This window comes from Triplophysa rosa, linkage group LG5 (assembly GCF_024868665.1).
Source record: "Triplophysa rosa linkage group LG5, Trosa_1v2, whole genome shotgun sequence".
In the NCBI taxonomy this organism is placed as follows: domain Eukaryota; kingdom Metazoa; phylum Chordata; class Actinopteri; order Cypriniformes; family Nemacheilidae; genus Triplophysa; species Triplophysa rosa.
Window position 1 is genome coordinate 12,170,289 of NC_079894.1, and position 71,794 is coordinate 12,242,082.

General features: G+C 38.4%; 4 protein-coding genes across 8 annotated transcripts; 3 read left to right on the forward strand and 1 right to left on the reverse strand.

Moving 5' to 3' along the window:
- Positions 1–17,790: 17,790 nt before the first annotated feature.
- atr (ATR serine/threonine kinase) lies at positions 17,791–43,134 on the reverse strand. Of its 2 annotated transcripts, XM_057333873.1 has the most exons (48): positions 42,949–43,134; positions 42,742–42,833; positions 42,417–42,569; positions 41,466–42,337; positions 40,569–40,750; positions 40,305–40,484; positions 40,028–40,212; positions 39,793–39,945; positions 39,464–39,662; positions 39,126–39,376; positions 38,327–38,514; positions 38,151–38,251; positions 37,851–38,022; positions 37,505–37,675; positions 35,434–35,628; positions 35,167–35,352; positions 34,936–35,031; positions 34,632–34,762; positions 34,296–34,439; positions 34,017–34,110; positions 33,752–33,877; positions 33,022–33,228; positions 32,834–32,947; positions 31,617–31,732; positions 31,394–31,514; positions 31,177–31,314; positions 30,854–31,067; positions 30,497–30,669; positions 30,215–30,379; positions 28,604–28,695; positions 28,420–28,511; positions 27,787–27,964; positions 24,203–24,391; positions 23,899–24,058; positions 23,635–23,814; positions 23,401–23,543; positions 23,207–23,304; positions 22,873–23,105; positions 22,488–22,622; positions 22,153–22,353; positions 21,917–22,060; positions 21,667–21,817; positions 20,910–21,066; positions 20,641–20,794; positions 20,384–20,535; positions 19,931–20,036; positions 18,914–19,684; positions 17,791–17,867 (listed from the first exon to the last, which is right to left on the reverse strand). In XM_057333873.1, exons 1-47 carry the CDS (start codon positions 43,002–43,004, stop codon positions 19,511–19,513), a joined length of 7,914 nt encoding a protein of 2,637 aa, XP_057189856.1. In that variant the 5' UTR covers positions 43,005–43,134; the 3' UTR covers positions 17,791–17,867; positions 18,914–19,510. The 2 variants fall into 2 exon arrangements, with proteins under 2 accessions (XP_057189856.1, XP_057189857.1); XM_057333874.1 differs by lacking the exons at positions 40,569–40,750; positions 42,417–42,569; positions 42,742–42,833; positions 42,949–43,134 and having other exon boundaries at positions 41,466–41,574.
- A 250-nt stretch (positions 43,135–43,384) lies between these two features.
- Positions 43,385–46,503, forward strand: zgc:110269 (probable flap endonuclease 1 homolog). Its single transcript, XM_057334481.1, has 11 exons — positions 43,385–43,576; positions 44,041–44,113; positions 44,281–44,383; positions 44,507–44,561; positions 44,711–44,772; positions 44,868–45,004; positions 45,195–45,255; positions 45,332–45,463; positions 45,632–45,777; positions 45,954–46,095; positions 46,183–46,503. The coding sequence occupies exons 1-11, from the start codon at positions 43,495–43,497 to the stop codon at positions 46,225–46,227; spliced, it is 1,038 nt and encodes a 345-aa protein (XP_057190464.1). The 5' UTR covers positions 43,385–43,494; the 3' UTR covers positions 46,228–46,503.
- Positions 46,504–47,001: 498 nt separating this feature from the next.
- On the forward strand, positions 47,002–56,631 carry agfg1b (ArfGAP with FG repeats 1b). 4 transcript variants are annotated; one of them, XM_057334815.1, is made up of 12 exons: positions 47,002–47,316; positions 47,856–47,949; positions 48,026–48,141; positions 50,373–50,517; positions 50,701–50,857; positions 51,141–51,242; positions 51,406–51,547; positions 54,662–54,732; positions 54,816–54,911; positions 55,022–55,174; positions 55,451–55,539; positions 55,777–56,631. In XM_057334815.1, the coding sequence occupies exons 1-12, from the start codon at positions 47,150–47,152 to the stop codon at positions 55,834–55,836; spliced, it is 1,392 nt and encodes a 463-aa protein (XP_057190798.1). In that variant the 5' UTR covers positions 47,002–47,149; the 3' UTR covers positions 55,837–56,631. The 4 variants fall into 4 exon arrangements, with proteins under 4 accessions (XP_057190798.1, XP_057190799.1, XP_057190801.1 ...); XM_057334816.1 differs by having other exon boundaries at positions 55,037–55,174; XM_057334818.1 differs by lacking the exon at positions 55,022–55,174.
- Positions 56,632–58,526: 1,895 nt separating this feature from the next.
- fbxo36b (F-box protein 36b) lies at positions 58,527–60,045 on the forward strand. The gene is made up of 4 exons (XM_057334759.1): positions 58,527–58,622; positions 58,986–59,094; positions 59,237–59,409; positions 59,549–60,045. The coding sequence occupies exons 1-4, from the start codon at positions 58,527–58,529 to the stop codon at positions 59,762–59,764; spliced, it is 594 nt and encodes a 197-aa protein (XP_057190742.1). The 3' UTR covers positions 59,765–60,045.
- Positions 60,046–71,794: the final 11,749 nt, after the last annotated feature.

Genomic DNA, 71,794 nt, shown 5'->3' on the forward strand with positions numbered 1-71,794 from the left:
GTCTAGCTATAATGTATTACACCACAGACGCTGAAGAAAACAGCGAAATCACTGCCAAGACATCAGTGTGACATTACCATGTGGTGCAAAATATCATGGCTGAACAAAGCACAACATGCTTGACTCCTTACACAGGTGTCTGTACACAGGAACAAAAGTAGACAATGAGCATTTCAGAAGTAAACAAACCAGACTGCAAAATAATGTGTTATGGTCACCTCGTGCCCTTGAAGAGAACAGCAAAACACTGCAAAAGTGATATAAATGTACAGTAGTAGTTAATCAGCCATACCTGTGCCATGTCTCTGTGGTCACAGTCTCTGTTTGGCATCCCAACAGCCACTTTTCTCATAAAGCTGATCTGAGTTCAGCCAAAAGGGATCCCGGATTCCATTCATCGCCTTGACTGCTGCTTGAGCGCTGAGACTTACAGTGCACTCTACAGCCTGTGGCTCACACAGTGACACGAAAACAAAGGAGAAAGAAGCCCATCCCAACACAGAGGGTGAAAAAAACGGAATAAGAGAAAGGGCCAGTCAGAACAGCCTGATGGCTTTAAGAAATTGTGGTGTTCTGAATAAAGAGAGAGAGCGAGAACCAATCAGAGGGGAGAGGGCTCTCCCTCCTTATTGCCTGGAGGACGCTAATAATTTCTCAGTGCGGTCTGACAGGTAAAGTCAGTCTTTTTATTTTCAGTATACAGTGAGTTTGTATGGCAGCGTATCCTCGAGAGATACAGGCAAACAAACGCTTCGTTCCGAAGAGCTGAAGCATGCAGGCCAGGTGAACAATGGAGGAAGGAATAAAAAAGCTCTTCTTTCAATTGAAGGGGCCGGGTTCCATTTTACTCAATTATTATGAGAGGAAAGAATCAGACATTTCCACTAAAATTAAATGATAAGGATACTACAAAGTTATCAATTTTATGCGATCAACGATAACGGCAGAAGTCTGCTAGCAAACTGTAAATTCTACCTGTGCAGGTTTTAGTGCTTTGAGGCGAAAGGAAATGTAGAAATTGCTTGCCAGTACAATTCTGGCACACCTTGCGCAGCCCTTCGCCCACGGCAGCCGCCGCCAAAGAAGAAGAGTGTGCGTGAGAAGTTGTTTTATCCAATAGATGGGGGAATGAAAAGAAAAACAAGCACTTCCAGACTTCTTTGTTTAGGGCATAACGAATACCCCTGAATAAACGTGTCTCTCCCTCTCTTTCTCACCTAGCATGAAGCATGAATGTTTGAGCTAAATACTAACATTACGCTCATAATGAATGCAGCCACCAAATGAAAGGCTATTGTTCAACGTAGACATGTGACTTTTATTACCACGGGTGATCGAAATCAGTTCTTCGTGTTGGGCGGGATGAGGGGGTGCGAGCACAGAGGGAAGTTGTCAATCAGAAGCTGAAAGAGATCACAATGCCAGCAGGGTGGCACATGATAATGAGAAACTTGACGATGCCTGACTGATTAACAGAGCACGTAAAACGCAACACCGCGCTAAACTTCAAACGTACAGACAAAACACGCTGTCATTCCAGCTAATCTGCAGAAAAAAAGAAGAAACAACACGAGGACTTTTTTCAACATGATATGTTTCCCAGACATTTGAAATGAGTACTGTTTAACCCCTCGACCATTGTTTAAAGCAGCACAAAGAGAGTAATTACGGAGCTTGCTTACAGCAAAAACCCCAAAAACCTAACCAGGATGAAGTTTACCCTGGCAACCTGTAACTATCATCCGCAAACCACGGGAAAGCTCAGCACAGCAGTCTAAACCCGGCTTTGGGCCTTCATCGCTGGGTCAGGAAATAGTGACAGGTTATTCCTAGTCTACAAACAGGGCAGGATTTTAAAAGATAAGGGACTACCATTCCAGCTAATGTGGGTTTATGATGTAGTAGTACTTGAATGTTTGTGGTGTATTTGGCATTACAACTCACGCTTTAGACTTGCACTGTAAGGCACAGCCCTTCAAAGCATACTTCACAAGAGCATGTGACCAAAAATCTGAGAATATGTCTTGAGGCCTCTATGAATACACGGGTTTGCCATGTGAGGCGTGTAAATTCTTGGTAATACACAGACTATATATAAACACAGTTCTGTAGCTCATACACGGCAAACTGAACCACTAATAGACACCCAAGCATATTCAAAGGTTTAAAGTACACATATATAAATTCCATTTTGATCAACCTGATTTGTGAGAGACACCCTTAATACTCACAGGCGTAACGCCCAGCGGAACATTTTAGTGACATGGCTGCCTTTATGATTGTATAAAAAGTACAGGCTGAGACGTGAAAAAGAAGATTAGAGCTAAGCAATGAAAATGGATGAAGTTCTATCAGTATTCCATCTTGTATATTGTCTGCTTTTTATGTTTACTGCATAGTTACATTGCTTATAGAATGAGATTTATATCAAATAGAATCATGTTTTATAAAATGACATTATAGTAGCAAAATTATTATAATATTTATATAACGTGATTACTCATTACATTAAATGATGATTATATAATATTATTAAAAACTTAATTTGTTTTGTACATCAAAAATATGTGTTAACAGGTGTTTGCATGTCCCACTATTAAAGTACCAAAAAGAGAAACCTACAGAAAAACAATTCAAATTGAAAACTAATAAGACCTGTGAGCGAAGAAAAAGGGAGTCCAGGATCTGTCTGCAAGCTACAAGAGATACGAAGTTCAGTAGTTTAGTAGAGAACAGAGTAAATCTCCACCAATGTACCATATCAAGAGCTCTGCATAACACTAGCCTATTGAGGAAATAGCACAATAGTAGCCATCACTCAAATGTTCAACAGAGTATGGCACTCAAAGAACCATAAAATATAATAGTGAACCCATTACAAAGTGGGGAAAGATTTTATGCTCAAATTACACCCCTTTTTAACCAAAATTCTAAATGATAGGCATAACAAAACATAAAGGGGTGAACTGTAAGAGAGTCCGCTTCAGTCACTTGAGAGGAAGTTGGTTCCCTTTGACAATTTTCTGATAAAACAGAGGCAGATTAATGACATTGTGGCTATAGAAAAGAAAAATAAATGCTTGGCAATGGGTCAATCAAAGCCCTCAACTAACCAGCCTAATAAAGGATTTTTGGCACTATTTTACTCAGTTAACCTGCAAAACCTAATCAAATACAGTATATGCTTCAACACAACTAAAGTTGCAGAAGAAAAGGTGGATTTAGAAATTATTAAAATGATTATTTACTGTTAATGTTGAATTTTAGTGCTTTTAATTCAATTCAATTTTATTTATATAGCGCTTTTCACAATGCATTGTTCCAAAGCCGCTTTACAGGAAAAAATAAGATAAACATACTGCAAAGGATTACTTTTTCATTTTGGATAGCACTGTAAAGCAGGCAACCTCATCTCACAGGAATTTGTTACTTTATGAGGTGGCTAAAACTGAAAAAAACTTGCGCAAATTACACAAAAACTTAAATAAACCCTACTAGTTGTTTTTTCAGTGAATATGTATGAATTCGATAATTCGTACGATGTGAATCGTACAAAAACTTATCATTATTAAACGTCACTGGTGCGAAAACGTCTAACGTCAGTGGTGTGAAAGCAAATGAAACTAAAACGTACGAGTAAGATCAACAAGACACATTTAGTGTAAAGTTGTGAAAGGTGACGTGTATAATATTAAGCAGGATGAATTGACAGAAATGCAATATACAGTAATATACCGAACTATGTCTTCAGAGGTGTACAAAGACCTTACATAATGAAGCGTTATGTTTATATTATCTTAGAATGAGCTATTTCTATGCACCGCGGGTCCCCTTGCATGAAATTCACCATGTTGTTTCTACAGTAGCTCTAAACAGACAAACTGCTCTACAGAGTGCGTTTTGTAAATGTTATCTCCTTCGGTAAAGAAGTGAAAATGTGACGACATTTTGGTCCTGTGTCAGCCACCGTAGAGCTTCGAAAGGGAGGGGAGAGCGCAATTCACAACCTCGCAGCTAGATGCCGCTAAAATCTCCACATTGCTCCTTTAAATTTGCTGTATCAACCTCTTATTGTACATTTACTACTGAATGAAGATTATTATGCAACTAAGTTAGTTAACATTTTAATAAAACAGTTAGTTATTAACAAGAGTAAGTCTATAATCAGGAATAATTATTCCATTTATAAATTCCACCAATACTGTAAAAACATCATAATTCCCTGGCCTGTTCATACCTGATCCGGGCATCACAACTCACTGGAAATCTTCAATCTGTTGTGTCACGGGAGTGCATCAGCCATCTGCACACTCTGAGCTACAGAGGATGGCTCAGATCACAGTGCATTGCACAACTCCTTAGCAACATTAAACAAGTTAAGGCACAACCGTAAAAAGGGAGGAAGGCAGATAAGCTGCTGGCAACTGACATCAGCAGAAGTACAGTATGTGCTCATGGAGTGTGGCTGTTTGCACCTCAATGATAATTACATCAAACTGTTTAAAACATGCTTTGAGGGTTGAATTCAAATGAATGACTGCTGACGTCAAATGAGAAAAAATGACAGACATAACAGTATCATGGATATCCTCACTGTCCAATAAAAGCATCTGATAACAACTCTCTGATGAAACCGGCACCACTTTGGCTAAAAACCAGCTTGGAAATGAACAATCTTACAAAATGAATCAAAAACAGTATAAATATTCACCTTTAAAGCAATTTCATTCTACAATCTGTTATTGGACTGTTCATATTTAAAGTGGAATATGTCAGCGAACGTTGACATATTCAGTTTTCTTTCCATGGGTTTTTTATGTTACCAATTCTAACAGAAACAATGTTTTCAGAGCTCACTGGTAGCCTATCGATTTCTAGAGAATTTTGTGTTAAAAACAAATCTAAAATTTTAAAAGACATGTTTTTTTTTCAGACAGCGATGTCTTATTACATGATAGAGTTCGGACATCAATTTAGCAGTGTTTATTAAATTAGGTACAATGAACCACCGTTTTCCTATAGAAACAATTGTAGATGTTTTTCTATTGAATGGAGGCTTGAGCTTTTAATGCAAAAGTTGTTCATATAATCAGGTTTTGACTGAAAGAAAAGATTAAACTTACTTGCGGTATAACTGGGGATGGTCTTGATCTCTAGAGACAAAAAACATATACAAGACTGTTTTAAGGCGTGTCCTGAATTAACATACCAACATTTAAAAATCAAGACAGGCATTAACCTCATGTCAAACTGTTGATGTTAATGTAAACCTATAGCAAGGCGTAATCTATAGAATGAACAAGACAATATGTTGCTGTGTATAATTAGGGTTTGGTAAAACATGATTTTCTTGCACTTACAGTATAGCCCACACCTATTAAGACGTCTTAAGAAGTTTTAAAATGAAATCCACATTAAAGCTATTGCACTTAGAGGTAATGTTGCCAAGTAAAGATTAAAGAGAAAAAAGCGCTAGTTAAAAGCTACTGTTTCTAGTGCAATATCTGTTCAGTCATAAACGCCTTAACAAATGCATGGCTTTTGTTTGATCTACCCGCCATCCATATGTTTCCACCATGTAAAAAACCTCCTGCTGGGCTTCAGAGTCTGTGGCAGTTATTTAACCAATCAAAACAATTAAAAACTGCTCAAGGTTGTGCTGTGACTCTCAGAGTTTGACCTCTAAGTTACCTGAAGCAGCTGGTTCTAGTCCACTAGCTCAAATCATCTTAGTGAGTATACTCTAAAAAGTGCAGGGTTGTTTTTGACCCATGCTGAGTAAATATTGGATAGAACACACTGCTGGGTTAAAAATTACCCAATGCTGGGTTGTTTCCACTCATGGTTGGGTAAAAACATCCCAGCAATTGGGTTAAAAATAACCCGGCATTGGGTAATTTTAACCTGTGTTATGTCCAATATTTTCCCAGCATGGGTCAATAACAACCCAGCACTTTTTAGAGTAGACATGATCCAAATGCAACCAACCTTAGAACATTCAAAGGAAATAAAGCCTATATTAAATAATACAATAAATTAAAAGCTGTTTTTATCATGAAGTCGAACAACAATTAATTGTTTCTCTTGTGTGGGCAAGTTCTAGGATGTCTCGTGTGGAATAAAAGATGCTAAACCTATGATAGAGTCCTAATAGTTTACAAACACTGAAAGGTTTCTTTGATTTACAGCTGCCATATTCATGAAAGGTTCAAATGGCAACAGTTCAAAGGCTGGAAGAAGGGATATACTGTATAGCCAGCCAGTCATTACAGTCAGTGCCCTAAGAAACACTCCAGTGTTGAAACAGGTCCAAGGCTTCGGCTGCATTGTTTCTGACTATTTAATAGGCTAATAGGGAGGAAAACACATCTAATCTAAGAATCTTTTTTTAATTGATCAAATTTACAGTAATGGGGGAAATTATGGGATAAAAAAATTGTGTAATCTGAAGTCAAAACAGTTATGATCTTAAAGGGCTCTCTGTACTGCAGGACTGTTACTCTCTACTGACAGTTCACACAAGATAAAAAATTCTGTCACTATTTTACTCACCCTTGAGTTGTTCCAAATCTGTATAAATTTCTTTGTTCTGATGACCACAGAGAAAGATATTTGGAAGAATGCTTGTAACCAAACAGTTCTTAGACCCCATTGACTAGTAGGAAAAACTACAATGGTAGTCAAAAGTGCCCCAGAGCTGCTTTCCTACATTCTTCAAAATATCTTCTTTTGTGTTCAACAGAACTAAGAAATTTACAAAAAGATATTTCTTCCTGTGGCAGTCAATGGTGGCCAATGACTGTTTGGTTATAAGCATTCTTCCAAATAACTTTTTCTGTTTTCATCAGAACAAAGAAATTTATACAGATTAGGAACAACTTGGTTAAATAAAGACAGAATGAGTCAAGTGTTCTTCCATTTGTTATTAAAAAGTTATATTAAGATCCAATTACAAAAGATACTTTAAAAATAAACGTGATCGGGTATTTTAAATTACTGATGGTAATATAAATATGAGTCCTATTAAAAAGTCAAAAGAGTACTATCAATGAGATCAGTGTGTCTCAGCAAGGGGCGGGGCCCATAGGGCACCTAACAAACTTTCAAGGGGGCCTCAGATGACTTTCAATTATTTTTAATAAGACAAACAAACACTAAAATAAGTTAAAAACCAATATTCTGGAATAGTTGAATATTCGATTGGGTAGAAAAACCTTGAGTGGGGTCCTTAAACATGGTTATGGAATGGGCAAGGGGTCTTAAAGTAAAAAAGTTTAGATTCACTGAATGAAGAGTATGTATACATAAAGTATACATTACTTACTGTTTAACAATACCTTTAGTATGTTGTTGTAAATTATCCTTTAGACTTGAATGGAAACTGCATATCAAAGCTCATGCCTTTGAGACTTTACAGTACGCGTTTGAAATTGACACTCTTTTGTTATCTAGACTCTTACCTGACATAACTTAACCACTGTCCAACAAAATATGTACGCAAAGAGTGAAAACTTGGCCCTCATGTATCGCTCCGGTAAACAGGCGAGATGCATCTGCACTTCATCCAGTCCTCCTCCATCTGCGCTAAACTCCGGTTGCGCACAGCTCGCTGTCCCCGTGGTGTGTTCAGCGTCTCTCTGTTCCATCCTGCCAGTGGTTTCAACAAAGTCCTTTAACATAGGAAAAGATCGTTCTAACACTATCAGTTCGCGTCATGATGATTGTTATTTACTCCTCTAGTGTTATAGAAAGTAAAGGGTTGTCAGCAGGGATAAAGTCGCATGGACCACCATGCTGTTGCTGACCAGCAATGATATTTAAGTGAAGTTCTCGTTCGGACAATGCGAGTCATGCCAAAGGCAGTCCGTGCGAGTCATTTGTGAGCACTTCACCGAGGCTGACAATGCAAGGCGTAAATTACGACAGCCACTAATCTACACATATTTACAACTCCGCGAAACGAACTTTATTTACTTGGATTAAAGCGACGGTTTATAAAAAACAAAAGTCTCTCTGGTATGTTACAACAAATCCCAGCCTTCGCGATAACGGGAGCAGATGTTAGTTCTGAAAGATCCAACTACCTCATCCACAATGTACTGCATACAGTACGAATAACGCGACACTCTCTGTACATCTACAATACAGTGCACCTTCACTGCACGGCACTGCTTCAGCTTGACTGCACCGCAAGAGCGCGACGGATTCCTGACGTTTGCGATCCACCGACCAATCAAATACTTTGTTGATTCGACGCTACAAACTAGAGTGCTCATGCTTGTAATCGATGAAGCTGTCCGAGCTGAACTTTTGCTCGTCTGCAGACAGCTTCAGTGCACGTTATGTGAGCTATATTCTATAGGTCTATAATGTGGAACAAAATGTTGGCCTGGCGGCTTCAGTCTCGAAAAACGTATGTTTCTTTGACTGTGAAACAGTGACAGTATAACAAAAACACTCATACTCTAAACGAACACAAATTCTTAAATAGGTTTTATTTGAACTAAGTGACAAAGGCATGCACACAAATTGAATAATTGTACATCATTATGAATGATACAGTAGGCTATCTGTCAGCTGCCCTGTCCTAGGACTAGAGGGGAGAAACAACCGTCGTAATATGCATTCCAACAAAATCTGCACTTTATAAAGAACATTGTTTACATTTTTCAATTACTCATAAACATATTGTAAAGTTTTTGTTAGGGGTTTAACTTTTGCTATGCTTTAGACGGTCTAATTCTTGGATTTTGACTGGTCATCCTGAAAAGTAATATTACAATTGTACAAAAATACAGAACAGCCAGATTCTAACTAAACAGAAAGTGGTTATTCTAAATAAAAAATTGGTAAATAAATATTATTGTATATACACATACCTCCTCCACTGGTTCGTTTGGTATTCAAATACTCAAGAGTAGGACGGGATTTTAGTTTGATTTTTTTCACATAAATAGCTGTTAATATTATTAATTGAAAAAGGTTATGCTATATAATATTCACTGGTGTCTGCTTAAACATGGATATACTGTATACATACCGATACAAATGCATATATGAAAAAAAATATGCTACACTTTGCTTGTAATAGACAAATGATCAGACAAACTAATAGATAGGCTATATAAGGGCATGTACTGTATTTATAAGAATTTCACTCAATACGTAACAACTCTACACAGTGGTTGGACTGCCTCTGTTGAGTATTACTGGATAAAAACAGGGCAGAACTGGCAGAATTACATTCCAAAGCAGACAAAGACGACAAGTAAAAGTGCCACCTGCCTGCTTTGTGAGGAGGCCTACTATATGTATGAATGGACCCTTTTTTGGTTGTGCTAACCAATTCTGGTCACATCAGCCAGATCAGAGGCGTTCTTTCAAAGGACTACTTCTCCTAATTTATTCTGATACACATTATCCGTCTCTGTTTTGAACTCTAATAGCTGAACGAATGAAAATGCAAAGTTGATACCATTGCCATGTCTCCAGATGTCTCCTTCAAAATCTAGTTTAGAGCTTTTCAAAGAGCTTGTCAGAGGCAAAATATCTCTTGGACAATATGCACTGTTATTGAAGTTATTCCTGACTTTAAAAACAAAACACTAGCAATAACGTTGCAAAAGAGAAAAAAGCAATGACAGCAAAACAACTGTGGAGGGGGAAAACACTGATCCGACAGGTTTCAGACAAATGTCACTTTTCCAAGAAACAGATCGACAGACCTGATGTAGTTCCTGGCTGAGTCGACAGTAAAATGAGCAAAGCTGTCAGAATTCTTAAAGGATGAAAGAAAGACAACTGGTACACAAGTGCAGCTGCCCTGAGGGCAGAGCTATACCATACATAATAATATAGCAAGGCTAAGCCAGACAGAATGCACAAAATCTGAATGTGTACATGAACATTTAAAACAAGATTACTGATCATTTTTTTAAACCAAAGTATGCAAGCTGTTTTACATTTAAATCAATAAATGTCCATCCATCTTTCACTCTTTATATACTTGATTCTTGATCAACATTGTAACAGATTGTCATTGACAACTATTTGGAGTAGTTGCACACTGCAAAGGCTACCCTGATTTTGCCAAGTGGTTGATGTCCTTAGGGAAACATCACGTTGACCCTGGGACATCATTTAAATCAACCAATCAGATTTCAGAAATAAGTTTACAGTTTATTTTAAGTTTAATCTTACAACCAGGATTAGGTGCTTCTAGACCATTGTTTTTCACTTATCATTTCCCTCTGATTTTAGGGGTTCAGGTTTTATTTATAAAAATGTTGTCCTTAGGTCAACAAAATATGTTGTCCTAAGGACATCAACCACTTGGCAAAATCAGGTCGAGCACATTGCAAAACATGTATCATCTATACACAAGCTCTCATGGCCAGCAGTGCTGTCTATTCCCTTAAAGGGACAGTTCACCAAAAAATGAAAATTCTGTCATTGTATACCTACCCTCAGGTTGTTTCTAAACTTGTTCCGATGAACACAGAAAAAGGTATTTGATAGAATGTTGGCAATTTTTTAGTTCTGGGACATCATGCACTACCATACGAAAAAATATAGTATATTATTTTGTTCTGTTGAACACAAAATGAGATATTTTGAAGAATTTAAAACAGGAAGTTCTAGGGCACCTTTGACAAATTTTGACTACCATGGTTGTCAATGATGTCCCAGATCTGAAAATTACTAACATTCTTCCAGATATTTCTATAAAATTGATACAGGTATGAAAATACGTGAGGGTGAGTAAATGATGACAGAATTTTCATTTTTGGGTGAACTATCCCTTTAAAAACAGCGTCCTGCACGCAAAGCTAATTCCACTCCTCAATGTTGACACAGTCCCCCATTGTGTCCCATCAGGCAAAATCATCAGTAGAGTCATGCAACCAAACTAACAACATGAGGCTTATTCCCTAAGCCAGAAAAGAGAACAGAGTCCTGTTCACCATCACCTCTCAGTGGGCAACCGTCAGCCAGCTCTACGCATCTGCTCTGTAGTGACTTAACACTCCCATGAGCACACTTGATGGTTTATAGACCAGACAAAGCTAACATGAATGACTTGGCCACAAGCCGAAATTGGCAGTTGATGAGAAAATTCATAAAGTACCAAAGAAATGCTTTAATGAAAGATAATGTTGATAAGAGAGTCTAATTATGATCAAGGAATAAGGTTGTTAATTTTTGTGCACAGCCAGCTCTCTGTAATCAAAGATTTTGAAATGTCAATACTGCCACAAAGTGGCCCAATGGTGCCATTACCACACAAAAATAAGACCCTAAGCTTCTCATCCTGACAAGAAGACAACAAAAACAAGATTAGTTCTGAAAAGATATTCCTCAATGCATATTTGGCTGATCTATGACCCCCACAGTGTTGGACGTTACCAGTGATTCGGAGAGAATACATGCTTTTACACTTTCCAGATGTGCAACTAAGCAGCGGTCTGTTGTGAGATCCACTGAGAGCACAACAGGAAATAATATGTCAAAAGACCATTCACTGCTCACGTCTCATCCATGATCCATGACATTACCTTAACAAGCCACACAAAATTCATCAATGATTATCTTCAGTGGTAGTCAAATGCATTTCCTGCAGGAATAACAACCGCTAGATTTTTTCCCCTATACCTTTACATTGCACAACAACCCACCTTGAAATAAATGTAAACACTGACGTAAAAGCTTTTGCTAACGCACAATTATGTTTCTAAATATTTAGGCCTTTTAGAGCTGAATAAACTGTGCTCCACTGCATTACTTAAAAATCAAGTGAAAGTCTTGACTTTGTCATATTTACTTCTTTTTAATGACTTTATTTGCATACTGTATAGTGTAAAAAAGTTTAGATTGACTAGTAGAGTCTATAGTAGAATACATTATCTTGTTAGAGCTACATCACAGTGTGTCTTGGATGATAAATTAAACACATCAAGTATGTGGACACAGCAACCAGCAATCTATATGAAACAGTCAGTGTTGTTGTGGCACCTTGTTGGGACCTCGTGTAAAATAGTAAATGGGATAAAGTGTCAAAAAAGGCTTGGTAAACGTGTCTGCTCAGTCTATAAAAAAGTTTTTTTTAGATTCAGCTGCATTTTTGTCTTAACGGAGCCAGACTTCTTCAATTATTAACATATTATGCTCCTCAAATTCCATTTACTGTTCCTGTTTTAAATTATTAATAAGGTCATATGGTGTTTTTTGAGACCTTAAATCCAAACCACAAAGACATCTCCATTTTAAAATAATAACAAGTCCCATTTACAATTCCAATTACGTGAAACAATAAGACTTTACAATTTTAACCTACAATAATTTCCACTCTCACACTGGTAAACTGCCAATATACCGACAGCTTTCCCATGTGCTGTTGCTATGGTTTCCAGATAACAGGCAGAAATATAACAAGCCACAAATACAAAGAGGATATCTGACCTTGAAGCCCTATCAAAAGAAGCTTTGCTATCATAGTCCCTTGGCACTCATTAATTTACCCCATACTCTCCTAGAGGACCATCAGTCTGAAGCTGCACGAAAAAGGAGAGAATCCAGAAAGACAATGTACAGTACATCTTTAAATAATTAAAGATATTTATGCAGATATTTTGGTTCTTTGTGAAATAATCTGCACGAGTGCTAATAATAGGCAAAATTAGTCAAACTGCTGACGTCCTCCCTTCCCCTGAAATCCTAATTACATGTTCGGCTCATCGATGCTCAAGTAAACATACAGACACACACAACAGCAGAGATCTGCCTCTGCTGACCCAGCTACAACATAATAACTCTCAGAAAGCCTTGAAGCCTACTGAACTGCTGAGACACAATCACTTCCCCTTACACAAGCACAAAACAGTGGCCATTCCACCCTTAGGCTGTAATTAAGAAAAGAGGATTTAAAGGCAATGATCTACTGTGCAATAAATTGTGAATCTGCACTAGATTGCCAGGCAATGCAAAAGTAACTCACTGACTGAAGCAGAGATCATATAAAAAAAATTAAACTTTTTAATAAGCATGCTTTTTTAATTCAGATTCTTTAATACAATCCATATTTTTAAATACTGTATATTTAATACTCTGCCACTGCCTTAGACTGTCTGTCACAGTACATTATGATAATTGGTCTTCCCATTGTGAGTAAATGAGAAAATGCCTCCTGTGAGAATACCTGCAAAGCATGTGAGAATTAGCTCTATTTGTCTCAATAAGAGTATTAAGAAAGTTATGAAGCAAACAAATGCATAATGCAATGTATGCCCTTGTCCTATGGCCTCTACTGGATCTTTTGTCTTAATCTATGGTTTAAAAATCACTGCATCCACTGCAAAGTGCAGTAGTGAAAAGATATATGAAGAACATACCAAAAAACAACATCACATCCAATGCCATTACCTTGCAAACAAATATGCAAAGACCTAACTGGAATACATACAGTAAAGGACACTACATTTTTACACATTTTGAGATCCAGTCAGGCCCTTCTTCCACAATTAGTCCCAAAAATGATCATTTTAGACCCTTTATAGACCTCTTCAGATGCAGGTTCAATGCAGGTTCAACGCTGATCCAGAAGAACTTCCAGTTTCAGTTACTCAAACATTTGAACAAAATAGAACCAATAGAATATTTATATTTATATAATTACATATGTAAGATTTAAAAAATACTTATAATAAATAATAACCGGAAGTACTTCTGGACCAGTGTTATCATCTTGCAAAGTGGTCTATTGACAGGAGTTGCAGTGCCCTGTTTTTCATCTAAGCTGACATCAGTTTTTCAATTCAGCACCTTTAAATCAATGTGGTTATGCGATTTCAACTGCAGCTGCACGATTTAGTATTTAAAAGTATTTCAAGTTTTCTATTCCAGTGCTGCCATGAAGTGAAAAGATGCATCTTCAGTAGAGGAATCCAGCACCTGGGTGTCACTTTTTCATTCTGCATCTGCGTTCCACCTTCCCCTCCTGAAGGACAAAACCCCCTGATCTCTCACTATTTACAGCAGTCTTCTTATGACGTGATGATCTATGTTTCTTTTTGGCCACATTTCTGTGTTCCATCCTTTTCAACTGGTGATCTTCTCCTGAAGAAAACTCTGAGGAAGTAGAGGCCATGAGAGAAAGAGAAGTGGGCCTAGGAGTTTGAAATGTGACCATGTCACCAGATTCACTGTAAGTTTCTAACACCAAATCATTAGAACCATGATTCGTCACAAAACCAAGTCCCTCAGTCTCCAAAAGTGAAGGTTTTTGAACATCCTCCGAAAATCTGGACCGACCCAAGCAATGTCTAACATGCAAGCCTTGTTCTGGACTCGTCATCGTCTTTTTCTTCTGCTTTGCCTTTAGATATTTCCTGTTTTCAGTGTTCCTTTTAACACCTTGCGCAGGTTCAAGTCCACTTCTTTTATCACAGCTTAAGTGCTTTTGAGTAATGTTAATCTTCATAGAAGACAACTGACTAGCACACTGCTCAACAAGGGAAGCGATGCTGATGTCACTTGCTATCCCACAAGTGCTAGCTGGAGACAGTGGGTCTGTGGTAATGGGATGTGGAGTTAGAGTTTTGGGATGGGGAAGGCTGGCATGGGCCCAAAGGTCTGAAGTCTTGATGTGCTCAATAAGGGACATACAAGAACAGCACAGGAACAGATTTTTAGCTCCATTTTTTAGGGAACTCTTGCAGGAAGCACAAAGAGATTCCTTATTTATGGCCAGCACAAACAATGAGCGCGTTCCAGAACCAGGTGAGCTTACTCCCGGGGACTTCAAATCTCCACTTGCGGTCCCAGGAGAGTCAATATTGAATATTTTGAAACACACACCACTTGTTGTGGTTTTGGGTAGGCTCTCTGGAGACACCAGGGGTGACATTACAGTGTTAACATCATATTGTGGAGGCAGGTCCAATATGGGAGCACCAACACCTTGTTGGCTTGAGTCCCTCTCTTTGAGATTCACCGCATCTCTGCTACTATTAACAGCTCTTGAAGGGGCTCCTCTAGGGGGTTTTCTAACCCCTACTGACTGGGTTTTGTATTTCATACATAAATCTCCAGGTTCTTCACTGTTAGTACATAAAGACTTTGGGTTGCTTTTGTCTGTCTTATGTTTCAGCCAGTTAACTATACCCATACTTAGAGAGATCTCTGTGTCGCAAAGCTTCAGTAAACAATCCTTCCCCATCCATTTACTCTGCAAGAACTCTTGACCAATGAAGTCCCTAGCCAAAGGTGGTGCAAGATTCTCCTCTGCCCCGACATGGAAGCTGTACATGGATAACGGAAGGTCGCTGCACTGGCCAATAACGCTGTCTGTTAGATCCAGCTCATCGTCAAAGATGGGGGTCATCTCTGCTTCACTAGGGTCACAAAATAGCTCATAAAGAGCATCTCCACTGTACGTGTCCCTAGGGAACTTGTTGGACGGCACTGGAGTAAGAGAAGTCTTGCTGTGGTCCTCAGAACCAGGAGAAACATAATCACAGTAGCCCTCGTCACTTGTATTCTCTTGGTTGTCGCTTTTTAGTGACATCACATCAGTATTAAGTTCCTTGATCTGTGACTCCAGTCTGGGTGAATTTGCGGTTACATTTTCAGATTTGGTCATGGAAGGGGATTTGGCAAAAGGGGTTGTGGTCTCTGTCATATTACCTGATGTTCTTGAACTTTGCCTAAAGTGTTTTGTTTTGTTTAGGGCTTCCCACATTCCAAACATGTCCAGGACCCCAGACTGAGCCGGAGAGGTCAGGCACTCTTTACCTCCCTGGAAGCCTGTCGTAGCATGGTTTCGCCTCTGAGATTGACCAGCCTCTTTATGATTCAAGAGGTTGAGGACCCCATCAGACGACACAATGCATTCCTCATCAGCAAATATCTCTCCACAACCAGACTGAGATCCAAAGCTTTTTAATGAGGCGACATCCTCACAAACATTAGCACAACATTCACTCGAGGAATCCGAATAAGTCTCGCTGTGTTCGTTATACCTGTTTCTTGCAGATGTCTGTTCTTTGTCTCTTGAAGACTTCTTTATACATTTCGATGTTGGAACATTTTCACCTCCAACACGACAGTGTGTACTTGGTGACAAAGCTGTCTCATATTTGTGTCTTTTGTGACCGAACAAGTCTTTAATGGCCTTCCTCGGTCTCCTTAGGGAGATCCTCTTTTTAGGAATGGATTTCGCTTTGCAGGGCACAAAGGGCACTTGGGGTGTTAAATTACGGTAATCAATGATTTCATGACTGCTGCCAGACGTGTCCGGATTCTCACAAAGCAACCGTAGAGGTGACTCAAATCCTGAAAAGCTGACACTGGTCACGAGTTTATGACGATGACGCCTGTTAGCCCAATTTTTGCATCCAGGGCTCTCAGCTTGCTGTAACCCCATTCTCCTGCCACAGTCATAGGTTTTGCTCTTTTTGACAGAGCTGCAGAGCTGCCCAGTGCCATCTGAGCAAAGAGTGTTACAAATTCCCGTAAGTGAGCGTGGGCTTTCAACTGTATTGTGCATATTTACAAATTCATTATTTGGGTCAGTGTGCAATGTATGTCCTTCTTTGCCTTTACCATGGACATATGCTGCAGCCTTGTTTGAATTCTTTCTGTCTTTTGAGGAATCTTCGCTCTTTGTCAGCTCCATAGTTCCAAATACATAACTGCAGATAGATAAAAACCAAATACAAACAATTGGTTGTTGGTTAAAGTTAACATGAATATTAAATGCTTACATGTTGCTGGTAACTAGTATACAATATTATAGACAGTTTCAAAGCAAAACATAAATGTTACTGCACATGTGTGCTTTTGTGGCCCGAACAGCAAAAGAAACCGAGAAGAACCTTTACTTGGCTAAACTTGCCTCTCCAATATTTTGAATTTAGACTGCGATTCCAAGTTAAACTGCTAGATGTCAATGTACCATACAGTTTCTTCAAACGCGACAAAGTTACGCGACCCATTTAACAAATTGTATATTTAACAAAATGAACATGCAACAAATTTCAACAAATCATTTATTTAATACAATTATGATACAATAAAATAATAATATTAATATAAATTAAATAATCCATGTAGTTATATGTGACCCTGGATCACAAAACCAGTCTTAAGTAGCACGGGAACATTTTTAGTAAAAGACAAAAATACATTGTGTGGGTCAAAATTATCGATTTTTCTTTTATGCCAAAAATCATTAGGATATTAAGTAAAGATCATGTTCCATGAAGATATTTTGTAAATTTCCTACCTTAAATATATAAAAACTTTATTTTTGTGAGTGGATGGTCTGCCACAGTGCCCCTGATTAACAACTTCAAAGGCAATTTTCTCAATATTTGATTTTTTTGCGCTCTCAGATTCTAGAGTTTTAAATGGTTGTATCTCAGCCAGATATTGTCCTATTCTAACAACTCATATATCTACAGAAAGTTTATTTATTCAGCTTTCAGATTATGTAAAAATCTCAATTTCGAAAAATTGACCCATAAGACTGGTTTTGTTGTCCAGGGTCACATATTATTAGCCACTAGCCAGACCAATAAACAAACACAGAACGTAAGTTAACTTCGGGCTAGGTGCGTGCATCCGATGAAACCGTCTATACAATGGTGGCATCTAGTGGTGAGGTTGCGAACTGCACCCAACGGTTCACTCTATCCCTCCTTTCAACGCACTACGGCGGCTGACACAGGACAAAGACATCGTCACATTTTTGCTTTTTTGCTGAAGGAGATTATATAATAAAGTGAAACTCACTTAGAGCAGTTTGTCCGTTTAGGGCCACTGTAGAAACAACATGGCGAATTCCAGGCAAGGGGACCTGACACCTGGACCTGGGGTGTATGTAGATAGAAATAACTCATTCTAAGCTAATAAAAACATAACGCTTCATTATGTAAGGTCTTCATACACCTCTGAAGACATAGTTATGTATATTATATTGCATTTCTGTCAATATATCCTCTAAATATTATACACAGCACCATAAAAAGAATCTATAAGACAGCTTTTTTTGAGCAGCTAATAAATTTGGTAAGATTTTACAATGAGGTTGTATTTGATACATTAGTTAATGTATTTGAACTAGCAATTAACAAAACGTCGAAAGCATTTATTAATCTTGGTTTATGTTAATTTCGGTATTTTCTAATACATTATTAAAATCAAAACTTGTAACTGTTTACATTAGTTAATGCAATAACTAACATGAATTGTATTTGCATTATCAAAGATAAATAAATGCTAATGAACTATTTGGTTCATGTTAGCTAATGCATTTACAAATACAATCTAAATGTCGCCATAATGTTTTAGTAGGGAATAATGTAAAATAATAATTATGCACCGCAGGCAGCTCTGATAGCTAAAAGACGAACGTATGTAGACAAATGTAACGTTTCTTATTGCAAGAGTTGACAAGTAACGCAGAGTTGTGGTGTGATTAGAATGCGAGCGGTGAAGGAAATATAAAAACATGCCTCGTCTGCCCCATTTTGCTTTGGCACCACCTTACTCATACATTCTTTAACTGTACCCTATATATCTGATAAACGCAAGCTGTATAGGCTATACTGTATGTTACATTTTATAGGTCAGTTATATTATGACATGAAAAAAACAGTTCGAGAAATTGAAATACATACATATGGGTAGTACTACTCTCCACAAAATACTCGACGTAAATTCTACAAACAATTAGTCATATTGATATATTTGGCATGAACTGACTTAACGTGTTCAGCTGTTTGCAGGCTTGCAGCTCGTCGTGCGAGTACACTTCAGCTGCGCATTCTTATAAACACGATACCCCTAAAAAGCGCGTTGAATCGAATAAAACACTCGACAGATACATCATTTTAACGGTCATTTTCATACATACCTAAATCCAATAGTGACTAAATGCGTCTGGCGGTCCACAAGCGCGTGACAAGGTGGGATGCTGGCTGTCAGCGCGCGGGTGAAGATACGAGTGAGTCACGAGACAGCACTGAGCAGCTACTGATTTACACAGACCAGAATACAACGCGCGCTAAAAACGTCTACTTCGTTATAAAAAAAACTCCAGCTCACACCATTGAAAACACTGCGCAAAGGACACTTTATAAGACATATAACACGTGACTGTCGAATTTAATCAAAGTATCTCCAACAATTACAATACCACGACTAAAATGAAATGTTTCATTGATAGAACTATTTGAAATAAACGTGGGAAGGTGTTTGCTTTAACAGCATTGGTACCTCTAATGTAGATTGCATAAAACAAACTGCCTGCGAATTTCAATAAATTCTAATTTCTGAAACATGAATGAATGAATGAACTAACTTCTTTAATTAACATTTTGAGGTGCATTGAATACTGCAGAACAGTGACAATAACAACAGTTTTAACGAAACAGTAAACAAAGTAAAAAAACTACACAGAAAGCTTATTCAGTTTTGGTCAAGTACAAATTCTGAAGTGCAAATATTTTCGTCACAGATAAGGACCCCATCCAAGGTACATCTGGCAAAGGCGGTTATCATCGGTGGCTTCTTGAATGAGGTAGTGTACGTGGCCCTCAATGGACAGAGGCAAACCCATCACTTTATTCCTGCTCTTAATCACTCCCTGCAGGCGCTGCTCTATGTCCAGAACATGTGTCTTTGCCTTTAATAAAATGAGATTATTGCTTACATAGATTTTACTTAAACATATTTACACAACAGACAGTATTTTAAATGGAACTGATCAAGTTGCACTTTAAGAGGTAGTCCTTAAGACTCTTTAAGAGCTATTAGCAGTCAACAGTTTTGCAGTTTTTATGCATCTATGATTCAAGCCTTCTTAGCTGAATATAAAAGCATCAGAGATGAGCAGCTCCGTTCAGACTGAAGTAAGCAAAGGGCAAAGTACCTTCTCATTGACGATCTCTCCAAATTCATTGACTTGTGTCTTGGAGGAACCTTTGACAGGTTTACTCCACTCCACCAAAGGATCATGCAGGAATGTTTTTAAAACACTGGATAAAGGAATTAAAAGAAGAAAGAAAAAGAGAGAGTGTTATTGCCAAGTATGTTTGCACGTACAAGGAATTTGTTTTGGGGACAGGAGCATCCAGTACACAGAAACAGCAACAACAGTACACAGAGACCATAACACAATAGAATACAGTACACAATGATTTAAATAATGGCCTATGGGTATAAAAAATTAAGAAATACAATACAATAAACATAAGACAAATCATTACACACAAACTTGTCATCATATTAACATATACATATTATACAAACTCTGTAAAATAAAATCTTAAACAATACATTAGTAGGACAGTTGAGGGCACTTGTTAAATAACATTTTGTTCACCTCATAAGTGGCTCCCTCTGGTCCCTCATCAGTCTGAGTGTGACCTCACAAGCCTGTCTGAACAGGCCCTCTGTGCCCATGGGCCCCATGGCATGAACCATGTTCTGTGTGAGCCGAAAAGGAACCACCTCAGGAACGTCAAACGTCTCCCCCTTCAAAACAACACATTTGTTCCGTTATCTTCCAAGTACATAAAGTTAACATGAATATGGGTATGAACTACATTTTTTTCATATACCCATTACTTCCTCTCACACCTTGTTAAAGAGGCAGTTGAAATCCACATGGACGCACTCGCCAGTTAGGGAGTCGAATAAAATGTTCTCTCCATGGCGATCACCTAGTCCCAGAATATAGCCCACCATAGACATGACCGCTGTCGAGCGGCAGTAAGCGGACCTGCTGTTGTACCTGTAAATCACCACATTTATTATTTGTGGTCAAATTTTTCAAAATACACTTGTTCCAAGTCAAAATTGGCTAGGTATTCATTTCGACCATCAACATTAGCAAAGGTCTGATATACCAAGAGGTGGGGTCAGGAAATGTCCGCAGGAACCACTCATGAAAAACTGGTGGGTGTCTAGCACACAGAACATCTCTGTGCAACTTCAGCTTCTCCTGAATGGAGGCTGTCTTGGGTAAAAGTAGCTTCCTCAGCTCTGTCCCACTGACATAGATTCCTGTGTTTAAAAGAATAAATACCCACTTTCAATATATTTCTTTACACTAAATGTGGAGTTAAACAGTTTTTTAGCAAAAAACTTTATAACAAAACCGTCCCCACTAGTTTTGCATCTATATGAATGAATGAATGAATGAGGCATTTCTATAGTGCTTTTCTGTGTATTGCTGTACACCCAAAGTGCTTTACAATCATTTGAGGGGGGTCTCTCCTCAACCACCACTAGTGTGCAGCATCCACCTGGATGATGCGACGGCAGCCACAGTACAACGGCGCCAGTGCGCTCACCACACACCAGCTATAGGTGGAGAGGAGAGAGAGCCAATTCAGAGGGTGGGGATCATTAGGAGGCCATGATTGACAAGGGCCGGGGATCTGGCCAGGACACCGGGGTTACACCCCTACTCTTTACAAGAAGTGCCATGGGATCTTTAATGACCACAGGGAGTCAGGACCTCGGTTTAATGTCTCATCCGAAGGACGGGATATATGCAAATCACTGTGTAGGCAAATTTTGCAACAAGCATATCTACTGCAATTCCATTATGTAATAAAGTACATTCTATATGTCTAGCCAAAGTCCATGAAACAAACAAACCTTTCTCTTTATAGAGCTTTGTGAGGATGTGGCGTAAGCCTGCCGTGTTGTTGACCCACTCTATAAAGCCACACTCTTCATTCAGAGGAATGACTGCATATGTCCGAATGCGCAGATCCCTTCTTCTAGACTCCGCATCTTTCCTCAAAGACTAACAATCAAAACAGTTTTATTAGCCGAGATTGTAGGAAAATGTGATTGTTTGGGTATTTACTGAGCGGGACAAAACTTTGAACACTGTTCACAGTACTTTATTAATGAGACAGTTGAACTCCATCAGCCTGCAGTCCTTCCTCAGATCATCTTTGGGTTTGCACATCATGGTGTAGAACTTTCCATCTGAGCCCTTGAGGGAGATCTTTTTTGGCTTCTGTAGAGATGCCAGGATCTCCACCTTCGAGCAACAAAGCACTTAATGAGATCATAAAATCTATTAGGAGAACCAAGCATTTTGCTGTTTTAAAGAAAAGGTCTGTGTGGACTGACCGTGTCATCAAAGCCAGCCAGATACACCCAGTGGCCTGGAAAGGCATCGTGTTTGGGGTTTGCTCCTCCGGTGGAGGGCAGGGTGGGTATAAGGACAGATTGCAGAGGGATGAGGATCTGACTGAAGGTGGGCTCTTCTACTAGTTTCTTCAGCATTTTGAAGTGTACGCTCATGCTGAGGGTGCTGCTGTTCCCATCCACCTACACAACCAAAAGTCTGACTTCATCCAAATGTTTAAATACAGTACCATACATTTAAAACAAAACGCGTGAAACATTGAAGCTTTATAAATGAGTGGACATCATGTTTTGCTGCTAGCGGGCATAGTCTGTACCGGTTTATTGCAGAGCTCCACTAGCTTGTCATTCAGTCGGTTGGCATCTCCGATAAATTTTCCAAATGATACTTTCAAACTGCTGGCCTTCTTTAATATCTCCTTACATCGGTTCATCCGAGTAGGATAGGAGGACTAAAAAAAGAAAAAAACATTAGGTTATATCAGAGAATTTCGCAAGGCAACCAGTGTTTACACTCTGATGTTGAACGCTGTGTGATTTATTTGTTTTTCTTTTGCACTAAATATTGTTGAAATGACAATAAAAGCCACTTGAACTTGAACAGAAAACCTGTTCATCATTCTTAAAATGATTCCTACACTAGTCTAGCTACATAGAATTCCATTAATGTCTTATTTTGTAGTTGTATATAAGGTCTCCTACCTTTGAAACCGCAGTCATCATCCACATAGCCTGCTGTGGATAAGCTAAGAAAACTTTAGCAACGATCTCCATCAGCACAGCAAAGACCTCATTGTCGGAGTGGCAGATTCGGGAAATCAGCTGTGAAAAGGCGGTCAGGAACTGGTAGGGTGAGAGATTGTTGGCGTGTTCACTGATCACAGAATTGATCTTCGTAAGTTCTGCACGCATCTGGATCCGGTCTGATCGGCCCGCTAAACAAAAAAAGTTACATTTTAGCTCTTTTGTTTTGGTACTGCACTCAACTCATGGAATAAAAAGAATTAGCAGTGAAAAGTTCATTTATGTACTTCACCTTTTTCAAGCTCGTACACTTTGGTTCCAAAATCCAGCCATAAGGTTAGCATTCTGGGCATGGCCTGGTAGATGAACTGATTACCAAACTGCAGGGCTCTATGAGGACAGCAGAGTGTGACTAAACCAAACATATACAAACTGAAAAGTTGTATGAAAACCCTCCTAAGGGTCACCAATAGAAAACTCGCTTACTTTCCAAAATAAGTGACTATGTAACGGATAAGGTTTCCCTGTTTTTCCATTTTGCTGTCAGTGACCATAGGCATCACTTTGTCATAGTACTTGGCCAGGTAAAAGTTTCCATCCTCCCATTCTGGCAACAGATGAGTGACATCCTGTATAAGAAGACAGATAAAAAGAAACATCTGATTCCGATTTCACATGCTACTGAATGTTGTTTGTTGTTTTAGCACACAGCTGATATACCTTGTAAGTTTTCATAATTGCATTGCTCTCAAAGTTGGCCGTCTCCTCCATGTATTTGCCCACTAGCAGCAAGGCGTTTCCTTTAATCTGGATTCTCTTGGGGTCTGTGAGGGGTTGGTCATCAGGAAAACACTGTTGCACACCTTTCTGCAGCACTATCAGAGCCTGATGCACATCACCCTGTGACAACAAAAGCTTTCTTTACTACATTTCTGGTTTTGGAGTTGAAAGTGTAACAAACCTATTTAAGCCAAACTGGATTACCTTAGACCAGAGCCACTTTGCTTTCTCAATGAAGAGCTCAGAGAGGTAGGAGTTCTTAGCGTTGAGCAGGGCGTTAAAGGCAGTCTGGTGGTGGCCAGCTTTCCTGGCCACACGAGCGCTCTGCAGCCAGCACGCGCCAACCTGTTCCTCACACAAAGATCTGCAAAGAACTACACATTAGAACACAAAAACTCTCTCTGAACTTATACTACATAGTATCACTTTCTGTGATGTGATGTTACAGTACTGCAAGTATTATTTTAACTCAATAACTCAATACTCTACAGAAGTAGTGTGATCATACCCCCTGCTAAGACTGAGCAAAGCTCTCCGTAGTGCCAGCACCGGTTCCTTGGCTCTGAATGAGTTCTGGGTCATAAGTAGGCGGGCATCCCAGTTGAGTTTGGGCTCAGACTGCTTGGATCCTCTAGATTCTTTGCTTTCTTTCTGTAGCTCGGTGAAGGCATGCTCTAACTCACACAGCTTGTGCAGCCTAAGACACACCACCATATAAACTCAAAATTAACAAAACCTTATAAAGTATTTCATGCGCAATGTCACATAATAGATTTAGAGAATACACAGTAATACTGACAACTAAAGAAATCTTGTATTTTTCCTAAAACGCTCAATTTTCCTAGATTTAAGAGATTTGTTGTAACAAGAAATTTAAACCGCTCATATTTTTGTAGAGGCACTAGATTTTTCCACATACAGCTCCGAACAAATAAGACCCGTTTAAATTTTCTGTAAATAAATACAAAATACTTTTTTTAAAATATGCAATATTCTATTTAATATATTTATGATTAAAAGTTGAAAGGGATATCCCTTAAAAATATATTTTTTTCCACTATTGGACCTTAAATAATATTTTTATTTGGCATTTGGGAGAAATTTCAGTTGTTCAGATCATTTTACCTAAACAAACCTATAAATAGTCAATTCAGAAAACTGAAAATAATTTTGGAGTGTTCTCTTTTTTCTGTATTGACTACTTAATAAAACGTAAACAATAGAACAACAACAGAATATGTGATCCTGGATCACAAAACCTCAAGTAGCCAAGAACATTTGTAGTAATAGCCAAAAATACATTGTATGGGTCAAAATTAATGATTTTTCTTTTATTCCAAAAATCATTAGGATATTAAGGAAAGATCATGTTCCAAGAAGATCCTTTATTAATTTCCTACCGTAAATATATCAAAACTTTATTTTAGTGAGTGAATGCAGCAAAGTTGTGAACAAAAATGGCCAGAAACACACCCACAAAAATCACTGGCTGCTGCGCGCTCTTTGGGAATTACCCACTCAAGTTTGGTATCTACTAAAGCTTAGAATTTCAGATTTCGGGTTCATCTATTCTCCACATCATTACAGTGGTAAGCCAATAGAAAGCTTTAAAACAAACCTGTTTCTTCTTAGCAACACCCTGTACAGCGCCTCTTATTAACAACTTTAAAGCCGATTTTCTCAATATTTCGATTTTTTTTGCACCCTCAGATTCCAGATTTTGAAATAGTTGTATCTCATCCATATATTGTCCTATCCAAAAAAAACATTTATCAATAGAAAGCTTATTTATTCAACTTTCAGATCATGTGAAAATCTAAATTTCGAAAAATTGACCCATAAGACTGGTTTTGTTGTCCAGGGTCACATATAACCAACATAACATTTATAACCAAATCAAAATGTTAACTGAATATCTTTCAGATTTAATTATGTAGGTAAGATTTCAAAATAAAATAAATAAAACTGAAACCAGAAGTGCCTCTGGACCAGTGTTTTCATCTTGTGAAGTGGTCTATATTAAAGTGATACTTCACCCGAAAATGAAAATTCTGTCATCATTTACTCACCCATTGACTACCATAGTAGGAAAAATTACTTTTTCATTTTTTTTGTTCTATACAACACAGAAGAAGACATTTTGAAGAATGTAGGACAGCAAACAGTTCTGGGGCACATGGATTCAAGTTCTCCGTCGCTACGACGGATTTCCGTTAATTGCAGCGAGTCTACGACGGATTTCCGTCAATTGCAGGGTTCCAGCCTGTCCTTAATGTCTTAAATTCACTTTTCATAATGTTGTTAACCCTTTGACGCGTACGATCACACCGGTGTGATTAGAACATTCAGCGCTTTGGCTGGCACTGAGCCAGAGACAGGCTCAATCACATATCACAACTGTGCAGTGCTTTCAACCACATCGTGTTTAATTTAGCCTTCAGACATATACACGTGCCTACACGCACAAAATACATTTAGAGATCGCATAATACACACTGATGTCTATGGAAGCGATAATAACAATCTCCTCAAATGTAATTTGACGGATGTGTTTTATTCAAAACAGACACAGAATCTGCAATTTAAGCAATTGTTAAGATCACTCAATTCTTCTACCAGTTCACCAGGCACTTACGTTTGTGTTTTTAAGAGAAGTGGATGAATTCACGTGATGTAAATCCGACAGATCTCAGACCACGGCAGAAACAAACATGGCGGCGCCCGTTCATAGCTCAACTAACGCGTTCATTATAAAAGTGTTTAAACAACAAAACACATTCACATGCACATATTTGACAATCGGAATGTCAGATAATTCATGACATAGTTAACAGTTTGTGAATTTTTTGAGTAAAAAATAAAAATGATGTAAAATCAATTGATCAGTCATACAGCTGCTGTGGCTCTGCGGTGTGTCACGTGATAAGCAGTGCCGCGTCACCATGGAAATGTTAAAGTGATAGGCTACCTTCTTAACGGTCGCCTTGGAAAAGCTAGTCAAACACTGAAACTAGTCATGTAGCTTGTCAAACACTGAAACGGGTGTCAGGTGTAGCCAAGCTTCAGGAATATGGTTTCACAGCCAAAAGGCAGAAAAAGTGAAAAACACTCTGGAGACAAATACAAACAAAATGTTTGGTCTTAAGTGGTGCTTTTATTTTGTTCTTTTTTTCTATTAATTATTAAAATTAAGAGTTTCAGAAAACATTGTTTGGTCTTATAAGATAAATTACAAAATGCACTGAAAAGTTATAGATGGTTGATTATTTGTCTAGGTAAGAATAACTTTTTCATAGATTAAAAATACGCAAACTGGTTCAAAACATCTCCCTTTAAAACGCTATTGGTTTCGACTATTTAGATAAAGTGTCGGTTAAAGGAATATGACTTAGCCTGAAAAAAAATCAGTCAGAAGATTTTTTTTCACTTTAATCCATGGGGGCACTTTTGACTACCATTGTTTTTTTCCTACTATGGTAGTCAATACGTGTTGAGTTCTGTTTGGTTATAAGCATTATTCCAAATAACTTTCTCCGTGTTCATCAGAACAAAGAAATTTATACACATTTGGAACAACTCGAAGGTGAGTAAATGATGACAGAATTTTCATTTTTGGTATCCCTGTAAGAGCTGTAAAACTTTGTCGGTTCTAGACGGAGGAACGTCTTGTTATTCTGTCTAGTACATCAACAAAGGCTACACAGGTGGTGTCAGGTAATACAGAAAGCTTTTGTGTTGATGGCTGTTTTTTGTCATTTGACATTACGGATGTATGCAGACAACAGGAAGACGTTTATGTTCTCCTCCTGTTTCAGAACAATGTTCCCACACACTAGCTCAGCGCTATGTAAACAGGGCAGTTATGTCACCTCCATTCCTTTGTGTCCTCTCATATATTGCACAATTTGACCAGATTTACAGGCTTTACCAGTTTACCTTAAATGCTCATTTAAGTCCAATGGGTATAAAAATTTCCTGTGACCAGAAGCAATCAAATTATTTTATGTGATAATCACCATTATGCTACAAATCTGTGATTGATTGAGTGTAACTTGAAACATTCCTTTAATATTTTTTTTAAAACAACATTACCTGACTATGTACTCATATCCTCTTTGATAGGTGCCACACTCAAAACTGGCAGCTGATAAGGGAACCACTTGCTCCTTTCTAACTATTTTAAGCTTTTCATAAAAGGCTTCAGAGTCTTGCTTCTTGGCAGCCACCAGCATCTGGCCAAGTCTCACACCCCAAGTGTTGGACTTACAATCTGCAAAACAACACAATACGCTTACCACTGCATTCTGAAAAACATACTTAAAGCCCCAGTGAACCGGAAGTTGCGATCGTTTTTACTTCCGTATTCTGACGCATTTCCAAGTGAAACGGAATTTCAAATGAGAAAAAATAGTGGCCATGGTTTGTTTTTTCACTGCGATTTGATTGGATGTATAAAAACAGGCGTTGCATTTTGAAATGGAACTGGCAGCAGACTGACAGTTGAAGGGGAGGAGTTACCAGATACTCCGCCCAAGCCGTCTAACTTGCATCATTTAAGATGGATAGTCACTAGAGGGCAGATGTGCATTTTCAGATTTTAACTGAAGATTATAAGGGCACATAATTAAAAAAAAGAGAATGACCCACATTGATAAGCTATTTACAATGAACACTCTCATTGTCATTTTTAATTTCATTTTCCAAACACAACAAAACACCCTTTACCAGAGGCAAGATAGTCTTCAACCAAGTCCCACTTTGACAGTTTCCACGCTGCCTCGACTCGATATGCATTCAGATCTGACTTCCATCGTGGCCTTTAAACAGAAAATGAGTTTAAATAACACAAGGACTGGTTTAATTTAATTGAAATCGCCCAAAGGTCTTGCATCTACATAAATATGTCTACCTGCTTGCCAGAACGCCATTGACTTGTGTTATTACTGTGGAGAGTTGACCGAGGCCCAACATAGAGTTCATAACCCCATGATAATGGACAAGCTGCATTCAAGGGTAAAGAAAGAAAAGAAAAAGCTTTCAGTTTTCGTAATGTAAAAAATAAGAGGAATGTGTTTGTGATGGTCCATATTTGTAAGTCTTGGATAAAAGCATCAGCTAAATAATTAAAAGCAAATGTGATTTAAATAGTGATTATCCACATAAATGTTTTTGATCAAGAATATGTAAGTATTTCCAGGCTAAACAAAATAAGTTTCTCACATTATTTTCCTTAGACCTGCAGTTTACTGGTTATAAGTGTCACCTGTCACCTGAACATGGCAGATAAGACTAGAATAGGATTGTGTGTAGTTAGGGCTGTCACGATTATGAAATTTGGCTGACGATTAATTGTCTAATAAATCATTGCGATTATGACGATTATTTGTCTGTTTTAGAGCTTTGACTTTTAATTCTCATACATTTTTGATTCAGCTTTGAAACGACCATATTGTTCTGAATATAAAGACTATGTTCTTTTTCTTGGAAATACATAGGAAAACATTGGGTCATCATACTTAAGGATGAAGCCACCATTAAAATGCTATCAGTCATAGAAAAGCTTCTAGTCTGTTTTTTTCTCACTTGCAAGACTACAATAAAAATGTACATCTATGTTAATGAGATTTTGGTAGACTGGTTTTCACACTGAAATAATATTAAATTGTACTGCAGGTTATTTTTATGGTATATGCTTTAGTTTTTTTTTAAGTGACTGTGTTGTGGTGGTACATTTTACAAGTATTACCATGCTTTAGTTACAATATACACACTAAAATATGCAATGTGCTAGAGATGGGACGTTTGACACTAAGGCTTCGAAGCCTGTTTTACTCTATTGAAGAAGACTGGTTCGAAACTGTGTCGAGGCTTGTATCAAATGTATGTGATCACGTGACCGATGACATTTGAGGCTTCATACGTCACAATTAAACACCTGAAGCGATGTGACTGATTCAAATCTTTGCCGTGCCTTCATTCATTATAAGGAGATGCAAAATGCTCTTAATGCAAATCAGAAAATCTAAATCCAGGGATGTCCTTATAATCAGTTTCACCATAAGAGGTATCCACTGAATTGCATATTGCAACATATTTTAAACATTTTACTAGTAAAGTGACATTTCAAAACTATGCTTTCATGTGTGGACAATGATTCTCAGACTGAAGATACAGCTGGTATTGCTGAGTATTGCTTTTGTGTTAACTGGAATCAACAAGATGTGAATCATTAGAAAGTGGCTTCTATAATTGCAGCTGACCACTAGATGTCACTGGTAGGGTCTGTCATTGAGGCTTTGAAGCTTTGAATCATTTTTGGTACAATCAGGAAAAAGCCTCAAAAGCTTCACAAGGCTTCATCTGCCCATCTCTACAATATGCAGATGCACTACAGCTCCCCCTAGTGACTTCTATAGAGATGTGCAATAATTGCGATGATCTGAAATCATCGCGATGAGGTCAAACAATCGCGATGAGACGATTATTTAATAATCGTGACAGCCGTATGTGTAGTGCTGACCTGGTCTGGCTCCAGTTGGATGGCTCTGTCATAGCAGGCAGTGGATTCTCTCAGTAGTCCAATGCTCTCATGCTCCAGGATCTGCTCTCTCAATGACGGTTCCTCTTTCCTCAGAGTATTCACCCCACTCACACCATCTGGCTCATGCATGGCTGCATACAGACTCTAGAAGAGTCGCAGAGTCGAGATAATAATGCTGAGAGCATTCTAATTTCTACACAAATAACGATACATTTTTATGCTTAAAGTATATCTGATCAAAGACATGAAGCCTGCTGAGACCTGAAGGAACGTAAGATGGTCTTGAATGTCCTGCTTCTTCTCACGGATGAAAGACTCAAAGTGCATGACAGCCCGCGTGTAGGCTCTCGATCGAAAAGATGCCTTGGCCAGCACATCCTGAGGAATGGTGTTGAGGAAGGCCACTACGCTCTGATATTCACTGTTCTCTGGGCCTAAGAGAGGGGAAAAAAGGTAACACTGTCTAATAGCAAAGCAAAAGTATACTGTACATCTAATGTTACTGCACAAACTGTAGAGGATACAATAATAAATCATTGAGAACATTGTACAGTATATGTTTGTTTCCAAGTATTGCACCAATAACCAAAAGATAGATTAAAAATCTTCTAAACTCACCCATGGCTTGTGGTTGGGGCTGTTCTCTGGCATGTTTGCCCGACCTCTTGTTAGTGCTCAGGCTCTGCAGTTTATGACGGGACCACTGAGTGAGATGGTCCAGCATGGAGAAGACCGTCTGTGTGCTGAGCTGACTCAAGGTGGAGGCGTTCTCTTGCAGTCGAGCTAATCGTGGGTCACCCTCCTTCAGGACTGCCATAATCTCTTCAGTCACCTGCGAGACAAAACCACCATTCTGAACCTCATTCACTGTTGAGTGGACACAGTTTCCTATTAACAAACAAAAGCATGTCTTTGGGTGTCCATGGGATTTGGAATTGTACCTCTCGCTGCTCCTCTAGAGTGCATCCGATCAGCACATACACCAGAATGTGGGGCAGTAAGTAGATGGTGACTTTGTAGTCATGCTTTATGATGAAACTACAGCAGTTGAAAACTTTGCCGGCAAGCTCATGTCTGACCTAAAACACGTGAAGAGAATGAGGTTGAATTGACTGTATTGGAAGCATGACAACGTATCTACTAAATAAATGGGCTTACTTTACTGATCAGATACCCTGCCCATGTTGCAGACCAGTCTGGGAATTTGCTTCCACGGCTGCTGAGATATATTGGCTTTTTCAGCTTAGACCAGTTCACCACCTTCTGAGAACTCTTATACCTTCGGATGATTCAAAGAGTTTATGCACTCTGAACAGCTGGATATGGATTACAATACCAGCTACACAAACAACAACGCAAGCTAAGTCTTCATCGTGCTAACCTGGTATTGAGATGTGGCTCCAGGATTTCCTGAACCTGCTCTGGAAATCTCCTCCATAGTCTGCGACCGGGTGTGTCAGTTCTTCCCTCACGACATTCAAAGATTGATAATAACTCCTGAAACACAGTCAATAACACAGTACATTTATATCACACAGTATATTTATCCTAATGTGTACCACATGGTATAGACCATTTCATCGGACGCACGTGCACCTGACCCCCAGTTAACTTCCGGTCTGTGTTTGGCTAGTGTCTAATAACAGAACAATTTATACTTGATTTAATTTATGTTAATATTATTTTTTATTATTATTTTACTGTATAATAATTGTATTAAATAAATGATTTGTTGAATTTTGTTGTATGTTCATTTTATTAAATAAACAATTTGTTGAATGGGTCCTGTATTTGGTCGAATTTAAACAAACCGTATGGTACATTGACATCTAGGGGTTGAGCTTGTTATCGGAGTCTAAATTCGAAATATTGGAGAGACATGTTTAGCCAAGTAACGGTTCTTCTCGGTTTCTTTTGATTGTTATCAGAAATAATCTACAGGCACTCTTCTGTATGTGAATGTGTACAGGAAGTTCAGTTGGGGTCAACAAAAGTGCGCATGCGCAGTAACGTTTGTTTATGTTGTTAAATTTCCCGTGAACCGGAAGTTGAGACTGTTTACTTTTGTATCTTGAAGCATTTCCGAGTGAAATGGAATTTCTAATGAGAAAAATAGTGGGCGTGGCTTTTGTCTTTCTCTGCGATTTGACTGGAAGTATAAAAAAGCCATTTTGAAATGGCAGCAGACTGACAGTTGAAGGGGAGATTTAACGGATGCTCCAACCAAGCCGTCTAACATAAGTCATTTAAGATGGATAGTCATTACAGGAAGGAAGTGCATTTTCAGATTTTCACTAAAGATTATGAGGGCACACAAATTTTAAAAAGAAAATGACCCACATTGATCAACTATTTACAATAAACGCTGCAATATTTCATGAAAAAATAGGCATTGTCATTTTTTATTTCACTGGGACTTTAAGATGAAACCATCTATATTGAAATATTTCTACCTGAGCTTGTAAACATAACCTGACCACTAATCTCTTTAAAAAGTCTCACTAACACTTTTTTCCTAAACACTTACTTTAGCGTTTATAACATAGGTCTAAATGCAAGGGTCACAAGGAAACAATTTTATTATGCCACGTTTCATACCTGCATGCCATAGGCTGCAGCATCTTGGGCTCTTACATCGTCTGCATAGGCCAGAAAGGCTCTAATTAGTTCTGTCAGTAGCTCATACGCAAAGTTTGGATCATCTATCCCACTCTGAAAGCATAGAGAAGTTTTTTGTTATTCATTAAACATATACATATCATTTTTATACGTGTAGTATGTCTTACCACAAAAGTTGAGCCCGTTCCTTGCGTATCAGCTAGCGACAAGTCAAGACGACCGGGATCAATGGCTCCCAACTCCCCTAGGCATTCCCCACACAAAAGCCTGGCTTCAGGATTCACATCCTGGCACCCCCGGAGCAACACAGTCACAAGTTGAGAGATCACTGGCTCTACCATCTCACTGTCCAAGACATGCTTCAGCAGAGCATTCTGTAGAGAAGAATATGTGTCATTTTTTGGAGGATTTATTGACAGAAACTCAATATAATATACATAACCATGTCTTTAGAGGTGTATAAAGACCTTACATAATGAAGGGTTATGTTTTACAGAGCACATTAGGCAATTAAGTTATCTCCTTTGGCAAAGTAGCAAAAACGTGACAACGTCTTAGTGCTCCGAAAGGGAGGGGTGGAGTGAGCCATTGGCTGCGATGTTTAGAAGATTTAGTTGTTGCTAAATTTCATACACTGGATTTTTGAATGCCAAAAAAACTGCAAAACTCAAAACATACCATGGGTGCCTATAAGATACGCAATCATGGTAACAATAATAGTAAATAGTAACGAAAAACAAATCTAGTTATGTTGAAGTCTCCTCCAATTTGTGATTACCATACTCGGTGAGGTTGGATACCATGCCTACGTGATTTGCATGTTATAGATGTGTGATGTTTGGTTCTTTTTGTATCAAAGCCGATAATGCATTTTAATTCATTATGAGCGAGTCTGACCTGGTTCTTGTAAATCATCTCCTTAAGGCTTGTGAGGGCATGAATGCGCACGTCCACATTCTCATGCTGGATAGCTCGCATAGAGAGCTGCAATGCTGTCTGCGTGTCCGTGCTCTTTGAGGTTTCCTGCGGTTACATAACAATTGCATATTAACAACCATTATTATTGCAACTAATTCCTTTTCACAACCAAGTCACAATAATTAAACAATTGACTAACTTAAACTTGTAATTATCTGCTTGCAATTGGCTGTTTAGGTTGTACCTTACGGAAGTCTTGAAGGACTTTGTGGATGTCTCTCAATTCTGGATGGTCAGGCAGGAAGTAGATTTCATGAAGAAAATCCTGCACTTCTTCCCTGTGATGTTTGGGGGGGGGAATTGGATACAAAAATAAAATACATATACATTAAATCTTTCATATATTTTGAAATTATAAAATAATAAATCAAATGTTTTTTTTCACACATTATCATACATATTACTTTTTTTTCCAAAATATTATCTCAAAATCAAAACACGTTGAAGAAATAAAACCACACACCTGTTCTCCACTATGAGGTAGTGCATGATGACCGCAGTTTCTTTAGGCTGGATGGAGATGAGAGGTAACAGTGCAACGATCACATGACTCAGAAGCGGACCCAGATAAGACAGGTCAAGACAGCGCACAAAACAGTCCCATGTCCTGTTAGACAACATGATAGGATTTAAATCAATATCATTATCATGGAGATTTGTTGACAAAGTGCAATTCTAGTTTCATCCTTTGATCTGAGTACTAAGCACAGATGGTGTCTTTTCAACTTAACATTAGCCCTCTCATGCAGATGACATCAATTCACACATCGTCTTGACCATGTTTCAAATCAATCCACACCTGCAGCAGAGTTCTGGGAAATCCTCCTTGTATCTCAGGCCAGTTCTGAGTGTGGTCATCATCTTCACTCTGACCGAGCTGATGTGCTTTGGACCCAGAAGCTTCATCAGAGACATTAGACTGTTTAGGGCCTGCAAGGAAAAAATACGTGAATAATATTGAAACGTAGCACTAGCAGGCCTCAAAAATAAAAGCTAAGCTGGTTGGCTGTGATTGTATCCCATTTGCTGTTTAGGACATGGTGTGTGACCTGTATTTACAGGATCAGACATTTTCCAGAACAAATAACATTTTGAACACCCACCATTTTCTTTTTTTCCTTCTCTCCAGCACTAGAGCTCAGCAACTGCATGTTAAAGAAAGCCAGAATGCCCAAGAGCTTGGGTTGAAGATAATCTGCCTAAACAAGAATACAATCCCAGATCAGATTTTTCTAGGACGGGTTATCATAACACGAATCTAGTGAGATCTAGACACACGTGGGCTCTGGTCTGTTCAGTATTATTTGGCCAGAGAGAAATGAGAGCAGCCGTACCATGCACCCCGGGGTGGTGATTTCTCTGGGGCCCTGGTAGGGGTCGTCGCCGGAGGAGAAAGAAGCTAAAATTGCCAGTCCATTAAAGACCTGCTGGTAGTGTTCTCCTAGACGCAGGAGCAACTCATTATGAAGACCCTGGAAGTCCTGTCTGAGCAGACTCCCCAGTTCAATTTCTGTCTCATTCTTAGGAAAGAAAAAAGTATTTGACATATCATGCAGAAAAGCTATTCTACTGTATGCATTGGTCTTCATTATAAACGACACCTTAAGGTAATGGAAAGCTCTCTCCAGCTCCTCCTTGGTACAAGAGCACACTAGGTGGGAGAAAATGTACTTGAAGTTATTAATGAGCATTTCCCTGCGGTTGACGTTTAGCTGCTTGGCGATGGTGCGGATCAAGGCAGAGGCTGTAGGACTGGCCTTGGCTGCCAGGAATGGAAGCAGGACCTGTAGATTCCGCTGTAGACAAAGAAAGTTATTTTAAGAAGCAATTTATTTTAAGATAAAAGACACATACTTTCTGTAGCTTTCAAATAGGGGCTAGCAGTGTCAAAGACACTTGTTTGACATACTCATAACCCTGCACATTGTAGAGACTTTGGCATAAGCCAAATGGTCGGAATCATTAAAAGAAGAGCCATAAACCCCCTCCACTCTCTTTTGTCCTGGTTTCTTGATATCAACATCAAAACATCAGAGTCAGACCTGGCTCCAAGAGGACCTGGATTTAGGTTTGTGCTTTCACCGTAAGTGTTGATAACCCTTTGGTTTCTCCATGGGATATTTACGACTCCTAAGCTTCAAAGCAAGCAAAAGGAGATGTGAGAAGTCTCTCTGTTTTGTCTCACCTGTAGTTTATCCAGAGAAACTTCTCTGACAAAACTACACTAAACTGTCCTTTTCTGTAAATATATGTAAATATCTAGGTTATATGTTGTCGCTCTTGCCATTTTAAATAATCTGTAACTGTTAAATAGGCCAGTTTAATTCAGGCTTTGTTTGTATTCGTACCTCCGAATGAATCATGACTTGATGCAATTCAAACCTGGCATATTTGATATCTAAATGTTTGTCTTTACAATTCCTCCTTATTTATATATATTGTGTGACCATAGAACACTTTATATTCATTATGTTATCATTTGGAATGGTATTTTGTAAAGTTGGTCATAAAGATGCAAATTAGCTGTTGAGTGGACAAAAAAACTCTTCCCTGCTTAATTCTGATTGGTCGATTCAAACTCAGGTGGGCATGCCCTCTCATGAAGTTAAATATCCAGCCTGCTCTGAAAAGGAAGCTTGGCCTTTTTCTCTATACCTGCCCTCATCAGAAACTGGTTCGTGGCGTCTCTTCGGAGACTGCCCTTTTCCCCCACTGGGGGGAAAGAAGTAACAATGGACTTCTGCTGCCACGCACACCTGGCTGAGCCATGCGGCCGATCACGAGGCCCGGAACTTTTCAGCAGGACTGCATTCTGAAACCATTTGAACATTTCCATCTCTCCACGTGCATATGAATATTGGTCCAGCACAAAGCTTGCAAGTATCCGATTCTATATATAGAATAGCTGCGTTAAGTTCATGCCTCTTTGTTAAAGATGATTGTTATTGGTGTTCAGAAATGTTTTACCTGCCTCGCGGCCATGCTCTCTCTCTTTCTCTCTCCGCACTCCCTAGCGCGTTTGTGTTTCATGTACTGTTTGTGTTTATGCGATCGTTATTATGTTTACCATGTAGAGTAGAGTTTAATAAGCAACCATATATATTCACCTATGAGAATTTTCTGTGTTCGGCTCATATACTTGGTCCCTTAAACTGTGATTTACGCTACCTTTGCTCTAAATCCTGTTTGGTAAAGTCACGTTACTTATGGCCATGAGATAACGTAAAGTGTATAATATCATTGATGCATTCGCTGGACGAATACATACAAATATTGTTATACTTTATATTACTAATCAGAGACGGTAAAATATGTGTATTTAATAACGATTATTATACGTATTTTCCATTGAGCTAAACTAATTCCTTGACTGAAATTGATGTTTTAAATAACTAATTTCATGGATGTGATCTTGATAGATCTGGTGGAGAACCATATTTGGTGAGCTAAGCTCATCATTATTTTAACATGCAGCTACAACCGCTACAACATACTGCAGAATGTGTAGGATAAATGCACTGTATGTCACTTCTGGTCAGCCAAACATGTGCTATAATTGTTTTGTTGGGCTTTTTAAAAAAAAAAAAAAACATCTGATCTTTTATTTCATTCCTGTATGTCAGTGGCTGATCTTGGCAAATGTGGTACCGACGTGTTAATTATGTGGCTTACGCTGAGGAATCGGTTCAGGTCTGGGAAATCAAAGACGTGTGCCACATGAGATAGGATGTCCAGCGCGAGCTCCCTCTGATGAGCCGCCTCCTCCTGTAGAGCCTCGTTGCTCTGATCCGGAGTGCAGCGCAATGCCATCACATGTCGCGAGTGCAAAGACTCAACCAAGAACTGAAACAACAAGAAGGACAAAAATTGATCGTTTTCCCTGACAACTGATGTGTTTTTAAACCTCAGCATAGTTACTGTACAGCATTTCGTGTGCATTTTGGGAAAATTCTAGAACAACAATCACAACCAAAAAATAATTGATCATTTAACTCAGGATATACAAAGGCACACTGACCTGGCAAATTGGGTTCCTGTACTGGTTGAAGAAGGACTGCAATTTGAGGTCTCTACAGGTGGCTAATGCCTGAATCTCAGTGTAGGCTGCCACTGACACCTGCGTGGACTTGGAGAGCAGGCAGTGCAAGAGGCGAAGAAGTGCAAAAGACACGAGGTTTCCTTCAGCAGCTCTGAAGAACATAATGAACAGCCAAAACCAATTTTATACCTTTATTCTTTAACATCTTCGGTTGCAAAAATGCAACAAATGGCAGATAATACAATCACAATGGTAAGGAGAGGTAACGTTTATCCCTACCTCCCAATTTCTCCAGTGGTTATTATCAGGGTGTTTTTGAGCTCATTGTTTCTAGAAGTCTTTGCATTTGTATAAGCTTCCTTCAGCCTGGAAACAAGAAGCTGCAGACCCAGAAAACAAATCAAGAACTGTGCATTAAGCATGGACGGGTATTATAGTGATATGAAGATCTCTACCTCCTTCAGAAAGCCATTTCCATTCCAAAACTCTAGAAGGTTTTTGATGTTCTGGCCGAACATTGTGCGCACTTCCTGGTCTGGATCTTCAATGAGGTTGATAAGGGCACTGACCAGAGTTTTTGTATCAGGATCACTGTTACCCAGATCAACGTGCTTGAACAAGTGCCGTATATTCCTGATAAAAGCTGCCATTGCAAAAAAACAAAAGAGATTTTGTTGGTGCTTCACTTGGACTTGAACTTTGATTTACTTGGTTTCAAGGAAAGTTATGAAGCTAACAAGTACAATAAAGAAACAGTTCACCCAAAAATAAAAATGATCCCGCTTTTTACACGGCTACTTGCCACATGAGAAAATCACTGGACATGAAATGTGAATTTGAAATATTTTTTCATTTTATAACTAATTTTTACCGAACGCAGACCTTCCGCGAGGAAAAAACGTTTATTTTCGGGTTTAAGGTAAGAAACGACGAACATGCAATTTGGTGTAATCATTTGTAAATATAATGTTGTATATGTTATTAAAAGACATATTTATATTTAATTTGTCAAAAAAAACCTGTCAAAATGATTTGCTGCATTCGGGTTACCGTCTGTTATTAGTTTTGAGAGGTTGTTATCTGGGAATAACGAACTTGCAAATGTTGCGACTGGCCAATCAGGATCAAGCATTCCAACGAGCCGTGTAATAAATAATTTGAACAAATTTGTCAAAAATCATCTTCAAAACTCCATGCACCTAAAACATTTCAGAAATGACAGAGAGAAACATATGCCTATATTTGCCCGTATACCTTGTTTTACTTTCTTGTCCTCCATGGGTTTGAGCAGCATTAGGAATGGGGTGAGGATAGAGGCTCCAATGGACGGTGTATGGCTCGAATGGGAGTCTGAAATGCTAAGACCAGCACAGAGCAGCTCATGGGGTGGCATCTTCTCCTGAGGGAACTGCAGTTGTGAGCTTTCAGACAAACAGCATGCCAGCTGCCCTGTAATGCCAGCTAGCTCGATCTTTACTTGCGTTGAGCTGTCCTGAAGTCTGTTCCTAAATATATGAAAGAATTAAAAAGTAAACAAATGTACATTTCCAGACCAAACCAAAAATTGTGTTTGTGAATGTTGAATAACGTACAGCAGGACCTCATGTATGAGGGTATAGGATTTGACACCCAGGTGGTGCAGCAGCAGGGGGAATCCCCGGACAGCACTGGCCCGCTCAGCTTCACTTTTACTCTGCAGGGCCCAACGGTACACAGACGCTCGCCAGTCACCACACACACTCTTAGACAGAAGAGCGAGCAGGTATACACAGTGTGCTCGAGTTTGTGCAGCTTTGGATAAATGAAAACAAAACAAAAAGCATTAGTTGAGCATTGAAGCAAATTTGATGTACAGTATTGACTGCAGGAAATAGATTGAAAAAACATCTCTCTCTGTATGTTTTGCAGGCCAGACACTTACAGTACGCAGGAGCAAGTTTCTGAGACAGCACAATCAGACTCGCAGGAAAAGTGGCTGTCTGATAAACTGTATGTGAAGAATGCTCAAGCACCCAAGGAATCGACAGCAGGGCACAAAGATTCCTGCAGTGACTTGTGTCAGACTGGCTGTTGGCTGTAAACACAGAATAGACAATACCTGTTGCAAAGAGTTAACAGTTAAAAGAAATGTAAAACTAGGATTAAAAGGACCTTACCATTAATGTACAGAACAGCATCAAAGATCCTGACGGAAGCTTCTACCAAAAGCTCCAGCTCCTCCTCATTAGAGGTGTTGGCCATCACAGTGCGGCAGCTCTCTACTATCTGAGCCAACATGGGAGGCTTTAACCAAACCAGCTGTGCTGTATCTGTGCTCTCCGATGTCTTTTCTTTACTGCCACTGAAGAGATTTTTCAAAATGTCATTCACCAACCATGCAACTCAACAACGACCTTCAAAAAAATGAGGACTGTGAAAAAGTTAGAACACTACCTTTGTGGTGCATTCAGGCAGTGTCTGGAGCAAAGCGCAGCCAGGTGGAAGATAACCGCCAGTCCCTGCACAATGTTCACGCACTGGTTCACTGTGTGGTCCCTCAGCTGGACCAGCAGCTCCTCCAGTCGACTATCCACAGCAGCCCACACCTCACTTCTGTTCTTCATGTCCACCAGCCTGATTATCAAAGAACAGATGGAGGGAATAAGTGTCAGGTATATAAGGCTATAAGCCGTTGAGAGGTAGCAGAAAAGCGTATACATTGGTTGGGTTTTGGCCGCGCTCCTTAGTTGTGTTGGAAGAGAAAGATTTGGTCGCTTGGCTGGAACTCCCTCTTCATATATACTCGAGTAAGCAGGGTCAGAAACCCCTGCATGCACTTCCTGCAGTGCAGCGATGGCCTCTGTGTTAAGAGCAGCGAACAAGAAGCCTTCCACAATTTGCTGTTTTTTAACAAAAAAAAAGTTAATTTAACTTTACAGTATCACAGGGAAAACATAACATGCATCCTCTAGGGGTGTAAAGATGTATTGCTGTATAAAAATATTTAAAAATTTAAGATATGAATCATAGAGCAGTGATGATTTTTAATTGTTTAATCCTATTGGTTGAGCTGCCAACATGTGACCTGAGTCAATATCTAATGTCTTTTTTGTGCTTTTACTGCTTATAACAACTTTTAATTACTTTCGTAATTTTAATATTACATTTTTGAAGGTTTTCAGTGACAGCCCTAAATAATGTTTTTATTGTTTAACATACAGAAAGTTCAAATAAATCTTGAATATTGTTAATGTTAATAGAAACGGTTAACTTGTATTGGAAACAAACTGTTATTTATAATATAATTTATAATAGAATATAACATAATATATTAAATGTTTTTATTGTTTTCGAAGTATCGTGATACTATCACAATCGTAATAATCGTCATGGATTATTCATGTAAATGAATATTGCCTTCCTCTATATATGTGAATAAAGTGCATTAAAACACGTAGCACCACCAAAAACATTATTGGTTACCAAATGAGATTTTAGAGCTACTGCAAGGGTGTGATTCACATAACACATTTTCCGTAAAAAACACAAAAGATAAATTATTATTTCACTTATAATCTTTCATTATTGGGCAAACTATTTCATGTAAGTTTTTACCTCCTGCTGTCCAGGGGTTCCAATGGTTCCAATCAACGCTTTGCAAATGGCCGTGACCCTTTCCGTCCGGATCTCTACTGCACATTCATATCCATGAGGTACGAACTCCACGACAAAGCAGAAGACATCACAAAGTGTAGCTTTCACTTCCATCACCGTCAGCTGCTCAAGAGTCCCACTAACCACTAATTTCTCCAGCCTCTCCATCAACCTGTTTAAATGGACTCTCTCAAACTTGCCGTGTGGCCCTTCCTCTGGCTGGAAAACACATCGAGAGAGTTTTTGGAATTCCTTGCCATAGACCCTGAGCTCTGATTCCTTACAAGCATGCAAGGAATCCAGCAGATGCAAATAAGCAGAGAAAAATGGCTGTGAATGATCTTCAGGGAAACCTCCCAGGATCACAATGCGAACTAAAAGTAACATGGATGCTGCTTTTAGCTTTGGGCTCCCATTGGACAGGATGAGGCAAGCAGAGTCCCACACGATGCCCACTTCCTTTGGGAAAAACATGCCTCGCAAAATATCCGTCAGCACTGATAATACAGTTACAAGCAACGTTTGTGCCGAGGCACTCGAGGACAGCTCAAGGACAGTGGGGGTCAGGTAAACAGCAGCCTCGGAGGATGTGATAGAGAAGCATTCCACCACTAATGGCCATTGTGGAGATGGTCTGACCTTGAGATTGATATTCACTATAAACTGCATCAAACGTATCAGCTCTGCAGAAAACAAGCCACATATGACTGGACCCTTGGCTCTAAATAGATGAAGTAATGCACAGATGACAGAGGAGATCTTCATGTGAAGATCCTCACATTCTGGGCTGGCAGCAATTCGCAAGAGGCGGTTCATGATCCATTTACTGAAATCTAGAAAGTAAAAAAAGAGGCATACTGTCAGACAAACAATGTATTCGATGGATAAGGTTGTCAAACCATGTAGACCTACCTGTGCAGCTGTTCTCTGTGTTTCTAAACTGATCAGACAGACATGCTGGGTTTATAAACATCAATGAAGAGGATTTAATGATGTGTTGCACAAAGTCCAGCAGCATAACACATGCAGGCTCAGTACTGGTCTTCTTACACAATTCTAGAGCAACTGCAATGTGAGAAAGTAAAAGGGTAAAGTTAATCCTCAGAACAGCAGACTAGGAAAAACATGGCAAAAGATACAGTGAGTCTAAAAAAGACAGTAATGAAATTTCATTGAAGTAAAATGAAATTCTTTTGAAAACATGGGGAAATTGGGTACATGCATGCCTCACTCTTACCAACGTCAACATCTGTCAGTATTCTGTCAATAAACTGACAAAGTATCTGACGAGGTTTCTGCACGGCCTGGTTGTACTCGACCGAACTAGCACTGGAACGACACGAGAGTGTTTTTACAAGCTTTCATTTTATTATTTGTTGTACTAATATTTCTAGTTATGTTATTGACGAGGAGAACGACAGATGTTAAGAGAAACTGATGTTACCTGGCTAGTTCTTGCAATGCAGGAATCATTGCTGACATCTCGAGTCCTTGCTCCATCTTAACTGAGGGAACAGTTTCACTACGTACAAATATTGTCTGGCAAAAGATTTGTCCTGGCAACACATTTAGTCAAATAAGATTCGGAGACTGTGCATCAACATCTTTTCACATGCTCAACTTTCGCTCTTTCATGAACTCGTGTACGGCAAGCGAAGTGGGTAAAATAGGTGTGATACGTACTGCGCAAACTGATCGGCGTCTGACATCAAAATATCGCGATAGCAATTCGAGAGTAGACTGCTCTGTATTCGTTCGCCTCAGCTCGCGATACTTTATGTCATATGCCGATGAGTCTGCGCAGGCATGTTTTTTGGTTCTGCGAAACGCGAGTTGGTTGACGTGCAGTCGTGGTGGTCATATTGCAGTTACTATGGCAATCAGTCGACACGAGGCAGAATTATGGCAATGCGGAAGTAGGCTGTAGGATGAATGACAACAAAAACAGCTTTCCTGCAATCCCCGATCCACACTCAAAAACATAGTTATAATGGGGATCGTAAAGTTAGCAGATTTAATTCGCTTTGACGCGCCAGCTTCTGTGAAGAGTAAAGAGATCGGCGATTATTCTGGTAAGATCAGGGTATTACAATGTAATAAATCAACGAAACAGCTAACAAAGCTACGTGAAGTAACGTTAAAGTAAAACTAAAATCCAATAATCTATTCACATACAGTAAAGAAACGATAAAAAAAGCTGAAAAAACATCTCGACCTTACAAACCATGATTTACTGCAGTAGTTACTATAGTATAGTAAGTTAACGTTACTGGTAATAACACCAAAGGTAGCACAAATTTGCCATCGTCTCACTATAGCAACCATAGTTTAGATATGATATTTTAAGTAAAACTATAGTAAAACAAATGGTAACCAATTCACCAAAACCATTCTTACTATACTTTTACCATTGTTATTTTTTCTAAGGGAGGTACACTTCTGGACTGGCTTGTTATTGGTTGTAGTATTCCAGTTATGTTTACCTGTGCCATGTGAGAGTTGAAACTGTACTACTAACAGCTTTGTATCTCTCCAGGGAAGATTGTTGCACTGGATACATCTATTGTTATTAATCAGTTTCGCTCAGCCGTCCCCCATCTTAAGCTAAGGTAAATTCATCACACAGAAAACATTTAATACAGATTAAGTTGGCATTAAAAGTCACAGTAATCTAAAATCACTAGTGTTGATATAGAAATGATATATTTGTCATTATATACTGTGATGTTTTTTCATGGAATGTTAACATAAAATGTAATAAAAACTGTTGTTACAGCCCTCTTACAGGCTTATTTTACCGCACTCTGACTTTCTTGGAACACGATATTAAGCCTGTCTTTGTATTTGAAGGCAGACCTCCTTGTCAAAAGCAAGCCGTGGTGAGTTGTATATATTAGCAAACTTGTTTAGGATTATTTAATGAATGAGTAAATTCTCAGCCAAGACTAAAAAGTGACACATTGTCTCACACAGAAATTTAAATATGAAATGTATTCCTCTAGCTGAATAAAAGAGCTCAAAACAATGGGTGGAACAGCTCAAACAACCCAAACACAGGTATGTGGAGTTCCTGTATAGGAAGAGTTTAAAAATATGTTAAAATAGATGGAAATTATCTCATGCTATGACATGCCATATAATCCTATATTGTTCCTCTTGATTAATAGTTCAGATATTCTGATTACATTTTGATCCATCGATTTCAGTGTCCTCCCGTACACAAGATTGTCTGCATCTTCTACAGCTCATGGGTGTCCCGTACATCAGGGTATTAATTACTATTTTCTTTAATCTAACTCATTTCTCACTTGTAGTGTGATGATATGAGGTTCAAATGAGTTTGTCTTTTTCCCTGAATGTCAGGCTCCAGGTGAAGCAGAAGCACTGTGTGCTTATCTGGTTAAAAGTGGCACAGTTAATGCTGTGGCCTCAGAGGACATGGACACGCTGGCATTTGGAGGGACTGTTCTACTTCGTCAACTCAATGCAAAGAGAGATAGGTGAGACGCAGTTAGAGCAAGGCAAACATTATTTCTAATGTGGTTTCTACATTTCTGTAAAAAAGGTCATAGTAATTGAAGTAAATGCTGTAGTGGTGCATACATTTATATTGACACATGCTACTTTAATCTAATCATAGCTTAAATACAAAATACATATCATTAACATTTCCTTAAATTTATGTTATAGTGAAGTCACAGAGTACTCCTTACCAAAGCTTTTGGAAGCTCTACAGCTGACACGTGAAGAGGTAAAACATTCAGCCTTTTTTACTGAAAATTACAGATAACTTTTTGCTTCATTCTAGTCTTCTTTATGTCTTACAGTTTGTTGACCTGTGTATCTTACTGGGCTGTGACTACTGTGACAAAATTGGAGGCCTTGGGCCCAGTCGAGCACTGAAGCTTATTAAACAGCATCGTACGATAGAGGGTGTGATGAAACACGTCAACCAAAAGGTTTTTAACAACTTGAGGGCAATCAAATAATGGCAAAATTTGTATTTATGTCATTTTTATATAGGCTCTTTAAGATAATAAGAACAGACATTTAAATCGTAAACATTGCATTTTTAATCATATTAATGCCTTAGGCAAGCCTTTCATAACAGCTTCCGATTCTTACAGACACACCCCATCCCTTCAAACTGGCAATATGAAGTTGCCCGTAAATTATTTTTTGAAACACCACAAATTGAAACCCCTGAACTGGCTTGGAAGGAGCCCGATGAAGAGGGATTGGTGCAGTTCTTATGCAAAGAAAAGCCTTTGAAGTAGGTCTCTATAATCTAGTGTAAAATATTAATGAACGTTCTTTGCCAAGTGCAGAATAAGTGTGAGACATTAATTGCTTGATGTTCTAATGATTCTGTCTGAGAGGCTGGAGTAAAACGTCAAACTTCCCTTTTTAGTATCAATTTAATCTTTGGGCCTTATTCACTGTTTTAAGGGAAGACAAGGTGAGAGGACGTATTAAGAAGTTCCGTGAGTCTTTGTCAAAGAGAAGAAAACAGAGGGAGGTGGAGGAGAAAATGGGGCTAACTAGACAGTCTCGCCTTGAAGAATATTTCCCTGCAACACGGAAGAGAAAGGTACAATATCTATTAAAGGAAAGTGTGAATTAATAATTAATGACTTGCTCTGTCACTGTGTGAAACATTCTTGCCTTTCTTATCTAGGCCGAGTCTGCAGTTGTGGAAGGGTCCAGCAGTAAAAAACAATAAAAGTAAACAATTAAATAAGACTGTTCCTTTCGGATCTTGGATGTAAAAGCATTACTACCAACACAACCATCACGTCTATGAAAACTGTTGGCAGAGATTTATTGATTGTTTTTTGTATACTTTACTAAATATTTGGTTTTATTTTGTTTAAATAACAACATCATGTGAAACCAGTGCCAAGAGAAGTTATTTTTAGTGTTTGTATCATGCAAAAAAATAATTTTATGTTTGGGAACCTGTGTTTAATTACAGTAAACCTCAATTTTATTACTACAACCACACTGTGTCATGTTTTTTTCTAAATATGTCACCCCAAACAGTGAGACATATAATAAGTACATTGTACAGTAGTATGTGTCTCATTTTTAATGCAGTTCCATATCTTACTGTACATTAAGTATTGAAATACGTATGTATTCTTATATTCACCAGTAATTGTTCCTTTCACACCCAAAAAGAACCAAGGTATTATGGGAATATCAAATAATATATAATAATAAATACATGCCATTATCTTTCAGTACCACATACATTACCACATGTAGTTTAATACTACAATAGTTTTTGAACACGCACCATCAATGCCACAGTGTACCATAATTGTTTTACCAGGGTGTGACCACAATACATTTTTGAAGGTGTCTCATGCTTTTGTATACAACTAAAAATGTAAAATATTTTATATAACATGTCGCATTGGATGATCTCTCGTTACGGCCTCCGGTGCGGTAGGTGGCAGTATTGACACTTATAAAACAATAGCGCCGTATATTCAATCTCGCGAAGAACGGCTCGTTGATGGCTATTCCTGGCAGTTTTATGTGGACCGATTGTCCAACGCTGCCGGGCGTGTTGATGCACTAGATTAACCCATAACTCAAAGCTCTACTTGCCTAACAGCCGTTAGCTTTGTCATTTAGCGATGGCGGCGAGTGCCAAACGAAAACAGGAGGAGAAGCACCTGAAGATGCTTCGGGAGATGACCAGCCTGCCTCCCAATAGGAAATGCTTTGATTGCGATCAGCGCGGCCCGACCTACGTCAACATGACAGTGGGCTCGTTTGTGTGTACCACTTGTTCTGGAATATTGTAAGTTTATTAATACAAGCCCTTCTCATTCAGACAGATGGTAGAAGAACATGTTTTCCTCCCTGGACTGTGTGTGAGCAGACGCCTGTAACCCCTCCCATCTGAAGGATCATCTGCAGAATCTGTCCCAATTGCTTCTGTAACATCACAGCATCTGCTTGTATGAAAATATGGCGAGATTCAGAACAGACTAGCCGAACCTCATATTCGTATTATTGTAAGACATTGTTGTGAGTAGAAATTGTGTATTTTTGCAAATATGCTTTATTGCAAGTTGCAGTAATTGTGTGCTCATACCTTTATCAACGTGTAACACACCCTTGTCCAAACATTACAGCTGCTTATGTATACAAAGATTATGCACAATAATGCAATGCTGATCAAATAGGATACTCTCGGTAGTTTACTCTTAGTTAAGTTATGTTGCCCCATCTTGAGTTTAATTATTTGTTCTTGAGAAGTTATTTTTACTTATAACATTTTTAAACTTTCAGTAAGAATGTGTCGTTCACTTCACTGTCGTTTTATTTGTATTCCAGACGAGGACTCAACCCTCCACACAGAGTGAAGTCCATCTCAATGACGACTTTCACTCAGCAGGAAATCGAGTTTTTACAAAAACACAGCAATGAGGTAATGCACACTTGAAATGTTACTTAAGGATATGTGAACCTGCTAAGGTCTAAGTAGTCTCTTCTGTTATACTCAGGTTTGCAAACACATCTGGCTTGGGTTGTATGATGATAAGAGTTCCGTTGTCCCTGATTTTCGTGAACCTCAAAAAGTCAAAGAGTTTCTTCAGGAGAAATACGAGAAGAAAAGATGGTAAGGTGTTTCTGGTCTGATCCACCCATACTGTACGTCTTTTTTGTGTTTGTTCGTAACATTTTTTGCTTTGTAACTTAATGATCCTCAGTATAAATATTTAATAACTCAAATTATTTTGGGAGATAATGCATCATTTTTGCAGATTATTATCGCAGACTGTTGAGTAAAACTGTTGATTTGGTTTGGTCTTCAAGCCATGGGTATCGTCGTGAATTTGTAATGGGTTTTTAGAGTATCAGGTTTCAGTTTAGAAGTAAATAAAGGTCTGTAATAGAGGTGCACCGATTGACCGGACAGAGATCGGAATCGGCCGGTTTTTCGTATGATCGGCCGGACCGGTGACCGGCCGGTCAGTCTCACGTCTCGCCGATTCCAAGCCGATCTTCTGTTGCACGTGATGCGGGCAAGAACGTCACAGCCGTCAGTACACTCAAAGCCGCAAGTAAACATGTAAACGTGCGCGCGCACAGCATGTCTTTCACGGCTCGTTTTTACTCGCATGTGGGTCCACCGGTACCGGTCTCTGCTGACTGACGCGCATCTCTCATGTCCGCTTACTGCACGCGCGTGCACACGCATCATGTACTGTACAGACAAAAAGGTGCACTGTAGTTCATCTCTCGCTGCTCCGTATACATTGAGTATGTATGCTAACAGTGATGCTATTAGCATCATGCTAAACTCTGACACATGCTAAACTCATATTGAAGTCGTTCACTCTGTGTAAAACAAACGTAAATTCCATTCATCCTGATTCCTTGTCTTACGTTAAAACTGTGGTCATTTCACCTAGGTAAAATGACATTCAACACGACTTCTACTTGTTTTTAAAAATCCAAAATATAAAAAAATGAATAAATCAACCAATATATGTAATATATATCTGATTGAGTTCTTTACTAACACAAAAAAACTGCAAATACATATACATCTTTAGAGTAGAATTCACTCATAAGATTTTTAACTTTTTTATTGAAGTTGCAGCAAAAATCAACCCACTTCTTTTAATACTACAGACACAAGATAAAGACAATTTATTTTACATTTCAGAAAAAATGAAATAAAGCAATGTTAGTTTCAGAAACAGACAAGAATAAAGTTGAAGTAGGCTATTTTATTGTTATCTTAGACTTTTGTGAGATGAGTACAAAAATGAAAAAGGTAAATTAAGTGACATGTTTAGTTATATTTTATTATTTGTACTTCTTTTCAGTCACAGAATTCTTCAATTTAAGAGTTGTTTGGGAAAGAGAAGATTCTGTAATTTAATGCAGCTTGGAGAACTGCATTTAAGGAAATTTGGGGAAATTGTAATGTTCAATCATTTATTCAATGAAAATAAAAAAAATGTGTATTGAAGAAAAGTTATTATGGTTTTATATACAGTATACTGTCAATTATAGTTTGTGGATAGAAAATCGGAATCGGCAGGTTTCACTTGTAATATAATCGGAATCGGCAAAGAAAATTGCAATCGGTGCATCTCTAGTCTGTTAACATAACTTGAACCAGAGCCCTTGAGAGAGATAGTAGCTACAACGGAAGTTAACATTTTTTGCGTGTCACGTGATTCATGGAGCCTTCAGATAGTTCCAGGAAGTTATGTTTTCTCTTTAAATGTTTTATTTCTTTCATTGTTTTATTCATTAAATGACTTACATCTTCAAATGTGTTAGAAGTTCTCACAATTGGTCTGTTTTGCAGCTCCATGCGTTACTAGGAACTTCTGGGAACGATTGAGAGGCTCAATGAACCGCAATTGCAGTGAAAAAACTGTTCCATTGGAGTCAACGAAGTTGGCTCAACTCTCTCTCTCAATGGCTCTGACTTGAGCAGACTGTCTTGTATTATTTAATAACACAAGTGACTCACTTATTTCAAACATTAATTATGTGTGTTCTCAAAACACAAGTTGTAAAAAGTTCGCTACATATGGACTGTAGTGACTGTTTGATGAATCACATACTATTCATCAAAAGCAAAAACTTAGGAAGTGGGCAGTAGTGTTTTATTACAAGCATATGTATTTATGAATTGATATGAAGAATGACTATATGAAGATAAAAATGACATTAAAATAAAAAGTTAATCAGACAAATATTGAAGTCTTTACAGTTTGTTTACTTTATAAAGCACACAACAGTTAACTGCATACCTTATTTACTTGAAAAATGGAAATATTTAGGGTTGGCCTACAGAACAGCTCTTATTGTTGCTGTCATTTGCAGGTATGTTCCCCCAGAACAAGCCAAAGTGATAGCTTCTGTCCAGGCCTCAATATCTGGTTCATCTGCTAGCAGTACCAGTAGCACCCCTGAGGTTCTTCCCCAGCCTCTTAAAACCCTACATCTTACCAAGACTCCATCCAACCAGGTAACTACACACCAAGGTCTTCTGCAACCAAGGATCTGCCTTTGTTTTTTTTTCAACTCTAGTCACAAATACCAGGCTGTGCCACAGTTGACGGTCTTTTAGAATTGATTTAGCATCTTTGAGATTGTGCATCTCGTTTTTTGTTTCACTGTTCATAACTTGAGCATGAAATATCTCTTTCAGTCTCCAGGGACCAGTCGTGCTCAGGCCCAGTCTGCAGGACAGGAGAAGAAGTTTGACCTCCTGTCTGACTTGGGTGGAGATATCTTTGCTGCCCCTCCAGCTCAAACTGCCAGTTCTTCAAACTTTGCTAATTTTGCACATTTTAACAGGCCCTCAGGTAGGAACAAATGCTAATTGCACACGAAGTGCTTAGGTCAATGTGAAATCAAAATGGACCCATTGACATCTTAATGTCAGTCTTGTTGTGTATCATGAAACTGCACTTCTGTACGACTGTTGTGCATGATCTCTGTCAATTCACCATGTCTTGAGCTCAGTGTACGTTGTGCAGTTGCTTACCTTACCATGTGTCGACACCACAATTTCAGGTGCTCACTTTTATTTTCATCATCATCAGTCTCTGTCATTACTGAACTTTGTTCCCCCTGTGCCGTCTGTAGCACAAAATAATTCCAGCACAGACTTTGCCAACTTTGATTCCTTTGGAAACGCCAGTGTACCTTCACCCCCCTCAAAGTCTAACCTTCAGCAACCCCACACAGGTACCACACCCTTCCCATTCGTTGTGTGTTACATCACACTCATATTCTCATTTCCTGGCTTGTTTGTTGTAGAATGTCAGCATATAAAAACATGCCAACATTGTTAAACGTAATTGTGTAAGTCTTGTTTTTATTATTCGGTGTGCTTGTATGGTTCATTCAGGAGGCGGCATATCGATTCCTCCACTGCCTAGTATGGCTCCTGGCCCACCTCAAAGCAGTTTATCAAGAGAGGACCGTTACGCTGCCCTGGCGGAGCTTGACAGTGCTCTCAGTTCCTCAACTTCAAGCGGTGGACCACCAGGGTAAGCAATTGACCCTTCGCAAAAGCCCGCCCCCCTTCCTTCCTGTTGCCAAGCTTTCGGTATCAGCCAAACAGGTTTGTTTGTCTGACAAAATGGCGGTCAGTCACGGGGGGGGGCACATAATATCGGCAATATGATTGGTCAGATCGCCTGTCAATCAAACTGCTTGCGAAGGGTCAATTACTATACAGTACAGGGTCATTCCACGTCAACTCAACCAGAGGTCCCCGGCTCGAAAGTTTGATTTTTTTCTATTTTTACAGAAGCAAGACCAACATCAGTAGTGATGAAAGCCAAAATATTAAATGCCACCGATGAATAGTTATTAAGTAATCAATTAATTTGTAGAGGGAGGTAAAAATGACAATTTTCACTCTAAATTTGGAACCATATTAGAGGGGGTAAAAAATGACATTAGAAATATGCCAGCATCATCATTTTATTTTTACACAGAGATTGGCATATCTGTTAGTAAATCTGTTCATTTTAGCAATCCTTGATGCATTTTATGCCAATGGTGACTGTTCAAATATGAAGAAAGGGCATTTTTTGTGTTCTTTGTACAAAATTTGCATGCCTGTAACTCTAGAACCATTAGAGATACCTTAATGTCCTTTTAGAATCTTGTACTTGGCCAACTTGTCTTTTGGGAACTACATTTTTTTAGAAGAACAAATAATGTTGAAACTGTAAAATGTATCTTTTTCCTTCTATTAATACAACTGCACTAAACAACCATTTCAGTGTCTTTTTGGCACTGAGTTACTGTTAAAATTGATCGGGTTAAGGCACATTAACTTACTCTCAATAGTTTATTATAACACCTAGTCCTAGTAAGCGAATCTGTATAAGATTGTACAAACCCGATTCCAAAAAAGTTGGGACACTGTACAAATTGTGAATAAAAAAGGAATGCAATAATTTACGAATCTCATAAACTTATATTTTATTCACAATAGAATATAGATAACATATCAAATGTTGAAAGTGAGACATTTTGAAATGTCATGCCAAATATTGGCTCATTTTGGATTTCATGAGAGCTATACATTCCAAAAAAGTTGGGACAGGTAGCAATAAGAGGCCGGAAAAGTTAAATGTACATATAAGGAACAGCTGGAGGACCAATTTGCAACTTATTAGGTCAATTGGCAACATGATTGGGTTTAAAAAGAGCCTCTCAGAGTGGCAGTGTCTCTCAGAAGTCAAGATGGGCAGAGGATCACCAATTCCCCCAATGCTGCGGCGAAAAATAGTGGAGCAATATCAGAAAGGAGTTTCTCAGAGAAATATTGCAAAGAGTTTGAAGTTATCATCATCTACAGTGCATAATGTCATCCAAAGATTCAGAGAATCTGGAACAATCTCTGTGCGTAAGGGTCAAGGCCGGAAAACCATACTGGATGCCCGTGATCTTCGGGCCCTTAGACGGCACTGCATCACATACAGGAATGCTACTGTAATGGAAATCACAACATGGGCTCAGGAATACTTCCAGAAAACATTGTCGGTGAACACAATCCACCGTGCCATTCGCCGTTGCCGGCTAAAACTCTATAGGTCAAAAAAGAAGCCATATCTAAACATGATCCAGAAGCGCAGGCGTTTTCTCTGGGCCAAGGCTCATTTAAAATGGACTGTGGCAAAGTGGAAAACTGTTCTGTGGTCAGACGAATAAAAATTTGAAGTTCTTTTTGGAAAACTGGGACGCCATGTCATCCGGACTAAAGAGGACAAGGACAACCCAAGTTGTTATCAGCGCTCAGAGCGTTCAGAAGCCTGCATCTCTGATGGTATGGGGTTGCATGAGTGCGTGTGGCATGGGCAGCTTACACATCTGGAAAGGCACCATCAATGCTGAAAGGTATATCCAAGTTCTAGAACAACATATGCTCCCATCCAGACGTCGTCTCTTTCAGGGAAGACCTTGCATTTTCCAACATGACAATGCCAGACCACATACTGCATCAATTACAACATCATGGCTGCGTAGAAGAAGGATCCGGGTACTGAAATGGCCAGCCTGCAGTCCAGATCTTTCACCCATAGAAAACATTTGGCGCATCATAAAGAGGAAGATGCGACAAAGAAGACCTAAGACAGTCGAGCAACTAGAAGCCTGTATTAGACAAGAATGGGACAACATTCCTATTCCTAAACTTGAGCAACTTGTCTCCTCAGTCCCCAGACGTTTGCAGACTGTTATAAAAAGAAGAGAGGATGCCACACAGTAGTAAACATGGCCTTGTCCCAACTTTTTTGAGATGTGTTGATGCCATGAAATTTAAAATCAACTTATTTTTCCCTTAAAATGATACATTCTCTCAGTTTAAACATTTGATATGTCATCTATGTTGTATTCTGAATAAAATATTGAAATTTGAAACTTCCACATCATTGCATTCTGTTTTTATTCACAATTTGTACAGTGTCCCAACTTTTTTGGAATCGGGTTTGTATATTTCCTTGAGTTATAGGGAAATTTTGATAAAGGGATGTTGTTAATTATGGCCAGAGCACTGATGATGTTTGTTATCATCTTCAAAATAATTCACATGTTTTTGAGAGCCTAAACATGCTCGAAAACTCATGAAAGTTTGCATACATGTCAGAGGTGGTTAAAATGTACATCTGAAATGTGTTTCAGAATGAAATGTGGCAAAAAAGGCTCTATAGCGCCACCTAAAAAATAAAGCAGCCCTCGTGCTACGTTTTATGTAAATGTACAGTATGATATTTGGAAAATGCTTCATTTTTAAGCAGTCACCATTGGCATAAAATGCATCAAGGATTGCTAAAATTAACAGATTTACTAACAGATATACCGATCTCTGTGTTAAAAATAAAATTATGATGCTGGCATATTTCTCATGTCCTTTTATACCCCCTCTAATGTGGTAATACAAATTAATTGATTACTATTTATCGTGGCATTTTTATAATTTTTTTAACATGACTCCAGATGTTGGTCTTGCTTCTGTAAAAAAAAATCGAGCCGGGGAAATATTCAAAATTTGGTTGATTTGACACGGAATGACCCTACAGCATTCTTTAAACTCTTTGTGTGTTTATGTATATATTTCTTTTCTGTGCGTGCTTTACTCTGGATTGCAGAAGTGTGTTTGGAGGTGTGCCAGGACCAGCTGCACCTCCAAACCAGCCCAACATGCAACAGGGTTTTGCAGGTAGATATCACTGCACATTTTAGTATGTTTAATTTACGGTTACTTGCGTGTATCATATGGGCTTAACACATTTTTTTGTGCAGCTGCTCCTTCCACAAACCCATTTGTGGCTGCTGGGATGGTTCAGGAGACGATTTCCACGAATCCGTTCCAGACCAATGGAAGAGCACCTGCCACAGGTAAAACGTAGCCTCCGTCAGGTCAGCATGCTCTTTATGTGTCTGTCCATTTAAGGAATGAGCAGTTGAAACATGCTACTCCTACTCTGGTCTCCCTTTATGTACACTAGCCTCATTTGGCACAGGCTCCATGAGCATGCCAGCTGGCTTTGGGAACTCGACCAGTTACTGCCTGCCAACCAGTTTTAGTGGGACCTTCCAGCAGCAATTCCCTGGCCAAGGTCCCTTTCCCCCACCTGCAGCCTACCACCAACAGCCCAATGGTATGTGAGACTATAATTTGTGTTTTTGTGAGTGCAAGGTGACCCAAAACCCCAGTGGCTTATGCCTTTCTTTTATGCATAATTTTAAGTTATGAGAAAGGCTGTGTGTGGATTGTATCAAGCATCTCTTCTTGTGCTTTTTGCTTTCATGTGAGTTTTGATGTTGCATGATGTTGGAGTAGCAGGTTCAGTGCTTTAGCAGAAAAGTCAGTATTTAACACTTATTAAGATAATACATCAGCTGCATGGGATTGTTTCTTGTATGGTGCTTTTCAGGTGGTTTTCCTACCTATGGACAGGCCAAACCTATGGGCAACTATGGTCAGGCGGTCACCGGGCCTGGGATTTCCAGCAACCCTTTCATGGTGTGTTGCTCATTGGTTAAAATGAATATAAAGTGGGAGAGATGTTAGTTATTCATTGCTGTGGATCTTCACAACTCAGCAAGTCTATAGTCTTTTATTTACATTTAGTAAATTACCATTTGAGTAATCATTTGTAAGAATCAAGCTGTATTCTGAATTCTTAACATTTAACAATGGTTTCACATGTATTGTTTTTAAGGTCTTTATTCACAATTATGCTTAAATTTGTCTTTTCAGGGTGGAGGCCCGGCAGGACCATACCCGACAGGAGGTTCTTCCACAAACCCCTTTCTCTAAAGCGCTTTTTTATGCCACATCTCAGCAGAGTCATGCACACATTCCGCATCACCAGTCCTCTAAAACATAATGTCTTCAAGAATCTGAAAGTCTTTAGATTTCGTATTCACTTCCCTGGGTCTTTGACATTTCTAGAGAAAGAGCTGTCAATATGCAGATGATGGTGTTTTCCGAACCGTCTGTGTATTCTGTTGGACAAACATTGTTGGAATCGATGCGATTGTCCTTCCTCATTTATGCCTTTGACTCAATAAGTAATGTTTTATGCCTAGAAAGTATGCTCCTCGTGCATATCAGCATTTGAAATCCTTTGAAAAAAAACATGTTATTCAAAAAGAGAAACTGTGACGGAACTGAAGAACAAAATGTTGTCTAGAGATGCTGTAGTTAGCTGTCCAAACAACTGAGTTTGTCTTTAGCACCTGCTCGAGCAGATATGTTACATTCTGTTGAGGCGGAAACACAGGAAAATAAACGTCACTAATTGCCTCAAGGAGGTAAGGAACACATGGTTTTGGATTAAAACATCACACCTGTTTTAAGAGCAGAGGAGCTCAGCACAAGCGGGTTTGTAGATAAAGCAGGTGTCTACAGCACAACAGGACTGAAAAGTGTAAGTGGTAGAAAATGCTTTTTTATGATCTGCCCATAGAGTTCTATAGCTGCACCTTGAAAAATGGCAGGTCTGACCTCCATCAATGGATTTTGGACCACATCAAAAGTTACCATTACAGGTATACAAGTTAATGTGTACATATATAAATATATGTATAAAATATTAAATGATTTTTAACTACTGTGTTATGTGTCTGCTGTTTTTACTGCTGCAGTTTTTAGTTGTTTTTTCATTCAAAATTAATGATTTTGCCCAAATAATGGACATATGCTGTAAACCAAATTTATTGACTGTTATTGTGTTCTAGCTGAATAGCAGTCTGTTAGTCAAGGCCAAAATATTTTATTAAATGGTATGTTTTGAGGAACATGTTTATAAAAGTGAAAGAGAAAAACAACATTGAAATATATCTGCAAGCATCGAAGAATGCAATTCCTGTTTCCCAAATTTTGCTGAAATGTAAATGTATTGTCTAGCCGTGGCAACACGCACAAAAATGTGAGTGGGTCCTCCCCCAGAAAAAATGTAGAGTGTAAAAACGACACCATATCAGCATCTTCAGTGGTGTAGTGAGAAAAACATTACGACAAGAAGTTTTGACGCTATCGACACAAGTTCGCCTTTTGCCAAACGCGCTCCTTACATTTTCACATTACATACCTATCACATCATACAGGCATTTATTTTCAACGACATGAATAAATATTTGAAAAATAGCTTGCAGATTTTTTAAAGTGTATAGTAAGGTTAGGGGTAGAGGTCTTTATTGTGACAGTTAGTTGGCATCCATTTAATGATTTTTATAAATATAATAATTTACCCTCTATAACAATACTTTGTTTATATTGCTGTGTCAAAATGGAATTTTTATGGATTCTGAATAAGCGAGGTGAAATGGATTTGAGAAAGCGGCAACGTGGAATTCAAAGCTGAAGCTGGAATTTAATTTAGGCATTTCTCAAGTGGAATGGATTTGACTGATGGCGTTCTGAAAATTGAACGACATAAGCGCTAAATAGGGACGGTAAAAGTGAGTGGGTCCAGTATCATTGGTCTTAAACAGTTGCAACACCCATGACCGTTTGAGATATAAAAAATCTGTTCGCAATTTGCATCCCAATGTCTTGCCATGAGCTAATGGGTGTGAGTGAGTAAGTTGTTCAGGTCGACGAGAATTACGTACCAAGTTTTGTATGTGCCTCATGTCTGTGTGATCTGAACCAAGATGTTTTGCATAACACTGCCACGCCCGTGTGCCAGCCTTTGCCCTGATGTCCGACAATGTTTTGAGCATGTTAAGCGCCCCGAAACGTTGATAGAAAATATATGAGAAAAGACAACAGGACATCTCACCTATGGTGCAAGGCCTCTCTGGCCTGCACCACCTCAAAATCAGATAAGAATCGTTATAATAACAGATGGAAAAAGTGAACCAATCTGATACCCACATGCAACACTATAGTTTACGTCTTAGTGCTTATATTAAATACCATTTTGTGTTTGCATGAGCAATTATTAGCTACATCTGAGCAGAATAACTACTTTTATCAATTATTAAAAACATAAGGTTTTCGATCCAACAAAGGTTTTTAATTTCCATATGGATATCTATACGTTTTCCCTTTACTTTCATCCGAATCTGGTGAAAATATGAGTGAAATATATGTGAAGTAGTACGCTTTTTTTCAGATATCAGGCTCATTCCTATTCATTAAACGTGATGCCAAGTTGCCATTATATTATAAATAGCAGGGACAATGTTTTATTAACACTAATGTTTAGTATATGGTGACTATGAGAACTCGTTAGCTGACACGAACACGTACGTCGACTTCATATCGCTACATAGCGACAGTGGCACGCACAGCTCGACCATGTTTTAACAGTTTAATGTGCAAATATTCGCCAGATAAATAGAAACGCGTTATATGTTTCAACACAATTACTTTGTACGTCATTCATCCATTGATCATGGTTGTTGGAACATGAACCTAAATCACGATGGTCTGTGTGAAATCACGTTTCGATGGTTAAGAAGGTTGTTGTCATGGTAACGTGTCAAACGAGTTAGGTAATGGCGAGCTTGCTTGGGAAAACTCTGTTTGAGATCGGAGGACAAGGTCGTGCGCCTATAAAGGACTACTTTTACTTTGAAATAACACGATCTGAGGTTTGTGTGTTAAAATGAGTTTTTATTCGAAATCGTCTCTTTCTGAACTGTTAGTTTTGGCCCGGTAAAGTGTTACCGAAGATCTCATTAGCATTAGTTAATGCATTAGCTTACATGAAATGATGAGCAACTTATTTTTAAAGTATAATGTTTTGTTAAATAAGTTTAAATTAACTAATGTTAGCAAATACAGCGTTTGATTGTTACCTTTCCTTTTAACTGTAAGAATGGACACTTGCTTAAAATGTTATGAAATGAAGTAAATAGTAAAGCTAGTTGCATTGGAGGTTAAGAAACTGTTGTGGTATTTAGATGTAGTTTGCAGCTTAAATTACATTTATTTTAATTAACTCCTTACCTCAGGTCATTTGGAGATGGTGGAAGATTTCTCTGAGATCAGACTGCAGGAACACAAACCCAGGAGAACTGAGAGAATCACACGAAGACTACATAGAAGACAGACGTCTGCAAAGTAAGCCAATTGTTCATTTTAGTCTAATTTTGTTGTGCTCGCTACTACACTGAACTATTAAAATAGTTTCCAAATGTTGCTTTGGTTGGTTTGTTGTGCACAAAAATTAATGAACCGAACTGACGTTACTGATCTCATTCAGGTCAAGTGGCCATGGTATTCGGTCCCCACATCTTGCAGTACTCCATAAATTTATGCCAGGGCCAATATGACTACCTTGTACGACTCCCAAACTGTATACTTTTCAACATCATGGCATATTTGAACCTTGAAGACATTTCAGGCCTTTCACACACCTGCCGTAGGTTTAGAGAGGTAAGGATACTCTAACTACAGCATTTTTTCTCACTGCAAATCTTCTCTCTGATCGGTTGGATTACATTTAATATAATGATATATCCTCTTTTTTGTAACGCTGCTCATTGGTTAAATGTGCTGTTTATTCTTTGTACAGCTTTGTAACTCAGAGGAGTTCTGGGAGCAGACGATGAGAAATCATTGGGGTGCTCTCACTTCTTCAGTCGAAGCTTTGGCTAAGGATGTTGGCTGGAGGACAGTTTTCTTTACCAACAAGTTGCAGCTGCAGATGCAGATTAGCCGACGGAAGCAGAAGGAGAATCAGCCCTGTGAGGATACGGAAGAACAGAGATGCCCTTCATTATCTTTCTAGGAAGGTTTGAGTTGAAGACCTTGTTTAAAATGTTTACAGTAAACCTACTTGGTCAGAGCCTATTTAACTTGATTCTGTCTGTTTAATACTGCTTATGCACTGTGTACAGTTCTTTATTTTACTTCATTAAACATCTGGCCGCTCACCCCGTTTTATTTGCTCATATCTAGAAACATTTTAAATCAACATTGTTCATTTTGAGGAAATAGTTTGTGGCTACTTTCCTCTACATTTTCATCTGGCATGTTCTTGCACTCTGAGAGGTTGTATTTAATACACATATGGCCAGTTTCACAGACACGGCTTAGCTCAAGCCAGGACTAAGCCTTAGTTGAATTAAGATATTTATGTGGGTTTTATAAAAATGCCTTATAAAAATACATTACTGGTGTGCATCTTGAGACAAAACAATGGCACTGATATATTGTAAGATATTTCTGGGCATGTTATATTGAGTTAAGACAGGTCAAACATTAATTTTAGTCTGTGACTAACCTTAAGCCTTGTCTGTGAAACCGGGCCATAAAGGTCTAACATTATGCCAGAAATAATATTTCCTGGACTTAAATGAACCGAAAGCTTCAGTCATATCTCCCACTGTTCTAACACTGGTTGTTCCGTGTTATTAGCAGGGAAAATAGTAATGGCATAATGTAACTGAGTGCAGCTATAACTTCAAACTGCTGTCATGTGATGTAAGTTTAGCATCAAATACTAAGTATTGTAAATTTAGCATTAAAGCGGCCATTCCTGATGCCAATTTTCAAACTTTAGTTATTGCTGTTAAGAGCATAAACAATATCTGCAAAATGATAAATCTCAAAGTTCAATGCCAAGCGAGATATTGTCTTTAAAGCAGCCCTAACACACACGGTTTCTGCCAATCTCATATTAATCTTGAATACCTATAGAGTAGTATTGCATACTTCGTATCTTCGAAGAGTATTTAGTTTGATATACACATTTATAAAAGATAGATACAGCTGTACGATTATTTCTGAAAGCATATGGCGCGTGCGGGGGGGGGGGTAGGCTGAACTAAAGCACGTGCGCACCCATTGCCAACAAAACACAGACATCAGTTTCACTCACCCCATGCGGTTCATGTCCGGCATCTTTTAGCGCTGGGACGGCTCCATATATCAGTTTCAAACGATCTCCAAATCCAGCGTTATATCCACCATTTATATAACATTCATCACCCAAATGCAGTGAACAAACAAACACCTGAACTTCGCGAGCGTATGCTTTCTCTTTCTCTCCTGCACACAAGTGAAAGTGACGTCTGCGCAAGCTCCTTTTACTGCTCTTCTTGCTGCCGCATGGGTGTGCTGCGTGCTTTTCCGGGAAAATTGTCCAATAAGGCACTAAGAAAAATTGTTAGGAAACAGTTCTATATGAAAAAAGCTTTCCGAAACCTGTACGATCGCTGGGGGAGTGTATCGAGCACAGAAATACTACGTATAAGCCCAACTCGTTTTTTGCATGAGAAGACGGCACGTTTAACATTGTAAAGAAGTCAGAATGCATGACACACCGTTGCAGCACCCCTTTAACAGAATTAACTTTTCAAGGACTACAGAGAATGGCTGGAATCGGACGTTTGTGTTTTATATGTATATTTGCCCTTTACAATATTATATATTGCTTAAATGTTTTTTTTAACTCAGAGATATAACAAAATACATGATAATTATTCACATGATCATTTTAATCAGGTGGTTTCAATGGATACACTTTGGCGCAATTCAACTTTCTAATCACCTTTGATAAACGAATAATTACAAAACACAAATAAGCCCTAAACCAATTAATTACTCAAATTAAATTACTTATTTATCCAAACAAAAATCAAGAGATGTGTAAAAATGGTGTAGTTTTATGGACAAGCTAAGAAAAGAACAGATGAGGAGAAAGTTTAACTAGAGCGTGGTCGGATAACATTTGGATAACGTCCATGTTAAAACATACTTAGCACATAAAAACACCACAGAAGAGATTTACTCAGGTTGTTCTTAATACTACAATAGAATGCATAGAGCAATGTATCTATGTGAGAGACATCAACCAATAGGCAGAATACAGACAAAATAATCATTTGCAGCGGTTTACAGTCAAGCATGTTTCTGTTACAAAAAGAACATTCTATTGGCATAATTATTCTTCACAATGGGAAGTGTGGATGAACCTGTTATTGCCGAAATTAAACTGAGAAAACGCATCGCAAAATCACTAAGCTGTTGTATTCCTGTAATTGTTTACTTTTATCAAAAGCATATAGCCTTACAAGGTAAAAATGAAAATACATGAAAATAAAAATCTCTGAATGTGCTGTACTTGAAGAAAATGGAAAGCTTTGTTTCATGTGATGTTTAATAGTACAAAACCCACAATACGTTGTGCAACCTGTCTCTCATAACGTAAGTTGTTGTGCTTGTCATTACATCACATGGCAAATCTATGGCCCACACTCCAGTACAGTAGGTGCCTGATATGCACTTCAAACGTAAGTTGCCAGCCACCCACCATTGAAAAGGAACAGAAGAAAAATTATGTCACATGATCACGTCAATATGGCGTACGACGGCCGATCGCATTCATACTACACCCATTCATGCAAAACAGTACGTACCCATTTAGCCCTCGTTAAGTAGGTACTTCCTGAAATTGAGTACCTGCTCATTGAGTATGCGATTTCGGATTCAGCCACGCTCTAAGCGGGGAACCAATCACGACAGACCTCGTCAGCTTTACCAATCAGAGGGACTTTATATAGACCGGAAGAAATCGAATCGTTTTGTTAGAAGAGGGACAGCAGTGAACAAAAGACTTGAAATATAATGCGTTTTTTGAAACTACACTCTTAGAAGAGATTGAACCTTTAGAGTTAAAAAAAAGAACTTAAAAGTTCATATTTGAATTTTAAATAATCGAAAAGGTTAAAAGTTGAACTTATAAGTTCTATAAGTAACCCTTTGTTATTTGGTATACTGTTAGAAGTTCTTTTTAGAACCTCTATTGTGGTAAAATGTGTCATGACGTGGAGGTGGTGAGGACAAGGACAAAGAACAGAGGACCCAGGCGCAGACAGCGGGTAAGGGGTTAACACAAACTTTAATAAATAAACAAAACAAAAACCCACGTGGGGGTAAAACAACAAAGCACACGGGTATAAAACATGACATCAAGGACAAGGACTAACTACACCTAACCAAACAACACTTGAATTAAATACAAAATAACTAAACTACACTGACAAACCAGGAACTCACCACATGACACGCACAATGAACCAGCACAGGACAGCGAACAAAGGGGCATTAAATAAGGGATCAAAGGGCAAGCCAAAAGGGCCAAAACGCCTCTCTCCACATGAAACAAGAGGCTCTGCCACAAAATCAAGAAAAGCAAGACAAGATGGGGCAGAACCAACTTTTATGAAACTTTTATGTAGGAGTTTAAAAGTGATTCAGGATCAATCTGAGAGCAACTCTGAGTAAGGAAAAGACAAAAACGTTTATCTTAGTGAGGAGGCGGGGCTGACCCCGTTGCTATGTCTTTTGAAAACTGTGATTGGTTGTTTGGCCAAGAAGGAAAAAATTTACATGAAAATAAAACAAATGAAATGCAACACTAAAGTTAAAATTTCTAGCATTCCAAATATGGACAACAATCAGAGCGTCAGTACTGAATGTTAATGAAAATTTATGTGTTAAACGTTAAATTGTGCTTTCTTATTGAACAGCCAAAGTTGGTAACTGTATGTCTGCAAGGCACAACAAGCCGAAATTAACAGTCTGTTTATTTAGGTAAACATGCTGATTTAGTGACTATTATAATTTATTCTGTGTTGGTCAGCTGCATTAAGTCAGCAGCAGTCTGTCTTAAAGGGATACTTAACCGCAAAAAATTTAAATTCTGTCATCATTTACTCACCCTCGGATTGTTCCAAACATGTATACATTTCTTTGTTTTGTTGAACACACAGGAAAATATTTGGAAGAATGTCAGATCTCATCGCCCACTGCCATAGTATAGGGAAAGAGTCAGTAGGGGGTGAGATCTGACATTCTTCCAAATATCTTCCAGCAGAACAAAGAAATGTATACAGGTTTGGAACAATCAGAGGGTGAGTAATTGATGAGAGAATTTTCATTTTTGGGTGAAGTACTGTATCCCTTTAAGTGTGAACGTTTGTTTAATCTTAATTATGATTATTTACATGACAAGACTGAATATTTAACTGAAACCAATGATTTCTTGATCAAGTTTACTGTGGTATATTACTGTATAGCTTTTAATCATTCAATGTGTTTTCTGTAGAATTTGTGGTTTTCCAGATGTGTCTCTCTACTGTCATGTTGCCATTAATGTGGAACCCACAACCTGTACAAAGAGTCAAAATCCTACATAATTTTAATGAACAGATAATCCTTGATCTCCATTTATGCTTAACCACAAGGAACATGCTGTAGGTAATGTTTAATCTAAATTGATAAATGCATAATCTGTGAATAATGCATTTTATTGAGACAGTCTTGTGGCCTGAAGGAGTACTGCAGAGTACACAACATAACACAAATGAGTTTCACTGATCTGTGGTGTTCTGTTTCCAGTGCTGTGTCCACCCATGTTATGCATTTGTGCCTTCTCCTGCTCTGCACTTTTAAAGCCCACTGTACGGTATGTAAACATCATGTCTACGATGGTGAACTTATGTAGAGATCTGAGTAAAGTGGTTTTCTATTCTGTATTCGTATAAAGGTATATTTAAATTACAGTTTTTCTCGATTGCTTGAACACATTTCTTGAAATTATGCCTCGTATTCTCAAAACAGTAAACACAAATCCATAACATCTCACCCAATTCCCCAAACATCCTATTTTCAGGTCAAAATGAAGCTCTCTTCTCAAAACCATTCAAACTTGCTGAAAAATCAAGCTTTTCCCACAGACATGACACACAAGCCCTCAAAACCACACTGCAACATAGTCTTAGACACTGGTGAGATCAATTCAAAACACTGTTACTAAAACCTCTTAGTGGGATTCGAGAATAATTTGACAGCTTAGTGTGTATTAGAATATACAACATAAAAGAGTGCAGATCAAAGTGCAAGAATGAGCTTTAGGAAAAAATAAAAATAAAACATTACACTACTGAAAAGTAGATGAAGATGATCTTACAAGACAAGAAAGGTTCAAAAACCAAAGAACAATATAAACTGGTCATGCAACACAATACGGTACACATCTGCACAAATAACATTTACATTCAGGCATTTAGCAGATGCTTTTATCCAAAGCGACTTACAGAGACGATAACGGAAACAATACAGTGAAGCGATTTGTCAATAGGAGGCAATGTAAAAAATATGGCATCCTCTGCACCTTTGGCCCAATTTTGTAAAAGTATTCCGTATTTTCTGCAAAAATTGTGCTACAGTTTACTGGATACAGAATAGTGACATGTCTCATATAAAGTGTGTACTGTAATTATACTGTATGTTTACAGTAAGTAGTATAAAACCCAGTAGATGATTCTAGGATGCACAATTACCTGTGCTCCTATTGATATTATCCTGAGATTCTGATTGGTGTGTCATCAGTTTTGATACTGAATGTTTACTGATGGATAAATGTGTGCTATTTGAGTTTACATATTGACACTTCAGTTTATTATATTGTGTGTTTGTGTTTTCTGAATGAGAACATGGTTAAACCTTTGCAAATTGAGACTGTTTGTGTGTGGGGTTTGTACAAGTTGGTGTATTGTTCTGAGAATGTGTTTATAGTTTTCAGAAAATGGTGAATTGTTTCATGAATTGTGTGTTAGCAATCGAGAAAAACTGTAACATTTTGTATTTAGTAGGCTATCATACACCGGTTTGGCTGTGTTGCAGAATTTGTCCATGCAAGACGCCAAGCAAGTTTTCCTCAATGATCTGGATTACCATCACAGGTAAATAACATATTTATATTCAGGTTTCTTGCCTCTCTCTCTATTCAGTATTTTGGGTCAGTTTTAAGGGGATGTATTTATTATAGTTTCTTATTAATACACAATAACAGCAATATCAACATGAATGAATGATCCTTATCATTACCTCAGGCTCTGGCATCTTGATGTTTACTGATGATACATATCCCTCTACTGTGATCTACTGTGCGAGATATCATTAAACTCTATGTCTAAAATTACAGAGTTGAAGATGTTAAAGTTAATTGTTAGTTTATTAATTTGTCTGTTTTTTTGTATTACTTATTATTGCACTTTTTCAAAAAACATACTGTGGTCCTGAAACTGTCACCCTGCAGTACTGAAGGATCATACAACTGGGATTTACACAGCTCTGCACTGCATACATCAGTTAATGGACTTTCTCTCTGTTTACGGCTGATGTTAGGAAGAATGTTACTGACTGACAAATTCACCGTTCACTTACATACAAAAACACTAGTCAAAAAGCAACATTTTTTCTCTTGTGCTCTGCTAAGGAAAGACAGGAGGGTTTGGAATATGATGGCGAGTAATCATGATCAAATATTACAGATTAAAATGGGCATTTTTTGTTTGTTTAAATTAATGGATGCAGTGAGGTGGGCGTGCTTTATTTCATAATTATTTTACTTTGTTAATGTTATACTTATCACAATCAGATGTTAAATAAAATGTATTGTAATTTTGTGTTTTGTCTGAAATTTGTGCATGTACGCAATAAATATTTAATGGAGAATCATGGTGTTGTGTCATGTGTTATGAAATGTCGTTATAGTATAATGTGTAATATAATAATAATAACAATAGTAACAATAATATTACTGAAATGGTGACTACAAAGGGGTTCCAAAAGGAACTCTGCTGGTTCTTTAATGCACCTTTAAGAGAGGGTTCCAATTGGAACCTATTTAAAAAGGTTCAGAAATGAAAATGACCATGCGTGAGGGGGGAGTGTTCGAAATCTGAGATGCTGTGACAAAACCGGTGGCTGCAGGTGAGACACTTCTCATCTGTGAATAAGCATAAGAAAGACAGAGAGTAATGACAAAGACAAAGCAGTTTTATTTTTGCTCAAATCAAATGTAAGGAGAGACACAAATTCAATGTATCACACTAAACTACACTTATCACGACTAACACCACCGCTCGGATAGATTTTGATCTGCTTCAAACAGGTGAGTGAATATTTCCCTTAAAGGCATATAAATAAAGGCATATCTTATGGAAGTATGCTACGTAAGGAAAAACATATTTTTCAACTTGTACAGCTGTTGCACTGTAAAAATATTTTGTTGAGTCAATTTAAAAAACAGAATTTAAAGACATTGTCTTCGGCTGTACTTTCATGTGTTGTTAAAAACACAAGCTAAAGGGCTGCTTGCGTCCAGCGGCAACGTTTCTGTATGCATTGCTTAACAAGAAACGGACATTACTTTTATGCAGACGGTGACAAATAGAGATACAGGCTGTCTATCAGAAAGCAAGAGCTCGCTCTTTAGTGTTGTTATATTGATGCGATCGTTTTGTTAGACATAAAGCTCTACTGGGGAACAGTCCCCTGTATACTTTTTCTGTCACTTTTTCTTTAAAGCCTGCTTTTGACATTTTTCTATATATTTTTTCTATATATGCGTCTAAATTAATAATCTAACTTCCGCTGAATTTATGTAGGCTATGATCGGTGTATTTCCAGTTATTTTTGTCAAAACGTTTGCTCTCCTCCAAGTTGATGTTAAAAAAATTAGCCTTTCAGTTTCAGTGTCTTTCATACAGTGTCTTTCATCTCTTTTCGTTCAGTTCAATTTATTAGCTTTGAAAAAGCTATGCGAAATATGAAATGCTGTCCTCGAAATGGACATTTAGAATTGTTAAACTTCAAAACTGCAGGGCGCACTGGATGAAAAGCTTTGTATCTCGCAGGTATTGCGCACCCATAGGCAGGATTTAACTAGATTTTTTATTGTGTTATAGTTAAAAATGTCTGGCTCTCAATGAAAAAGGCAGTGCGCGGCTGACGTGTGCGGACATGGATTTCTTCGCGCACTCGTTATGTGCGAATGTGCCGCTTTTATAAGTATGATTTGGTTAGCCTACCACGTTGCATATAGATCAGGTTTTCCGCGATTATCTCTGATAAAAAAGTAAATTGTTAAAACTTAAACTTGAGAAGAAAACTGGGGCATGGCGTAGTGCCGCTTCTTAACACCAGAAGAGCCGCACACTGAAACAGAACAGAGCGAGACCTCAGCCTGTGCCGTTGTTCTGCCAATTTATGCTACCCATAAATTTGTGCTACCCTCGTGTTGTGATTGGGTTGGGGGAGGGGTTATTTAGGTGTAAGGGTTGGGTTGGGGGAGGGGTTAGTCCTGTTTTGTATGGAGGTAGCAAAATGTGATAGGGATGCATAAATTGGCAGAACACCGTGTCTCAACCTCGAATTGTCCAACCTGTCAGATTTTCCTACCGCAGGGCAAAATTTAGGATATAATCTAAACCACATTGACAAAATAAACAGGTAGGATGATTTTACAATGCAATATACCCTGTCAGATAGTCCTACCAGTTTAAAATGAACACATTAAATAAATTTACATTGTAAATACCCTGTCAGATTATCCTACCAGCATAAAAGAAACATGATTAATTTACAGCGCAATACCCTATAAATGTACTACCAGTACTAAATAAATATGTAGACCTAGAATGATTTAACAACGAAAATACACAATCAGATTCCCGTAGCATAAAATAAACAAGTATGATTTTATAGCGCAAGAAAATGACGTAACATTGATGTGCATGCCTGGTAGGATAATCTGACGGGTAGAATGAAATTTCGGGACACTATCCCCTTCTAAATCCCTAAACCCTGGCACCCCCACTAAACATAGCATCCCCCTTTCTTTGTGCACCCTGGCGCCGACTCTGAGCACATTTGTTACCCCGCTGCCTTAAATTTTTTTGTTAAGATGACAAACATTTTTGCATCGTGTTAACTTGACCAGCACAACATTTTTCCATTAATTTTACTAATTTTAATAGATTTTTTGCAAACAAACAAACAATTCGCTATATATGTCAAGTGGAAATAATACATTGCATACATTACTTGACTTTAAATATAAAACAACATTTTTGCAATCAAACTGACTTCACAAGTCATTTCAATCTGATATTTTACTATTATATTACATAACAAACTTATTTTACTGTTTACTTTCCATTTCAACTGCAGCACTGTAAAAATGATTGCGATAATTAGTTATCACAACTTAACATTTTGAGTTAAGTTAACTTCTCTAGATTTAACTTGTTGAGATAACTCAAATATCAACGTTTATCATGGCTACACTTATCAGACTTAAAAGTATTCAATTAAATTCAATTTTATTTATATAGCGCTTTTCAGAATGTGCATTGTTTCCAAAGCAGCTTTACAGGAGCAAATTAGAAAAACACAGAAAGGTAAAACACAGCACAGTGCATGGTGTTTATAGACCAAGCAAGATCATTATAATAAATATCTAATAAAGAAATGAATAAATAAATAAATGCAGTCTCCCGGTGAGCAAGCCAACACTGCACTGCTCTGCTGTGGTGAGGAACCCAAACTCCAATGATGAATAATGGAGAAAAAAAAACCTCGGGAGAAACCAGGCTCAGCCGGGAGGGCCAGATCTCCTCTGACATGTCACAGCTGCACTCAGTGACCCCGACCAAAGCCACCGAGCAACGTCCACGAGGAAAAGGGAGAGCCCACGAGCCGCGACCCAGGAAGCCCCACCCGCCGAAACCGTGCAGGTCCAACCCGGTCCCACTCCGTGATCAACAACAGACAACAGAGGAACAACCAGGGAAAAGTAGTAATGGCATAATTAACTTTATTCCTCTGTTGTCCGACATCGACCACAAAACAAGACCAACCAGACCAGACCCACACAGTCCCAACAAATGAAACGCCCTGAACCACAACCAACAAGCCCCCCCACTCCCTACAACACCCACCCAGCTACCTCCAATCAAAGTCACTGAGTGCAGCTATAACTTCAAACTGCTGTCATGTGATGTAAGTTTAGCATTAAATACCAAGTATTGTAAATTTAGCATTTATGTGACAGGTAGTCCGTCTTTGCTCTCGGTTGGGATGGAATTGTCTGAGCTGGGCCGGCCAGATGGTCGAGTCAACTGAACTCAAACATATTAGTTAAAATAACTATGCTTAAATTATCTGGCTTTTACATAGTGCAAATGAGACTGTGCAAATATAAAATACATTATATTTTATTAAATATTCGCTTTAATAGTTTCTATTGATTAAATACAAATATTGTAGGATTATAGATTTTTTTCGTATGACGTCAGTCTTTCTGACCACCACCATTTTCTCACCTAACGCTGCGCGTGTGCTCGAGTCTTTCTCCTCAAATGCCTCAAATGCTTAAATTTGCTTTGGCAGATGGCAGAAACCTACAAAGCTTCATCCTGATTTAAGGTAAATAATGCAATGATATTCTGAGATAACAAATTACCTAAAATGTTTAACAGTTACACCTGAATCTCATATTGAGTCACACCATTTATCATTTGTAATTTAAAGAAATTGGTTTAAGGCGTTGGGTTGGCCCAGAATATTAATATTACTATATTATTGAAATAAACTAAATATTAAACAATTTCGCGCCCCAAAATAATTTGCCAAATAATTTAACGCCTTTCATATTGAAAATGCTGTATTTTAGGTGCAAAACAGTTCTTCGCGAAAATAATCTTTATTGATTAATAGAATATATTATAGGAATTTAGATTTATATTTTTCCGGTTGACGTCATAAGACGTAACGTTACGTCTTTCTGTTAACGTTACCACCGCCATTTTCTGACTTCAACGTTTATGTGTGCTTGCTGGAGTCTTGAGTGGCATGCCCTCATAGTTTTATGTTATCTTCTACATATGTTTAGCCAGAGATTTGCTTTTCACATTGTTAGTTTAGTCGTGGTACATCATGGTCAACCTTAGGTGAGTAACGTTAATACCAAAGTTTTAATATTTATTGCCTTGACAAGTTACCATTGTTAAGGTATTCTGCGGTATCTAACGTTAACAAATTATTTGAAATGCTTTAAATATAGATTCCAATATCGAGTCAGACAGTTAACATTTGGAATGTTTGTGTACCCACTCTTAAAGGAATTGTTTGAATGTTTAAACAGGGTTCGACATTAACGCTTGTCCGGGACAAGTGAATGTTTTGTATGGGCAAGTGAGAGAGAATTTTACTTGCCCGACCGGACAAGTAATTTGAAAAAAAGAACAGTGCGACATATATGTAGAATAATAAGAAAATATGCGTTAGACAGAGCTGCGTGTTTGTGCTTGTTTGTGTGTGACAATAATCAATGGCGCACCGCACTGAGTCCATGCGGACGCGGAATCCTGTTATTTAAATGTCATCTGGCTGTTCTGGGTGTCTGAGTGAATTATGTGCACAGTTTAACATACAACACGAGTGATGGTCGAGTATTTATCTGTGCTGCACTGTATGAGGATACGAACACATGAACTTCATCTCCAGAGTTGCTTTGAGAGTTTATTTTACGAGCGTTTTACTGTTTGAGTGAAGCTATCTGCAAACAAGCGTCTTCCCAAAGACCCGTCAAAATAAAAGTCCCGTTAAATTGAACACTCAGACAAAAAATACTGTAGCGTACTATTGAAAATTGAAGTGCACTTGTAGTAAATTGATAAACACTGTATACTATAGTAAAGTTCAAAAACAATATAGTAGGAATTTTACTGCAGTTTACTATAGTAAATACTATAGTAACCTACAGTAATTTATGTGGACAAATATACCACTATTGTATAGTAAAAAAGGATAAACACAGAACTTAGAAATATTAAAACAATTTTAGGTAATCTAAAAATGATATGGCCCTAATTTATCCATCTGTATGTAACATTAATGTCTTTTGTCAGTCATCTGCCTATTCATGTTGAACTACACTTGCACATTTCTGCCTGTGCTACTA

Bases quoted from the DNA above. Each gene is read 5' to 3' on its own strand.
- agfg1b (XM_057334815.1), top strand. From the start codon at position 47,150: ATGGCGGCGAGTGCCAAACGAAAACAGGAGGAGAAGCACCTGAAGATG. The intron at 50,858-51,140 runs GTAGGAACAAAT...TGCCGTCTGTAG, and splicing joins ACATTTTAACAGGCCCTCAG to CACAAAATAATTCCAGCACA. The intron at 51,243-51,405 runs GTACCACACCCT...TGGTTCATTCAG, and splicing joins CCTTCAGCAACCCCACACAG to GAGGCGGCATATCGATTCCT.
- fbxo36b (XM_057334759.1), top strand. From the start codon at position 58,527: ATGGCGAGCTTGCTTGGGAAAACTCTGTTTGAGATCGGAGGACAAGGT. The intron at 58,623-58,985 runs GTTTGTGTGTTA...TCCTTACCTCAG, and splicing joins TTGAAATAACACGATCTGAG to GTCATTTGGAGATGGTGGAA. The intron at 59,410-59,548 runs GTAAGGATACTC...TTCTTTGTACAG, and splicing joins CCTGCCGTAGGTTTAGAGAG to CTTTGTAACTCAGAGGAGTT.
- zgc:110269 (XM_057334481.1), top strand. From the start codon at position 43,495: ATGGGGATCGTAAAGTTAGCAGATTTAATTCGCTTTGACGCGCCAGCT. The intron at 43,577-44,040 runs GTAAGATCAGGG...GTATCTCTCCAG, and splicing joins AGAGATCGGCGATTATTCTG to GGAAGATTGTTGCACTGGAT. The intron at 44,562-44,710 runs GTATGTGGAGTT...CATCGATTTCAG, and splicing joins CTCAAACAACCCAAACACAG to TGTCCTCCCGTACACAAGAT.
- atr (XM_057333873.1), bottom strand. From the start codon at position 43,004: ATGGAGCAAGGACTCGAGATGTCAGCAATGATTCCTGCATTGCAAGAA. The intron at 28,696-30,214 runs GTCAGCACTACA...CCTTGAATGCAG, and splicing joins TCCAACTGGAGCCAGACCAG to CTTGTCCATTATCATGGGGT. The intron at 22,061-22,152 runs GTCAGTCCACAC...TGTTGCTCGAAG, and splicing joins TGGCTGGCTTTGATGACACG to GTGGAGATCCTGGCATCTCT.